General features: G+C 44.9%; 1 protein-coding gene across 3 annotated transcripts; it reads right to left on the reverse strand.

The window, feature by feature from the left end:
* Positions 1–8,199: 8,199 nt before the first annotated feature.
* On the reverse strand, positions 8,200–44,747 carry LOC138662197 (aquaporin-7-like). 3 transcript variants are annotated; one of them, XM_069747505.1, is made up of 7 exons: positions 44,502–44,747; positions 19,387–19,513; positions 18,046–18,183; positions 16,417–16,535; positions 15,447–15,664; positions 15,311–15,381; positions 10,072–10,243 (listed from the first exon to the last, which is right to left on the reverse strand). In XM_069747505.1, exons 1-7 carry the CDS (start codon positions 44,607–44,609, stop codon positions 10,209–10,211), a joined length of 816 nt encoding a protein of 271 aa, XP_069603606.1. In that variant the 5' UTR covers positions 44,610–44,747; the 3' UTR covers positions 10,072–10,208. The 3 variants fall into 3 exon arrangements, with proteins under 3 accessions (XP_069603596.1, XP_069603606.1, XP_069603617.1); XM_069747516.1 differs by having other exon boundaries at positions 10,119–10,243; positions 15,268–15,381; XM_069747495.1 differs by lacking the exon at positions 15,311–15,381 and having other exon boundaries at positions 8,200–10,243; positions 44,502–44,740.
* Between the last annotated feature and the right edge of the window lie 27,342 nt (positions 44,748–72,089).

Consider the following 72,089-nt stretch of genomic DNA (forward strand, 5'->3'; position numbering starts at 1 on the left):
TGGCTCTTTTAGTTTATAACGGCTGGAGGGGGTGACAGTGTCCCTTTAAATTAATGTAGCTGAACAGCATCTTATAATTGGGGACATGGCTGTGCTCAGAATTAGTCAATCAAATTTAAACTCGCGTTAAATTATTATTTCATTGTTGAAAGTTTTCAGTTAGGAGAAGGGACTCAAAAAATTTCAAGGCATTAGCTATACCACAAATCACTGTGAAGACCTCATCAAGAAGTGGCTTAAATTTGGCACAATAGTGGTTTTACCTTGAACTTGATGTCCCTGAAAAAATTGATGAAAATACAAGAAGAAAATTGGTCTAGGTGGCTGCCAAGAGGCCTACAGCAACATTAAAGGAGCTGCAGAATTTTTTGGCAAGTAATGATTGTGTACAGCAGGTGACAATTATCTCCTGTATTCTTCATATGTGTGACCTGTTGAGTAGAATGACAACACATCTCTTTCTTACAAAGAAAAACATCCAAGCCCGGCTACGTTTTTCCGAAACCTACATCAAGACTGCCAAAGGCATGTGGGAAAATTTGTTACAGTCCGGTGGGAGGAGAAAGGTGGAACTTTTTGGATATAATTCCAAAAAGTATGTTTAGCCAAAAGCCAACAGTGCCCATCATCAAAGAACACCATACCCTCAATGAAGCATGATGGAGACTTCATTATGCTTTAGGGCTGTTTTTCAACAAATGGAACCAAGGCTTTGGTCAAGGTGGGGGGAATTTTTAAACTGTTCAAAATATTAGTCAATTTTGCAACAAAACCTTCAGGCCTCTTCTAAAAAGCTGAAAGTGAGTAATTTCACTTTTCAAACCACCTCCAAATCGACAAAACAATAGCTTCACCAAAAGAAGATCAAAGTTTTGGAACCGCCCAGCCAGAGTCCAGGCCTGAATCCAAATGAAAATCTGTGGGTGACCTGAAGAGGGCGCTACACAGGAGATGCCCTCGCAATCTGCCAGATGTGGAGCTACTGCAAGGATGAGCGGGGAAAAATTGCCAATTCTAGATGCCATGCTGATAGGCTCCTACCCAAAAAGACTGTCGTATATTCAAAGGGTTCTTCAGCCAAGTATTAGTTTCATGGTGTGCATATTTATGAAACTACATTATTCTAGCTCTTTATGTTTGTGCTTGAAAATATTTCAGTTTATTACACAATTAAATTGTACAGATTATTGGTGGCAATAAAGGTGAAAAAAGTTCTGAAATGATTCTTATTAATAGGATTTTTTTTTTCATTTAAACCCTCACAAAAGCCTTGCTTTTTCACACTTTTGCACAATACACTGCAGTACCATTAGTACTGTCTGCAAAAAAACAAGCCCTAATACAACTTTCTTCTTCGTCTCATTGGGGGACACAGAACTGTGGGTGTATGCTACTGCCGCCAGGAGGCTGACACTAAGTAAACATAAAAAAAGTTAGCTCCCCCTCCGCCGTATACAGCCTGACTCTGGCCGCAGGCTAATCCAGTTCATGCTTAGTGTCTTTAGGAGGCACATGTCTGGTTTTCTCAGACCTCTTTTCTCTTTTTTACCATGAAGATGAGACAGGGGCGACGGACCCTTTTGAAGGGGTCCGATCTCCCCAAACCAACAACGGGCGAGCATGTGGAGTGTCGCCTCCACATATCCTCTCCCGCATCGTGGGACAAGATGCCAGACTCAGCCCTGACCACTCTAAGGTATTGAAACCCTAGGCTGACCAGGTGCATATGTGCCGTCCGTGTGGCCTCCACTGCATCACCAATGCTAAGACTGCGGTGATGGAAAGAGGCGGACGGTCCCTCTCCTCATCCCCTGAAGGGAAGATGGGGCTAGGGTGCCTGCACCATCCTTTATGCAGCCCCCTCTGTAACTTGAAGCTGGAATCCTTTGCCGGAGTAGAGGGCTGGGAGGGCTCCTGCTACAGCGCTCTTCCTGACGCTTCCATGTGCACATCTCTCCCCCTGTATCGTCCAGGTCGACGGGCGGAAATTTGGCTTTCGGTGGGTCTTCCGGCGGTCGGCTCTGCCCCCATATTCTCGGGCAGGCGCTGGAAATTTAGTCCCCGGCTTTTGCTGGTACTAGGCCACGGGTGAAAGTCCCACCTCTGGAGCGCGTCTGCTTCCGGTTCCGCACCTACTAGCAGAGCGCGCTTTTTTGAAGATAGGGAGTGCCTGCATCTCAGAGGATCTGTTTCTTTTATTTTGTTCCGCAGGATCCAGGGACACAGAACCGGGGTATTTTACCCCCCCAGTCTGGAAGCTCCTCTCTCACTTTCTCTCTCCCTGCTGTATCTATTCTAGATTGGGGATTCTTTCGGCAGCAGGCCCACCATGTCTAGCAGGACCAATACCCATGTTTTACCTGTCGGTCTGCTTTTCCGCATGCCCAGAGCAATCGGTCCTGTGAGGCCTGCGATTCTGAGCGCACACAGGAGCCCTCCCCTGTGACTGAGCGCAGTGTGTCTAGTCCCCCGGAATGGGCCCTGTCTCTGTCGCAATCTATGGTGTCGCTAACTAGAGCAATCGAGCCCCTTCAGGCCCCAGATAGGGGCAGGGACAGTGGTTTTCCTTGTCTTGGAGGAATCCTCCATCTCACAGGAATCTCTGGCCTGCAGGGGCCGCTCTCTCTAAGCAAACGCTGGGGAAACGAACCTACACAGCGTCCTCTGGTCCGTCTGGTGCCTCGGCATTCTTGAGTTCCGTCTCTCGCTCTCCTTCTCCAGGAGAGGTTAGTGAACAAAACTCTGATTACGATTACGAATGGTCCCTCAATTTGGAGGCACCTAATTACCAGGAGACAATTGACAGCCTCATTGAGTCTGTCAACCAAATCCTGAGTATAAACGATGAATCTACCTTGACCTCGGGTTATAAAGTGTAATTTAAATGGACAAAACATTCTGAGTATTTTGCACTCACCCAGAGTTTGAGAATATAGTGCAACGTCACAGGGAGCGACCAGACAAGCAGTTCTATGGTCAGAGGGCCCTGAACACAAGATATCCTTTCACTCCTGAACTCTGTAAGAAGTGGGCGGAATAACCTTCAGTGGATCCTCCTGTGTCACGATTGGCTTGTAAAACTTTGTTATCCCACCCTAATGGTTCTTCTATTAAGGATCCAACTGATCGGCTCATTGAGAGCCTGGCTCGCTCAGTTTTTGAATCTTCAGGTTCAGCCCTTTCGCCCTCTTTTGTGGGAATTGGGCAGCTAAGCTCATGATATCCTGGTCAGAGTAACTGAATAGAGCCCTGCAGGATAAGGACCTGCCATCCAAGGTGGCCGAAATCTCAAATCAGATCGCTCTAGCGGGAGACTATTTGAGTAATGCATCTTTGAATGCGGCAAACTGCGCAGCACTGGCTGCCACAAACGCAATTTCCATTAGGAGGGCTCTAGAGTTGAGGACATGGCGGGCAGATTCAACCTCACAAAAAGTCCCTTACTTCTTTGCCCTATCAGAGTGGCCATTTATTCGGCGAAAAATTAGATCAACTAATTTCTGACGCCACGGGGGGGAGAGCAACTTCCTCCCACAGCAAAGGATTCAGCAGCCATTTCGTCACCGGTTTCAGGCACGGTTTAAGTCCTTTTGAAACCTGGGGTGGACCGCGGAGGCCGATCCCATCAGTTCAGGTCGGCCTAATCAGAACAGGAATCGCCAGATCTCATACAGAACCAACCCTTTGGGCAGGATGCGGTCCCACCAGCCAAGATCTAGAGGATCTAGGCCTTCCAGATTCTCATCCAAATGACTGGAGGCAGTCTCCGGTTGTCACCAGCAAAGTGGGCGGCCGCCTACTCTGGTTTTGTCAAGTCTGGCTCGCCTTCATACACGACAGATGGGTAAGAGAGCTGGTTTCCTCAGGGCACAAGATAGAATTTATCAGCTGCCCCCGAGTCGATTTTTTTTTTTTTTGTCTCGTCTTCCCAGTTCAGAATTCTAGGCACGGGCCTTATTCAAGGCTGTCGAGTCTCTTCGGCTCAGCGGAGTTATCGTCCTTGTACCGGAGGACGAGAAGTTTCAAGGTTTCTATTCCAACCTATTCATAGTCCCCAAAAAGGACTGAGCATAAGGCCCATTCTAGACCTGAAGCTTCTGAACAGGTTTGTCAGCATTCGTCATTTCCGAATGGAATATCTCCTCTCGGTCATTGCTGCCATGGAAAAGGGAGAATATTTGGCATCTATAGATATCGAAGACGCCTATCTTCATATCCCCATATCCCCCCGCATCAGAGGTTTCTTTGTTTTGCCATCAGCATTCTGCATTTCCAGTTCACAGCCTTGCCTTTCGGGCTGGCCTCTGCCCCCAGGGTGTTCACAAAGGTCATGGCGGCCATGGTGTCCATCCTGCATTCCCGGGGTATAGTTATCTTGCCATATTTAGACGACCTCCCGGTCAAGGGTCCATCTTTCGAGCCTGCGAGGAAAGTGTTAGCATCACGCTAGATACTCTTGCTTGCCTGGGATGGCTGGTGAATTTAAAAAAAGTCGTCTCCTGTGCCATCTCAGAGTATCACCTTTCTGGACATGATCTTTGACACCTCCCGAGGGCTGACAATACTTCACCGGGACAAGGTCCTGGCTCTTCGGCAGGAAGTGCAGGTCCTTCGCCAGCCAGTCCCTCATACCATCCGGTTTTGCATGAGAGTCTTAGGAAGGATGGTGGCAGCGATAGGCAGTTCCATTTGCGCAACTCCATCTTCGTCCCCTACAGCATGCCCTCTTGGCAGCTTGGGACAGGAACCCATTCTCTCTCAATCTCCGGTGCCATCTGTCCACTCAGGTCAGACAGGCGCTTACATGGTGGACAATGAGTTCCTCCCTTCAACAGGGGAAACTTTTTCCCCCAGTCCAATGGCTGGTGCTCACGACCGATGCCAGTCTCCTCAGATGGGGAGCAGTGTTTTGCCAATATACAGCCCAGGGACGCTGGTCTTCACGGTAGTCAGCCCTTCCGATCAACCTTCTGGAGATTCGGGCTATTCGGATGGCTCTACAGCACTTTCTCTATCTCTTGGCATGATGCACCGTCAGTATCCAATCAGACAATGCCACGGCCCTGGCGTACATAAATCATCAAGGGCGTACCCGCAGCAAGGCGGCCATGCACGAGGTAAAACAGATCCTCTGCTGGGCCGAGAAGTACCACTCTTTGATCTCAGCAGTCCACATTCTGGGCGAGGAGAACTGGACGGCGGATTTCCTCAGCCGACACGGTCGGGCGTCTGGGGAGTGGTCGCTTCACCCCGATGTTTTTCAACAGATTTGCAAATGCCTGGGGACCCCGACATGGACCTGATGGCCTCCAGGGTAAACACCCCAAAGTGCCCAGGTTTGTCTCCTGATACTGGGATCCACAGGCAATCACCGTAGATGCGTTAGTCCTACCTTGGAACCAGTTTCATCTCCCATACCTGTTTCCTCTGCTACCACTGCTCCCAAGGGTCATCAAAAAGATCAAGATAGAGCGGGTCCCAGCAATTCTGGTCGCTCCAGATTGGCCTTGGCGGTCTTGGTACGCAGACCTAATACAGCTGCTCACCGAGACTCTCTGGCGGCTGCCAGAGTGTGTGGACCTTGTCTGCCAGGGCCCGATCTTCCTCCAGAGCTCAGGGGCCCTGTGATTATGAGCCTGGGGTTTTCCCAGAAGGTGGCCGCTACTATGATTAGTGTCCGGAAGCCCGCCTCAGCACGTATCTACCATCAAACCTGGAAGGTCTTCTTCGCATGGTGCAGAGAGTGCGGTTATTCCCCACTACTTTTCTCTATCCCCAACATTTTAGCGTGACTCCAAACCGGCCTGGATTCAGGTCTAGCACCAAGTACTCTCAAGAGACAGATATCAGCCTTGTCTGTCCTTTTTCAGCGCAGGATCGCTACAAATTTACAGGTGAAGACCTTCATATAACCCCAAAAAAGATAAATGTCCCAGAGGACAGTGAAACTACTCTGACTGATAAACTAATGCTGCCAGACTCATAGAACTAAACTGCAGCCGTCCCCCGCACAGAGATATATATATATGCACCTGGCAAATGCCCAATAAATGCCGGCTTACCTAGTGCGATGTGCTGCTGGGTCCTGGTGGAACAAATGATGGTGCCAGCTGCAGATAGAGGGGGTAGCACTGTCCGTGCCTGATGGCGAGGTGCAGAGCGGTGACCAGGGGCGCTCCGGCAGGTAGCGCGTCCCGGGAACCGCGAAGAATCAAAAAGAAAAATGGCCGACTGGCTCCTCCTACTAGTGACGTCACTCAGTATGGAGCGCTGAGGCGCTCAAAAAAAACCAGGGGGAAAGAAGCAGAGATTTAAACCAACGCGTTTCAAAGCGACTGCGCGCTTCTTCGTCAGGGTTCCCAGGCACGGACAGTGCTACCCCCTCTATCTGCAGCTGGCACCATCATTTGTTCCACCAGGACCCAGCAGCACATCGCACTAGGCAAGCCGGCATTTATTGGGCATTTGCCAGGTGCTACATGTATATATCTCTGTGCGGGGGACGGCTGCAGTTTAGTTCTATGAGTCTGGCAGCATTAGTTTCAGTCAGAGTAGTTTCACTGTCCTCTGGGACATTTATCTTTTTTGGGGGTATTGCGCTGCATTGTATTCCAGTGTATTTGCTCTGTACTATTTCTTTGCCTGTCCTTTAGCGCGGTTTCTATATATTTTTCTACATTTGGATTTTGTGTACATGGGTGGGCACTACCCTGTTTGATTCCAGCAGCTGAGGAGGTTGAACTTCAGGGTGAGCGCCAGTGTTACCAGAGTATTTTCTTCATATAACCCGTTGCTCACATGGTACCACATTACAAGGCACCCCTGGACGCTTGGGACCTTAACCTGGTCCTAGGGGTCCTGCAGGAATCTCCATTCGAGCCTCTTCAGGACATTTCCTTGACATATCTTTCCTGGAAGTGGCCATAACATCCATCAGGCGGGTCTCAGAGCTGGCGGCTCTATCCTGCTGAGCTCCGTTTTTGCTTTTTCATCAGGATAAGGTGGTGCTTAGGCCAACACCTCCTTTTTTTGCTAAAGGTTGTTTCCTCGTTCCACATGAACAAGGACATTGTCTTGCCTTCGTTTTGCCCGGCACCAACGCACCACGTGGAAAGGGCTCTCCATATGCTAGATCTAGTGAGAGTTCTCAGGAGATATGTGTCTCGGACGGCATCCTTTCGGCAGACAGACACACTGTTCGTCCTCCTCGAGGGTCGCAGGAAGGGACTCGCGGTCTCAAAATTGACTATAGCCAGGTGGATATGGTTGACCAACCAGGACTCCTACTGCATCAGAGGCACAGTCGTTCCGGCTGGGATCAGGGCATATTCCGCTCGGGCAGTGGGCGCTTCCTGGGCTCTTCGGCATCAGGCATCAGCGGAACAGGTTTGCAAGGCGGCGACCTGGTCCAGTCTACACACTTTCTCTAAACACTATAAAATCCATACTCAGGCTTCAGCGGATGCAAGTCTGGGTAGGAGGATTCTCCAGGCAGCGATAGCACATCTATATGCAATAGGTGCTCAGGGATTATACCATGGAGTCGGTTTCCCACCCAGGGACTGCTTTAGAACGTCCTACAGTCCTGTGTCCCCGAATGAGATGAAAGAGAAATATGGATTTTTGTGTTACTCACCGTAAAATCCTTTTCTCCGAGAAGCTCATTGGGGGACACAGCACCCACCCTATTTGCGGGATGGCTTCTTCTTTATTATTTGGTGTTTTTGTTTCTAGACATGTTGCACCTGTGTTTAAGCTGATTTATTTTTTTGTTCTTCTCCTACTGCTTTTCTGCACCAAACTGGATTAGCCTGCGGCCAGTGTCAAGGTGTATACGGTGGAGGAGCTAACTTTTTTTATGTTTACTTAGGGTCATCCTCTTGGCGGCAGTAGCATACACCCACAGTCCTGTGTCCCCCAATGAGTGGTTTGGAGAAAAGGATTTTACGGTGAGTAACACAAAAATCCATATATCAACCATAAAATAAAAAGCTATGGTTCTAATAATATGGAGAGTGAAGGCTTGGTTTTTTTTGTTTTCTTTTAGGTATTAAAGCAAAAAAAATAATAATAATCGTACTAACTGGTAGAATAAAGTTCCAAGTTCATTTTAGCCTCTAAGTGAACATCAAAAAATAAAAATCCAAAAAATGACAGTGGAATTGTGTTTTTGTTTGTTTTTTATCAGTTCCACCCCACTTTAATAGAAAACAGCCAATAAAGACAGTTTTATTATAGCGCTTATCTGTACAAAATAAGGACAAAACATCTTGTCATTTCTATATTCTATACACGCACATGACGTTACATCTTACAATATACAATTATTTACATGTCTTCCATTGCATTTCAAACTAGAAATATATTCACTGTGATCTTGTTCCTCGTTTGATAATGTGTTCTGATATGTAATTCTGTAATATTCCCTGAGTTACCGGTGTCTGCATACAGCTCAGTCAGGGGATTTGCAGTTTGTACTCTACTGAAAGTTACAAAAAAACATAAAAAAAACTGTAAGTTACAGTAAGTAATTGATGGGTGATAGTAACAGTCTTGCTGACTTTTTCCAAATAGCCATCAGAATTGTGAATGGAGCTCTGGGGTAAAGTACAAGATGTCACTCAGAAGTAGTACTTAATAAGTAATGTATGTGCTCCACAAGCAGAATAGTGAGTGCAGCTCTGGAGTATAATACAGGATGTAACTCAGGATCAGTAATGTACTGTATGTACACAGTGACTGCACCAGCAGAATAGTGAGTGCAGCTCTGGGGTATAATACAGGATGTAACTCAGGATCAGTACAGGATCAGTAATGTAATGTATGTACACAGCGACTGCACCAGCAGAATAGTAAGTGCAGCTCTGGGGTATAATACAGGATGTAACTCCAGATTAGACAAGTAATGTATGTATACAGTGACTGCACCAGCAGAATAGTGAGTGCAGCTCTGGAGTATAATACAGGATATAACTCAGGATCAGTAATATAATGTATGTATACAGTGACTGCACCAGCAGAATAGTGAGTACAGCTCTGGGGTATAATACAGGATGTAACTCAGGATCAGTAATGTAATGTATGTACACAGTGACTGCACCAGCAGAATAGTGAGTGCAGCTCTGGAGTATAATACAGGATATAACTCAGGATCAGTAATATAATGTATGTATACAGTGACTGCACCAGCAGAATAGTGAGTGCAGCTCTGGGGTATAATACAGGATGTAACTCAGGATCAGTAATGTAATGTATGTATACAGTGACTGCACCAGCAGAATAGTGAGTGCAGCTCTGGAGTATAATACAGGATGTAACTCAGGATCAGTAATGTAATGTAGGTACACAGTGACTGCACCAGCAGAATAGTGAGTGCAGCTCTGGGGTATAATACAGGATGTAACTCCGGATTAGACAAGTAATGTCATGTATTTACCAAGTTCTGCTCTTTTTCTGTAGACTTATTCCATAGTTACACAGGAATACGCTGCTGAGAGGTGAGTGACCGTTATTTACACTGTTTCCAACATTGGTAGTTTTTACATATCGTGAAGGAAGCCTCCGCACATTGGATCTTACTGTGATGACATTGTATTTTACACCTTACAGGAGAGAATAGTTATATGCAGGTAATCATTATTCGTCTTCGGTATGGATTTCCCACCATTTGGCTCTCTCTATATCTTCAGTGAAGTTAAGAAAAAAAAAACCCCATAAAAACTGCAATAAGAATGCTGGAGTCCTCCCGTGGTGCCAGCAGGGTCCTTTGACTTGATTTTGTGTCCTTTTTTTATTGCCAGTGCTAGAAAGAGAGGAGCAGCAGTAAAAAGCATTTGCCAGAACATTACGCAGCCATATATTCTTTTTCTTTCATGGAAAGAGAATTAAGTAAAATACAGAATCTAGCGGTGAATGTTCTGGGTAAATGTAGTTATAATGGAGAATTATGTAAATGGATCATAAATAAGGGTGCGATCCGGCGGTGGTTATATACATGGTATGTACACGATGCCGTAGTCCTTTACGGTATGACATATAGGTGCAGTATTCATGTCCTGTAGTGGGGGGTCACATATATTCACAGGTCTCCATCTCTGAATTCCCCTTCTCCATCTCGCATAGCTTCTTCTCCTCCACTTTCGGCTGGTGATGGAGCCCCACTAGCAGCTTGTAGAGGAAGGCACCGGTCAGGCCGCCCACCATAGGGGCTACAATTGGCACCCAGCACCAGTAATTCCCAGCCCTGGAAGAATGGACAAGCATTATATTATTACAGTAATTAAACATTTCTTCTTGCTGTCAGTCAATGTGAAAATTCTTTTAAAGCATGTCTTGTGCGCCTGACACCGGGCTCCATGTAAGGCCGGTTTCACACGTCAGTGGCTTCGGTACGTGAGGTGACAGTTTCCTCAGGTACCGGAGACACTGACTCACGTAGACACATTGAAATCAATGTGTCTCTGCACATGTCAGCGTGTTTTCACGGACCGTGTGTCTGTGTCCAAAACACGGAGACATGTCAGTGTTCGTGGGAGCGCAGGGATTACACGAAACTATTAAAGTCAATGGGTCTGTGTAAAACACGTACCGCACACAGATGCTGTCCGTGTGCAGTCCGTGTGCCGTGCAGGAGACAGCGCTACAGTAAGTGCTGTCCCCCCCAGCGTGGTGCTGAAGCCGCCATTCATATCTCCTTTCCAGCAGCGTTTGCTGTAGAGAATATATGAAAAATCCTTTTTTTTTTATTTTTCGAGTTTAAAATAAAGATCCCTGTCCCCAACCCCCTGCCACCCCCTGTGCGCCCGCCCGCTGTTAATTAAATACTCACCCGGCTCCCTCGCAGCGTCTTCTCAGCGCCGCACCTTCTCCTGTATGAGCGGTCACGTGGTGCCGCCCATTACAGTCATGAATATGCAGCTCCACCTCCCATAGGGGTAAAGCCGCATATTCATGACTGTAATGGACGGCACCGCGTGACCGCTCATACAGGAGAAGGTGCGGCGCGGAGAGGACACTGCGAGGGAGCCGAGTGAGTATTTTAGTAACAGGGGTCGGGCGCACAGGGGCTGGGAGGGGGGTGGGGACAGGGATCTTTATTTTAAACACAAAAAAAAAAAAGGATTTTTCATATCTTCTCTCTAGCGAACGCTGCTGGAGAGAAGATATGAATGGCGGCTTCAGCACCAGATGCAGGGGACAGCGCTTACTTGTAGCGCTGTCTCCTGCACGGTCCGTGTGGTTCCCAGTTGGCACATGGGCGGCACACGGCTGCCGCACAATGCCACACTGATGTTCACGGTAAGCACACGGACACGGATAATTCCGGTACCGATTTTTCCGGTACTGGAATTATCTGGACGTGTGAGACTGGCCTAAATCAAATTGCTTCCACTTAGGGCGCAGTCTGAACGGGATCGCAGTGCGCAGACTGGCCGGCGGGTCTCCCCACCCGAACGTGACAGCCTCATATATTCTGTGCAGCCGTCATAGTCGGGTCAGAAGAGCCGCCGGCCAGTCCGAGTGTTGCGATCCGATATGAGAGTTACCCATTCAAGTGTACGGGAGCGCCAAAAAATGGGATCCTATAAGGGTCATCCAGATAGCACTGCAATTCTTACCTTGCTTTTGTAGATTTTATTAACCGCTGATGGATAAAAATGAATGTCTTATGGATGACCATAGTGATGGAAAATCATCCGTTTTATCTGGATGAAAATCAGTTGTTTTTTTTTATAAGGCCATGTGAACTTGGTCTGAGAATTCGAATTTGGGAGACACCCCTACAATGGTCGGGGTACAAGTGTGGCCCCCACCTGAAATCTCATTCACCTGTCAGTGATTTTTCTCAAACGGTCAGTGTCTTTTAGTGTCATCAGAATTTCTTTTTTTTATTATTTGTGATTTCAGCTAATTAAACAACTTGCACCACAGACCACATCAAAGCTGAATATTTATATGGTCAAATCAGCAGATTCTCAGTGAACTCATTCTGCAGACAGCAATGTGCAGGGAAACAAAGAGCCTGTAAAAGCCAAATGGTGCGCAAATTTTAAAGAAGCCCAATTACAAATATTATTTTTAGGTTAAGCTACATGCATATAACGAGGTTTTCCAGTGCTACAATATGGATAGCCTATCCCTAGAATGGGTTGTTAATACCAGATCGGAGGGAGTGTGATACCCAGCACCACCACCGATCAGTTGTTCCTGCATCTGGTTGCAGCTTCCAGATGTGATGACTTGCGGAGCTGCACAGCTCCATCAACTGCATATACACCCCTAGTCAGTGGAATAAGGGCGGAGATGCAGTACCCGGCCATGGCCTTTATACAGTAGACAGAACTGTGCAGCTCCGCAACTGAGCACCCCCAGCAGCATTGGGAACAGCATATAAGGGGTGCTGGGCACTGCACCTTCACTAATCCGGTATCAATTAACTTCCTTAGGATTGGCCATGAATATTAAAGTAACACACAACCCCTTTAAGTAAAAAAAAAAATGCCCTTGAAGGTACCTAAATTGTGCAAGAGCTGATTGACAGGGCCTTAAACCTATAAGAATAGGCGGCCATGCAACAACACCTTTAAAGGGTATTCTCGGAGACCTGTGGCCTATCCCCAGAATATGCATAAATGTCTGCTAGATGGTGGACAGGACGTCCCTGTTGTTGGCAGATATGCAACTGATACAGACTTGTGTGCAGGAGGAGTTTACACTTTTCTGACAGTAGATGGCGATGTTGTTACTGTTATATGCTTAGCTGAATGTCATGCATATACTTGTTGTACTTTGGTTTCACTTTCTCTCTTTTTCAGACTTCCTGTTATGCTGTATTAAGAAGCTAATGCATGTACCTCATGTTCTGTGTAGATAAAAGTAGAATTACCCCATATAATCTACTCTCACAATTTCTTCTGTGACTAACGTATGCAACACCTGTACCCCTCAATGGAGAGCTGCCCTTATATGTGTATCTGCCCCCATTAACTTCTATGAGAGATTTCGACAAACTTGCTCAGCTAATTTTGGAGCTACTCTAGAAATCAACATCAAGAGCTGCGGCCACCTCTCCACGACAGGGGTCAGGGAAACCCCATTCTCAAGGTAGCGAGGAGAACCTATGAAAATCCCCAAAAATAACTGCATTTTGGGTGCAGATACAATAGTGAATTGTTCTATGTGACCGACCTGGAGACATCACCTGGATATGAGAGGCCTGGCGGTGCCTTTCCATGAATTCTCCCTCCGGTGATATCTCTGTGCCTACGCCTCTCCTATCAGACCCTCCTTATCTCAGGCCGATATCATGGAGGATGGTATTAGATGTGATCACAGCACCTTAAAGTAAACCTTTGTCAGCCCTTCTCTAGTAAATGGAAACACAATCTTTTGCTGGCAGAGTTTAATCACACATGTGCGATAACACAGGCGTGACCACCAATCCATGGAGCAGGCATGGTGCAGGCACCGGGACTCCTTATCCTGCACGGTGTGTGTGCTGTGTAATAGCTGTCATGACGAAGACTCGGGTAATTGTTATTAACTGCCCATTAAATACAATGCAAAGTCATGATTTACTAAGTGCAAGTGTTATCGCCATGCCAGAGACTTCTATGTAACTGCAAACACAACTTTTAATGGGAGCCGTGGGATTCCTGGTCTCCCACTTGCCTTTTTCTAATGGAGGATGAACAGGGAATATGATAATAACATATATTTTGAGGGAAAACCACTTATACAATATTTGTTAATTGTTCCAGTCTATCAAGAATTGAACCTCATATTTTTAATGTGAAAATCTATTATGATGTTGGGAAAATACCACTGAAACAGATTCATTGTTACGCACCTGTCCCAGATTCCGGTTTTGTTCCCCTCACCCCAGTCAGCTGAACTGTCTTGTGCTCCATGTCCAGCTATGCAGTTGACTTGGCGTGATCCCATGTGATCATGTGCCTGGACCTATAAAAGGCCTACCAAGACAAACACCTGTGCCTTGGTATTCAGATTTTTAGGTGCTCCAGAGTTATAAATACCTGCAGCCTCACAGACCTCTGGTACCTGTTTCTGGTCTCCTGCCCACAGGCGGTCTCTCCTGCAGCCTGCCTCCAGGACCACTGCTACCTGTCTTCTGTCTGTCTGCGGTCTCCAGGATCTTTTCAACCTGTTCCCAGTCTCCCGTCCCGCATGTGGTCTCTCCTGTCCACCAGCAGACTCCAGGACCTCTGCTACCTGCTCCTTGTTTCTTGTCTGTCTGTGACCTCTAGGACCTCTGCCACCTATTCATGGTCTCCTGTCTCCCTGTAGCCTCCAGGACCTCTGCTCCTGTTCCATCTCCTTTGTCTACCTGCGGTCTCCAGGAACTCTGCTACCTACTCCCTTTCTCCTGTCTGCCTGCGGTCTCCAGGAACTCTGCAACCTACTCCCTGTCTCCTGACTGCCTGCGGTCTCCAGAACCTCTGCCACCTGTTCCTGGTCTCCTGTCTGCCTGCGGTCTCCAGGAACTCCGCTACCTACTCCCCGTCTCCTGTCTGCCTGCGGTTTCCAGGACCTCTGCTACATGTTCCCGCTCTCCTGTCTGCCTGCGACCTCCAGGAACTCTGCTACCTACTCCCTGTATCCTGTCTGCCTGTGGTTTTCAGGACCTCTGCTACATGTTTCCAGTCTCCTGTCTGCCTGCGGTCTCCAGGACATAACTACAAATTGGAGCTGTACAAAAAACAGTAAGAATTTATTGATTAAAGGGGTATTGCTGCCTCAGCCTTTAATATAACTCAGTGGGAGTTACAGAAAAAGTAAGTAATGTGGCTCCTATTGCTTACTGTCTCATCCATGAATGCTGAGATGAAATTACACCTTTCAAGTGGACCAGCCACCAGGTTAAGTCGCTAGTGTTTGCCCATATTTTTTCCTGCCACTCATCCCCTGAGTATGCTTTTTTTTCTTTTCCTTTTTTTAATTTATTTATTTTTTTAATTTCGCTATACGGTTTAAGTGATATGGGCCTATTCATTTAGTGTTAATTTTTATGATCTTTGCCAAGAGGGCATAGTTCACCGGATCCTCTTGGGCGTGTCTTTAGGCTGCTGCATTATTAATGCCTATAAGCAACACCCCTTGGTAAAGATGATAAAATTGAGCACAAAAAAGCCTAATACCTCTGGAACTGTATGTCAGATTTATAGAAGGAAAAAAAAAAGAAGAAGAAAAACCAGAATAATTAGAGGAGCGGGAATAAAATAAACCAAAAATCTGGTCCCTTCTGACCTGGTGACAGGTCCTCTTTAAGAGCATTTTCATAGTTTCTTACATGCACTGGAGCAGCAGATAAGTCTCCAGGATTCAGCTTCGGACAATATTATCCCTACTGCGTCTTTCACCCTGCATAAAATACACAGCTCAATGATAAATTCAGCTCTGCTACATTTATATGATCAGTCTTTTACCTGAAAACTTCCAGTCCCCATCCAGCAGCCGCAGTGAAGAGACGCGGCCCCAAATCCCTGGCAGGGTTGATGGCGTATCCTGAATTCATGCCCATAGACATCCCAATAACTGTAACCAGGAGGCCGACCACCACGGCTTGTGTCCCGTCCAGAGCACTATTGTTTTTCTTATCATTTATAGCCAAGATACATAGCAGCAAGGCTCCAGTGCCAATCACCTGCAATAATGCAAGATAAAGACTTGTAGGAACATGTCAGCCGCCCCATAAAAGTATAACTTTACCCATCATATAATAGACTTCAACCACATCCAGAGCCTCATTCATAATTCTGCGGTCACAAGCTGCACAATCTGACATCTGCCCCCTGCTGGATGTCTATACAGAGCATGCTTTTCCTCTACAGTAGGGAACTAAGGCTATGTTCACATGGTGCATTTTGCTGTTTTGTTTTTTTTTTGCTTGTTTTTTTTTGCCTTTTTTAATGGAAATTTAAAAGCTGCTTTTTACAGTACTAGGAAAAGTTATGAGGCTTCAGAATTGGATTGGAAAACTGCAGTTTTTTTTTTTTTTTTTTAATCTGTGACATGTCAATTCTTTCAGCGTTTTTTAAGCATTTTTTTCACCCATAGAAAGTAATAATATAGGGCAAAAACACAACTAAGCATTTTTTGGTGAATAAAACTAACTTTATTAACTGTAACAAGTAATCCACACCAGAAAATGCTGACAAATGGGCGTTTGAAGGCAGTGTTTTTACTGCCAAGAGAACAAATTGCTGCTGAAAAAAAAAAATCACTGAAATAATAAACGTGTGAACATCTTCCAGAAAGCAAAGGGACTGAAGAATTAGATATCTGCGCACACATACCAGTAGAGGCGTTTTTGGATCTTTCTGGTTCACATGAATGCATCAGAAATTGTCATCTGCAATGAAGTTAATCTAATTTCCTAATGGGTTATTCACTCACCTGATCCAAAAAGCCACCCCCTATGGTAAGGTACGGCTGTGGGTAGGTGGCAAATATACTGGCTGTTTCCAGAGGACCTGTCACAGTAAAGTTTCCTTTGCAATAGTTGTACAGAGCCTCTGTCAGAGAAGAGAATTATAGTCTGGTCAAATATTGATGTATGACCTAAACACTGTAATACTGCCACTATGTGCAAGAATATAACTACTATAATACTGCTCCTATGTACAAGAATATAACTACTATAATACTGCTCCTATGTACAAGAATATAACTACTATAATACTGCTCCTATGTACAAGAATATAACTACTATAATACTGCTCCCTATGTACAAGAATATAACTACCTATAAAATACTGCCTCTATATACAAGAATATAGCTACTATAATACTGCTCCTATGTACAAGAATATAACTACTATAATACTGCCCCTATGTACAAGAATATAACTACTATAATACTGCTCCTATGTATAAGAATATAACTACTATAATACTGCTCCTATGTACAAGAATATAACTACTATAATACTGCTCCTATATACAAGAATATAACTACTATAATACTGCTCCTATGTACAAGAATATTACTACTATAATACTGCTCCTATGTACAAGAATATAACTACCTATAAAATACTGCCTCTATGTACAAGAATATAGCTACTATAATACTGCTCCTATGTACAAGAATATAACTACTATAATACTGCCCCTATGTACAAGAATATAACTACTATAATACTGCTCCTATGTACAAGAATATTACTACTATAATACTGCTCCTATGTACAAGAATATAACTACTATAATACTGTGTCCTATGTACAAGAATATAACTACTATAATACTGCCCCCTATGTACAAGAATATAACTACTATAATACTGCTCCTATGTACAAGAATATAACTACTATAATACTGCTCCTATGTACAAGAATATAACTACTATAATACTGCCCCTATGTACAAGAATATAACTACTATAATACTGCCCCTATGTACAAGAATATAACTACTATAATACTGCTCCTATGTACAAGAATATAACTACTATAATACTGCCCCCTATGTACAAGAATATAACTACTATAATACAGCTCCTATGTACAAGAATATAACTACTATAATACGGACCTTGATGGACACTAAGGCTATGCGCACACGTTGTGGATTAAGCTTAGGAATTTCTGGTTCGTATTCTGCCTCTCCTGGCAGAAAACGCAGCTGCGGATTTGTTGCGTTTTTTGTGCGTTTTTGCTGCTTTTTTTTTGCAGATTTACTGCATTTTTTTACCCCTGCGGATTTCTATAATGGAATGGGCACAAAAACGCTGCACATCCGCAAAAAAGAAGTGACATGCTACTTCTTTTAACCCGCAGCGTTTCCGCATGGGATTTTCCGCAACGTGTGCACAGCTTTATTTTTTTTCTCATTGATTTACATTGTACTGTAAATCAATTGCGGATCTGCAGCGTTTCCGCCCGCAAAAAACAAGAATCCGCAACGTGTGCACATACCCAAAATCTTTTAATCCTTTTCATATGTGCATAGAGCATATTCGAAAAATAGCTGCCTCTGCCCTTTCTTTACATGTAACATTCATTACATAACACATCCTATTACCATAGTATAAGAAGTATACAATCACAGCAGCCAGGAATGCGCCAGCAATTTGAGAAATCATGTAAACTGGGAGTTTTCTCCAGGGAAGCTTTCCCAGGACGCAGTTAGTTAGTGAGACGGCGCAGTTCATATGGGCTCCTGAAACAGACAATATGCAGGAAATCATTGCGTGACTTCTTTCATCAGAAGATCTAACTCCAGGGCTCAGTGTGGTGCGATATGTGCATTGTTTATATAACTTATTAATGTGACAACCGCAGGAAGTTTCAAATTACGATTGATTGATGTTACATGACTGCTGGTAACTTTGAGATTTTTTACGTGAATCGACTCCAAAATCCACACGGAACGCACTTTAAATAGTCTTTGAATAAGCTTACTATTTTCTGAATGCAAATCTGTTTTTATTGCATTTTTTTTTTTTTTTTCAAATTCATTTTATGCAGGTCTTCTTGCTGCAGAAATGTAAACTCATTATAAGGAAAAAATGCATCATAAACAGCTGGATCCTACCAAAACGTGCTATAAATCATGTGCAATGTACCCGTCCTGCCAGATTATGGCTGATCACTGCGCAGATCGCATTTAAAGGGACTCTGTCACCTGAATTTGGAGGGAACAATCTTCAGCCACAGAGGCGGGGTTTTCGGGTGTTTGATTCACCCTTTCCTTACCCGCTGGCCGCATGCAATCTAGCCTTGTGCAGGCGTGTACTATGGAGGACAGAGAATGAACTTCAATCCAATATTGCAGCCAGCATGCAGCCAACGGGTAAGGAAAGGGTGAATCAAACACCCGAAAACCCCGCCCCTATGGCTGAAGATTGTTCCCTCCAAATTCAGGTGACAGAGTCCCTTTAGGCTATATTCACACTTTGCGGATTTTGCTGCGGATCTGCAGCGGATTTGACCGCTGCGGATCCGCAGCAGTTTCCCATGAGTTTACAGAACAATGTAAACCTATGGGAAATAAAAAACGCTGTGCACATGCTGCGGAAAAAACCACGCGGAAACACTGCGGATTACATTCCGCAGCATGTTACTTCTTTTCTGCGGATTTTCACCTGCTCCAATAGAAAACTGCAGATGAAAATCCGCAGAAGAAAACGCAGTAAAAACCGCGATAAATCCGCAGTAAAAACCTTTCACTGCGGATTTTGGAATTCTGCTGCGGAAAAATCCGCAGTGGAATCTGCAAAGTGTGAACATAGCCTTAATGTTCCTTATTGTACATGATAGTAAGAGTTAATCCTCTGCAGTAAAGGGGACAGGCGGAGCGATCGCCTCCAGTCATGTCGGTCACTGCCAAGTATTAGATCCCATTCGTAATGGTGGCACTTACCAGATACTCCCCCGGCCACGTGGATTCCCATTGTGACTCCAATTCCGAAAGATAAATTAATGCTCAGGTATTGTCCGAATGCGTTCTTCCCGAGAACCACCTGCGCCACCGCTCCCAAACCGAACGTCTGAGAAGATGGACAGAAGCGGTCATTAAATAATCCCAATCGCAAACAAAAGATCTCCAAATCTACTAAGAACGAATTAGTTTCCCTGTTTTCCATATTTGGCTCAGGGTCGTTATTAGATTAAGGGCTCGCTCACATTCGCATTTAACAAATAGCTCCGATGTTGCACCTGAAAAGTTGGACAAGTGGAATCCGTACGGTTCACTGTATGCCGAGTGTGCGTTTTTTATTCTCATCTAGCATCCATATGACATGCATACTCAATGCGTTATTCACATTTTCTTTTACATAAGTAATTCTCTTTGTAACCTAAAGCTAGTTTACAAATTAATAAAGCAATCTGATATATAGATCGATATTGGAATATACACAGTGATAGATAAATATGTAGATAGATGTCCTGTATAGATATGTAATGTCACAAGCCATCTGCATAAAATAACTTTAGTGTTTAGTCTGGTTTAACCAAATAAATAATAATAAAAAAAATGTTGCGGGTTCCCCTTATTTTTGATAACCAGTCAAGGTAAAGCAGACAGCTATGGTGTTATATTATCAGCTAGCCTCTAGCTCTGCCCTCTCCTAGTGTATCCTACCCTGTAGACTGTGAGCCCTCGCGGGCAGGGTCCTCTCTCCCTCTGTAGTTGTGTCTGCCTTGTTTTGCTCATGTTTATTGTACTTGTCTATTATTACCCCTTCTACGTGTAAAGCGCCATGGAATAAATGCTGCTATAAAAATGAATAATAATAATAATCAGGCTAGGAAGGTCCCTGGTTATTGGGCCCTTCCCAGCCTAAAAATACCAACCGACAACCAACCCCAGAATTGGCGCAACACATGAGACCTGGCAACGTTGAGCATTGTGATTACTATCCGGTTCCTGTGAGTAACAGTCACTCTATTGCTGTTAACACTCGCCAGAGCCAGATTCGAGGGACGTGGACTACGGCGGAGCATTTTGGGTAATAAATTGATGAACGTTGTAATTGTTTTTATTTCTGACTTTTTTTTTATGTTTTTTTTTTGTCAGGTATCCTTTTCTGAATGACTTTGGATTTGGTGGATTACTTCCGGCTTGCAGGGGATTTTGTTTTTAAATTGGTAAACGAGGGATAGTGCATGTTTTTTGTTTTTTTTGGATTACTGGGTTTGCTATAGAGGTGTCACATGTCCATTACTAACCCCAGAGATTGATGAGAGCTGTGATTTTTGATAAGTCACAGCTGTCATCAACCCAAACTACCATTACCCCAATTGCCACTGCTGCACCATGGCAGTGGAGAAGAGCCTGGCAAATCGTCAGATCTTATGTGATGCACCAATTCTGGGGGATGGTATTTTTAGGCTGGGAAGGGCCCGATAACCATGGACCTACCCAGCCTGATGATATAGGCCTGCAGCTGTCTGCTTTACTTTGGCTGGTTGTCAAAAAATAGTGGGGACCCCACGTCATTTATCAATTATCCAATAGGTAAAATAAAGCTAAGACACCCTTAAGTGCCACATGAAAGGCACTAAAGGGTGCAAGTTTATTATAAGTAGTGGGCTTGTGACTTTAAATGTCTACAGGACATCTATTATATCTTTTCTTATATTATCATATATCTCTCCATTCCTATGGTTCTTGCTGTGAATTTACTGTACTGGGCTGATGAAAGGTTTTCTTTGAGATGTGTGCATAAAAATCAGGCGGCGTACGCTTGGTCTTTGTGCTGTCTGATTTTTTTTTTTTGCACCCATAGACTTGCATTGGCGAGTCTCGTCCGATATACGCAGTCAATCCCAAGATGCTGCAATTTTTATTTTTTTTCCTCAGTCCAATTATAGCTGAGGAAAAACTCGCAGATGATCGCCGACTCATTTAATAACACAGGGTGCAATGCGATGTTTTCTCGCATTGCACTTCTCCGTATTATACGCCAGTGTAAGCGAGACCTAATTTGGAGAACATCCAATGTCCTAGCTTCATGTTTCTTCGTGAATAGATGAGAAGTAATTTATAGGGGCTTTCTCGTTCTTTCCCTGGTTAGCATCCCCCTCTATTTAGCAGAATGGCGCTGAGCGACCCAGATGTCCATGAATTACATTGATTGCCATTCATTCGTATGGTCATCGTGGAATGTTACATTTCACCTGTAGAGGCCGCTACATTTATGTCTTAATATGGTTGATTGCAGAGGGTTAAAGAAGCTTGACCAGCAAAGATCAGCTGATCACCAATCAAAATTTTGCCGGTCCTATAGTGCTGGTGTCCTGTTCATCATTCACTTGTATGGGAGTTAAAGGGACACTGTCACCTGAATTTGGAGGGAACAATCTTCAGCCATGGAGGCCTTGTGCAGGCATGTACTACGGAGGACAGAGAATGAACTTCAATCCAATATTGCAGCCAGCATGCAGCCAGCGGGTAAGGAAAGGGTGAATCAAACACCCAAAAACCCCGCCTCCATGGCTGAAGATTGTTCCCTCCAAATTCAGGTGACAGTGTCCCTTTAAACCACAGTACCCAATAGAAGCCAATAAACAAAGTACTGTTCTGCTCCATACATTGCTCATGTCCAGTCATCAGACCCCCACTGATCTTATTTTGATGACCTAGACAGCCCCTGGCCACTAGAGCAATCTGCATAGGCTTTCACTTCATGTTTTCTGCAGCTTACTTGCTAGCTTTGCTGTATAGACTGGGACAGTATGAGTGGAGTCATCACAAATCCTCATTAAATGTAGGAAAGTTAATGATGGCTATGTTGTACTGTTGGAAGGCAGATACAAATAAGATGTTACTGGTTTCTCGCTGGGACTGAAGAGGTAAATTACATTGTCAATTGCCTCCCACGTATTTCAGCTGCCGTAAAGCACTCGCACCATACTCCACTGCCAATATAGACAGTATGGGAAGGAGACGTGTACTCAGGCAGACAAACAGATACATGAATAAGGCTGCCCACCTACAAATTTAAAGGGTCATTCACATCTTCAGATATGGATATTTATTTATTTTACTCATTTATATAGCGCCATTAATTCCACAGCGCTTTACAGACGTTATCGGCACTGTCCCTATTGGGGCTCACAATCTAGATTCCCTATCAGTATGTCTTTGGAATGTGGGAGGAAACCGGAGAACCCAGAGGAAACCCACACAAACACGGGGAGAACATACAAACTCCTTGCAGATGTTGTCCTTGGTCGGATTTGCGCTCAGGATCCCAGCACTACAAGGCTACTGCGCTAACCACTGTGCTGACATTGTTGGATAGTGCTTGTAAAAACAAAAACAGCTGCGTATTTTAATAAGCAGTAAATTGCAAATGTTCTTGAGTTACTAACACTTTTTTCTTTTGTTTACAGTTTGTTTCTTTGGATTCTGGCCACCACTGATGTCTAGCTTGTAAGCACTTCGCTGAAGGTGGATGTGATTGGAAGGTAATCGTGCACTCCTGCGATCTTGGACAGTGCTTATAAGCTCAATAGAAAACAGCTGGTAAGCACTGTGCATGTTCTGATGTTTAGCAGCGGTGGTCAGTCTACAAGGTAACGAGTTTTAAACAAGATAAAATTGTTAATATCTTGAACGGCTGAAGATTTTAATAAACACTAAATTGCAAAATTGCTTGTACTGACAATACCTATTTATGAAGTTGGCAATAACCCTTTAAAAGGCTCTTCCCATGTGGATCATTGATAGCATATTGATAGGAATAATATAATAATAGTAATCCGTATTTTTATAGCGCCAACTTAGTCTGCAACACTTCACAATTTTAGAGGGGATTTGTACAGACAATAAAGGCATTACAGAATAAACATAACTCAGATATCAAAAAGAGTGAGGGCCCTGCTCACAAGCTTACAATCGATGAGGAAATATGGGAGACATAAAAGGTAAATGGTAAAATGTGCTTATATTCTACAATACCGCCATAATATACTAAATAGGGTAATCATATAACCCTGCATGAACCGGTCACAGAGGGCATGGGGGGGCGAACAGATGCTATGAGGGTCCTGATTTTGGAGAAACTTTGTATGGGCCAAAAGGGGATAGTTAGATAAGTGAGGTGGGGCAATAGGCCAATCTAAAGAAATGCGTTTTTAGGCCACGCTTGAAACTGTGGGTATTGGGAATTAATCGAATTGTCCTTGGCACAATATTCAAGAAGTCTTGGAGACAGGAGTGGGAGGTTGCGATTATTAAGGATTTTAGTTTTAAGTCATTAGCAGAATGAAGGTCAGAGTAGGGTGGTATACTGAGACGAGGGAGGAGATATAGATTGGTTCTGACCCCCAAAGGGCTTTGTGGGTGACAGTGATAAGTTTATATTGAACTTTGTATTGGATGGGTAACCAGTGCAATGACTGGCATAGGTAAGAGGCATCGGTGTAGCGGTTGACGAGGAATTTGATCCTGGCAGCAGCATTCAGGACAGATTGAAGAGGGAGAGATTAGTAAGGACACCAATTAGTAGAGAGTTACAATAGTGCAGACGAGAATGAATGAGAGCAGTAAGGGTTTTTGCTGAGTCAAAGGTAAGAAAAGGTCTAATTCTAGAGATATTTTGGAGGTATAGGGAATATGAGCGAGTAATCGGATGTCACCAAGACAGCGGCCATGTTGCTGGAGAGTAACTGTTATGAACTGGTGATTTAGAACCACAATGGACCTGGTGGTTAAGAGAACTGAAAATGACCTGATAGTTACTAATAACATAGGACGAGCTCTGAGACGTGGGAACTCTGCTGACCGCAATCCCTAATCCTATCACACCACACTAGAGGTAGCCGTGGAGCGCTCCTGACCAGACCTAGGCGCCTCGGGCACAGCCTGAGAAACTAGCTAGCCCTGAAGATAGAAAAATAAGCCTACCTTGCCTCAGAGAAATTCCCCAAAGGAAAAGGCAGCCCCCCACATATAATGACTGTGAGTAAAGATGAAAATACAAACACAGAGATGAAATAGATTTTAGCAAAGTGAGGCCCGACTTACTGAATAGACCGAGGATAGGAAAGATAGCTTTGCGGTCAGCACAAAAACCTACAAACAACCACGCAGAGGGCGCAAAAAGACCCTCCGCACCGACTAACGGTACGGAGGTGCTCCCTCTGCGTCCCAGAGCTTCCAGCAAGCAAAACAAACCAATATAGCAAGCTGGACAGAAAAAATAGCAAACAAAAGTAACACAAGCAGAACTTAGCTTATGCAGGGCAGACAGGCCACAAGAACGATCCAGGAGAGAGCAAGACCAATACTGGAACATTGACTGGAGGCCAGGAACAAAGAACTAGGTGGAGTTAAATAGAGCAGCACCTAACGACTTAACCTCTTCACCTGAGGAAGGAAACTCAGAAGCCGCAGCCCCACTCACATCCACCAAAGGAAGCTCATGGACAGAACCAGCCGAAGTACCACTCATGACCACAGGAGGGAGCCTGACCACAGAATTCACAACAAGTAACACATGAAAGTGTCAATATCGGGCATAGGTAGGTTAGCGGAGGGCACAAACACAAGCAATTCCGTTTTTGACAGATTCAGTTTTAGATAGAGGGAGGACATAATGTTAGAGACAACGGAAATACAGTCACTGGTATTTTGTAGTAAGGCAGGGGGTGATGTCAGGAGACGATGTGTATAATTGGGAGTCATCAGCATAGAGCTAGTACTGAAAACTGAATCTACTGGTGGTTTGTCCAATAGAGGTGATATATAAGGAGAAGAGGAGGGGGCCTAGGACTGATCCTTGAGGAACCCCGACAGTAAGGGGAAAAGGAGAGGAGGAGGATCCAGCAAAAGATACGTTGAAGAAGAGATCAGAGAGGTAAGAGGAGAACAATGTGCTTGAGACTGATAGAGGGGATCATAGTGAGGAGGAGCTGGTCAGTGACAGTGTTGAATTCTACAGAGAGACCCAGGAGAATCAGCAGGGAGTAGTGACCATTGGATTTAGCTGTTAGTAGATCATTAGAGACTTTAGTGAGGGCAGTTTCAGTAGAATGAAACAAGTGGAAAGCTGATTGTAAAGAATCAAAAAGAGCGTTATCTGAGATGGCAGATTAGACGGGAGTGAACCAAGCATTCCAGGAGTTTAGAGATGAAGGGAAAATTGGAGACAGGTCTGTAGTTAGCAGAACAGTTCTGGTCAAGGGATGTTTTTTACGTAATGGATATATGCTGGCGTGTTTATATGAGGAGGGGAAAAATGCCAGATGAGAGGGAGAGAAAGAATATTTTAGCTAAGTGACAGGTGACAGCATGGAAAGGACTGGAGGAGATGTGAGGGAATAGGGTCACTGGTGCAGGTAGTAGGGTGAGAAGATTTAAGGACCCTGGTCACTTCTTCTTGCATAACTGGTTCAAAGACAGAAAGTGAGCAAAATGCTGTGCAGGAGGCAGTTGAATGCATAACATTAGGGGATTGGGAGAATATTTCCTGTCGGATATGGTCAATTTTTTCTTTGAAATAGTTGGTCAGATCATCAGCGCTGAGGTCGGTGGTTGGGGCCTGTACTGTTTGAGGAGAGCGTGAAAAGTGTCAGTCGTTTAGGATTATTGGATAGTGAGGTGATGAGGGTGTTGAAGTAGGTTTGTTTGGAGAGGTATAGGGCAGAGTTGTATGCTTTAAGCATAAACTTATAATAGATGAAATCTTCAGTCAGATTGGATTGCATTTGGAGTACCGCTGTAGATAATGCGCTTACAGCGTGTTCCAAGGTTGATTCCTTCTATGCCGAGTTCTGCTAAATGTAGGAGGTGCAGTTTCATCCAGGGCAATGTCTCCTTATAATGTTTTAGTGCAGAGTCAGGACATGAGAGGGAGGAGATTGGGGCCAATGATGACTGCTACTTCATAAATTTCTGGGTGTTCATGGCACATATATTTCTATGTGTGGAAAGTGGGGGTGTCCTGAGCGATGTGACACTTCTGGACAGAGAATGAAATAAGGTTGTGGTCAGAGAACAGAAGATGGGAGTCAGTGAAGTCATACACTGAACACAGTCGGGAGAAGACCAGGTCCAGGGTATGCCCGTCTTCATGTGTATGAGAGTTAGTAACCTGTGAAAGGCTGAAGGAGGTAGTTGGCAATAAAAGATGAGCGGCAGATGGGGAGAGGGGGTCGCCAATGGGGATGTTAGTCCCCTATGATGAGAGTGGGGATGTCACAGGATAGAAAGTGTGGAAGCAAGGAAGCAAAGTGATCCAGGAACTGATGGGAGGAACACAGCGGGCGATACATAACCGCAACTCGCAAGAAGAAAAGAGGGTAGAGTCTGACAGTGTGGACCTCAAAAGAAGGAAATATAAGGAAGGGTACTGGGGGCATGACCTGAAAAATACATTTTGTTTAAATAAGCAGGCAAACACCTCCACCTGATCTACTGTCAGGTCTCAGGGTATGAGAAAAGTGTAGGTCACCATATGAGAAAGCAGCAGTGTCAGACTGCTGGATCCAAGTTTGTGAGAGCCAGAAGGTTAAGGAAATCTGAAAGCAAAAAGTCATGGATGTAGGAGAATTTGTTACACGCTGACCATGTGTTCCAAAGGGCATAACTAAAAGAGACAAAAGGCATGCAAGGAATATTAATGAGATTAGCAGGGTTTCTGAGTGTAGCAGGAATGAGTTAGTCTATTAACAGAAGGGCCGGGATTAGGAGCGATGTCTTCTGCGACTAAGAGAAGGAAACTATAGAGCATGAGCAGATGGTTGAGTGATTTATGAGAGCATTTCTTGCGTTGTATGGTATCATCTCTTGTGTTGTATGGTGGGAATGAATGGATCTGTGCAGTTTAACATTGTGATGAGTGCTGTACATAGGAGAAGAGCGGAGAGGGGCTGATATGGATGGAGTGTGCAGAGTTTGCAGCAGCCCAAACATAAATAGCACAAATATATATGGTGAGTGTTCTTTGCAAATGAGAAGACCTGGAAGCACGTTTATTTCTGTGTCTTGCATGTATTACCTGTCTCCTGCCCTGTCCAGCTGCCATGACTAACTTTCCTAGCATTTAGAAAAATATGGCACTTGGATAAAATCTGCATAAATGCCATAAATATGCTATAGATATGCCATAAATGTTACAGATTGGAGTAGCCCTTGAAATACACATCAAATGAATCAAACTAAAAGACGTTCCCTTTAAAGGGTTGTATTCCTAAAACAGCAATTATCTCATCCATATTCATAAGATAGGAGATAACTTGTCGAGCTTTGTTTTTGGCTATATCCAGCAGTTCTATAGAGAATGAATGAAGCGGAGGTTAAGCATGTAAACATCCGCCCCTTTCAGGACTTTCTATTTTGGGATTAACACTTTAAGTACGTCCAAGTCCTTTTTCCTGCTCTGAGTGGAAATCTTGAGTACCTTGAGACTGACAACTAGACTGTCAGACAGGACTGAATATTTGCACAGTTCAAACTTGATTTTTGGGACAAATTGCACCTTTGTGTCAAATTGAAATATCTGACACGAGACAGTGTAACCACCCCCATACGATCTTCCAACATACATTTCTGATGTTTTTTATCACGATGCAAAAGTGACAAGCAGAGTTCTTCGCTCGTACAGAATATATTCTGCCGGCCGTCGCTGATACTTTTTTTCTGCAAACATTTTATTTGCTTGTTCACCTGATGGAGCAGACAACACCACTCCGAAACCTAGAGAAGAGCTAATGAGCGCTATGTAAAATATAGGTAAATACAAATCATGTCCCAGCAGGGAAAGCAGGTCATAACAAGGGTAAAATATTAACATTTAATGAAGAAAAATGCCAGGAAATTACACATCTTGGGGAAAGGTTAATGGACTTAATCACAGGAGATAAAGCAAAACTCCAAATACATTGTGACATTTGCTCTTCAGTTGTACAAACCTCAAGTGCGCTAATACTATAGGTGTAAAGTGATCAAATTGGAGCAGCAAATTAGGTTGTTTTTTCCCTCTCTCTTCTTTTTTTACTGTACTTTTGTGAATGTGTCTTAAAGGGAACCTGTCAGTACATCTTTATGGAGTGCCCGCTAGGGCAGTGGGGTACTCGGGCCAGGTCCGGCGGTACTTAAAGGGGTGGTCACAATGGCAATGACCCTGTCCGTGCATGAGTGGAAGTGGAGAATAAAGTCTATAAAGGATAATTTGATACCACCTGTGGTATTCGGCCAGGGATGTCCAACGCTGCTTGAAGGTGTCCACTGGGCAGATGGAGTTGCAGCAGAGTTGGTATAGCTCCCCACAGGTAGAGCTTAGCCCCCAGCGCTACCGGTACAGTTAGTGAGAGGGATGATTGACGATGGGGTGCAGGACTGAGGGCGCTGAAAATAATTGAAGGACACAGGGATAGCAGTTTCCTTTACATTTTACTGATGAAAATGCAGGTACAGTCCAGGGTACAGGTAGCAGGTGGTGATGTGGTCCAGGCAGCCTGGAAACAACTTGGGATCCACTAACCAGGTGGGTTCGGAGGCCTTTCTTCTGCACTTTGTACTCTGACCCTTGCTGCCTGAAGCTCTGCACAAGTCCTCTCAGTGTCTGTACTTCCAACCCGTATGGCTGACAGCCTGAGCCTGTCTTGGGTACTGCCTTATCACTGGCAGCCCCAGGCTCCTGACTTGCTGTGCTGCCTTTGGATGTCAGTTGGAGCCAGGAGGCTTGGAATCTCCTGCCCTCCGGGTTCGGTGGCTGAGTATGCAATCCTCTTACCACCATGAACTCCGGTGTCCGGTCTCTTTGCGCTTTATCTTGTGGTGAGCCCAATCGCAGCTCCAGACCCCAGATTCCTCTCTCTTGCTTCATTTCCCTTCAGTGTCTCACACTAAACTCACCAACCCCTCCTCCAGACCAGAACTTATAGGGAAGCAACCCTGAAACCGGGTTCAGAGCTGCTCCCCCTTCTTGTCTGAAGTTAGGAAGGTGTTGTATGTCTGTATTACCTGATTAGGGAATCCCTCCTTGTGTCCAGGCATGACGCCTCCCGTGAGGAGGGCAATGCCATTGTGGCAACTGGATGCCTGGGGTGCCACATTTACATATGCAATTAGTGGTTTGGCTGTGTAGCAGGGGCGTAACAACTGTGGTCGCAGGGGTCGCAGCTGCGACTGGGCCCGAGTGTTTAAGGGCCCGCCCAGTCCAGCAAACAAGCAGACAAGTCACTGCACCCTGCTGGCCATGCCCACAGCTTCCCCAGACTTCCAGCAGTGTGCGGGACATGTGACATAGCAGAAGGGCTGGGCGTGACTGTCACTGAAGCTTGACAGAGTTGGAAGTTAGCAGCTGGTGAGTGAAGCGGCTGTAAAGTGCTGATGTGCTGCTTACACACACATACACACAAACACACATTCTGTGCGCACAGGACCTGTGATGAGGTCACAGGAGGGGAGGAGTCAGGGGTCACATGATCAATGGCCTCAGTGTATGCAGGACTCTTCTGTGCTTGATTGTCATGGTGCTGAATGAGGGGAAGTTTATGTGTGAGGTCCGGAGGGGTTTACAGTGTGGATGTAACAGAGCCGTGTGTGTACAAGGTGTACAGAGCGGAGCCGTGTATGTGTGTAGTGGAGCCGTGTGTGTACGAGGTGTACGGAGCGGAGTCAGGTGTGTACGAGGTGTACAAAGCTGAGCCAAGGGTGAAAGAGGTGAGCGGAGTCGTATGTATGGGGTGTATGGAGTGGTGCTGCGTGTTTATGAGGTGTATGGAGCGGAGCCGCGTGTGTACGGGGTGGACGGAGCGGAGAAGCGTGTGTATGGAGTGTACAAAGCGGAGCTGTGTGTGAGGTGTGCGGAGATAATCCGCGGGTGTAAGGAGCGGAGCCGCGTGTGTACAAGGTGTAAGGGGCGGAGCCGCGTGTGTACAAGGTGTACGGAGCAGAGCCGCGTGTGTACAAGGTGTACGGAGCAGAGCCGTGTGTGTACGGGGTTCTCGGAGCGAAGCCGTGTGTGCAAGGTGTACGGAGCAGAGCCGTGTGTGTATGGGGTTCTCGGAGCGAAGCCGTGTGTGTACGGGCTGTAAATTTCCGAGTCGGAAAGAATGGTACACGGCTCTGGGCAGAGCCCAGCATGTGCACTGTGGAGGAGTATTGCGTGTACTCGCCAGCATCAGAATGTGCAGTGCGCATGCTCCAGAGCCAACCAGTACACCCAATACACCCCCACACTGCACAGGTCCAGAAATGACACACTGCAGCGTCATACCAGGAAGAAACAGCACACAGATTTCAAACGCCGGGAGTGCGCTTGGAATTAGAGCAAGGGAGGACATGAACGCCCAGAGTCTGCACTTCCGAAGACATCGCCCTAATTAGTACAGGGACATGTTAGTTATAAAATCATTTTTCTCAGCGATTACAGGGCAGTATTAGGTCAGACTATACAACATTGCAACAAAACTATAGTGTGCGAAATGAATAGGGAAAATGTGAATTTCGGTGGGAAATATTTTGGCGCGGGGGGGCCCATTTGATAGTTCGCATCGGGGCCCCTCACTTTGTAGTTACGCCACTGCTGTGTAGGCTCTTCTCCCCCTATAAAATTGATGCCTCTTTTGTAGAGATCCGATGTACCAGTTATGAGAAATCTAGTGTAGAAGTTGCATGCAAATCGGGCATGTCGCTGGAGGCCTGTCACTGACCTTGGTAGAAGCAGTCTACATTCTGTATAAGTCTTTTTTCTGTGTGAGGCTTCTTTCACACTAGCGTCGGGCTCGGCTCGTCGCAGTGCGTCGGGCCGAGGTTACCGACGCTAGCGTTGTAAGCGCCGCACAACGGGTGCAGCGGATGCAGATTTTCATCGCATCCGCTGCCCCATTGTGAGGTGCGGGGAGGTGGGGGAGGAGTTCCGGCCGCGCATGCGCGGTCGGAAAAAGCGGTCCGTCGGCAGCAAAAAACGTTACATGTAGCGTTTTTTGCTCCCGACGGTCCGCCAAAGCACGACGCATCCGTCGCACGACGGATGCGACGTGTGGCAATTCGTCGCAATGCGTTGTCAATACAAGTCTATGGGGAAAAAATGCATCCTGCAAGCACTTTTGCAGGATGTGTTTTTTCTGCAAAACGACGCAGTGTGACGGATTGCAGTTAACGCTAGTGTGAAAGTAGCCTAAGGAATTTATTTTCTATATTTTATAGTTAAATGATTCTTGTACTTTCAGACAGCTTGATATCATTTAATGTGATAGACAATCAACAAATTATTTTAGTTAAAGGGCTTGTCCAAGAATTTAACATCCTTAGGATAGGTCAGTAATGTCTGATCGGTGGGGGTACGACACCTGGCACCCCCCACCAACCAGTTCCTATTGGAACTGCTCAGATGTGGAGCTTCACCGCTCCGTAGACTGAATAGAGGTCACGGTTGGGTACTGCACGTCCACGCCCTATTGGTTTGAATAGGGGAAAATGTGCAGTACCTGGCCATGTCCACTATACAGCTGATGGAGCTGTGCTCTGCAGCTCCACAACCGAGCAGTTCCAATGGGAACGGCTGATCGGCAGGTGTGCCGGTTATCACACTCTTACTGCACAGACAGTGATGACTTATCCTAAGGATAGGCCATCAGTGTTAAAGTTTTGGACAACCCTTTTAATAAGTATGTTGTCTTTCCCCCCAAAAAAATTCCCTCCAAAGTGCTGCCCACTAGATATTTTCCTTCTATGTAACTTGCTGCCCACTGCCTGTTGTCAGGTATAATCCATCTCCAGCAGCAAAGACATGTAGATAGATTATAGAATGTGGAGGCGGAGCTTCGCTCTGCTCCTGCTTTCCTATTTGTCAAACTGCATACAGGTGTAACAGAGAGAGGCGGGATTACAGTTCAGAGCAGGCTAGCCATTGGAGAATGCAGGCATTCTGCATGTGCATCCGGTTTACGGACCCTTGGAGGGGGGGATTGATGGCTGGTTGTTACCATTTGGGGAGATGTTTCTGCATATGCTGATCAGACCTACCGATACTAGACAGTGCAGGGACACACCCCTTTGACAGTGTGAATGGTAACACCCATTATTTATAATTCTAGGAGTGATATAAGAGGGGCTGCACAATGTGGAATGATGGGATCAGTGTTTCGGAATGGTTTCATGCAGCATACAAATATTTACTAAACGAGATCTGTCAGGAGAGGGTCCGCTCCGCTGTAATAATCAGCGCTCTGGCTTATTTTGTAAAAGAAACTTGACACTGTCTCTTCTTCCAAAGGAATGCATCGCCCACTGTCTCCTTAACGTTAGTTGTTTTTTTTCTAAGAAAGGTCAATGTTCCGATGAAGTACGCAGCATTTCAAAGTCTATCTGGAGTTACTCTGCGGAAACCATCACACATTACATCCACGTGTTCTATATAAATAATCATGAATGGATGTCCAATATTCCACTTATGTCACTCCGGGAACAGTATGTGACAGGTGGTCGGTTACCATCACGCTTTTTCAGCTGCCAGACTTTTACCCACAGCACATGATCCTAGAAATACATGATAAGCCGCGATGCATGCCAAATGTGAGTACAGATATGTTCCATGACAACCACCATATCTAATGTCATCATGACCTGTAAGACTTTATAATAATGGGAAATATTTTTTAATAAGCCTAATTACTAACATCATCGCGAGGGCAGGAACTGACAGTCTGAACTGAAACCTACAAACTTTATGTCACATAGTTTGTGGGCAGAGAAATACATATACATACACAGACGTACAGTCTGTGGCTCACTGTCAGGGCACAGTCAGACGGCCATGTAAATCGGACCACAGTGCTCAAACTGGCCACAGCTCTCCAGACTCAACGTTACCGCTGCATTGAATTATAAACAGTGGCATGTAAAAGTTTGGGCACCCCTGGTCAAAATGACTGGTATTGTGAACAGATGAGCAAGTTGAAGATGAAATCATCTCTAGAAGACCTAAAGTTATTAAAGAGGTCACATTTCCTTCGCATTTAGGCATAAAAAAGTCATTTTTTAAATTTGATTAAAAATTACAAAAAGGAAAATGGGCCAGTGTAAAAGTTTGGGTACCCTTGGAGATTTGTGTGCTCAGATAAATTTGACCAAGGATTCAGACATTAATTAGCCTGTTACATTTATGGCTTGTTCATTATCATTGTTAGGAAAGGCCAGGTGATGGAAATTTCCCTAGTATATAAAAACCCATCCTCCTCTAACCTTGTGCCAAAAACCAGCAGCCATGAGTTCTTCTAAGCAGGTGTTTAGCACTCTGAAAATGAACATTGTGGAGGTCCACAAAGCAGGAAAAGGCTACAATAGATAGCAAAGCGTTTTCAAGTTGCCCTTTCCCCAGTTCAGTATGTAATTAAGAAATGTAAGTTAACAGGAACAACGGAGGTCAAGAATATGTCTGGAAGACCAAACAAAATTTCAGCGAGAGCTGCACGTAGGTTTGCTAGAGAGGCAAATCAGAAACCCCACTTGACTTGACTGCAAAAGACCTTTAGAAAGGTTTAGCAGACTGGAGTTGTGGTACCCTCAAGGGTCATCGTGTCCAACACCCTGCTCAAAGCAGGATTCATTAAACCATCTCAGACAGAAGGTGAAAAGAGGATGGCTTCTACAAATGGATAATGATCCTAAACACACATCAAAATCCACAATAGACGATCTCAAAAGGCGCAAGCTGAAGGTTTTACAATGGCCCTCACAGTCCCCTGATCTGAACATCAATGAAAATCTATGGTTAGACCTCAAAATAGCAGAGCATGCGAGACAACCCAGGAATCTCATAGAACTGGAAGAATTTTCTAGGAGGAATGGATGAAACTCCCTCAAACAAGAATTGAAAAACTCTTAGCTGGCTACAAAAAGCGTTTACAAGCTGTGATACTTGCAAAAGGGAGTGCTACTAAGCACTAGCTATGCAGGGTGCCCAAACTTTAGCATCTGACGATTTTCCTTTTTGTGATTTTTAAAATGCAAAAGAGGAAAGGAAAAAAATGTGTATATATATATTGGTTTTTTTTTGCCTAAAATATAAAGGAAATGCATCTTTAACTTCAGGCCTTTTAGAGCTACAGTGCCTTGCGAAAGTATTCGGCCTCCTGGAACTTTTCAACCTTTTCTCACATATCATGCTTCAAACATAAAGATACCAAATGTAAATTTTTGGTAAAGAATCAACAACAAGTGTAACACAATTGTGAACTTGAACAAAATTTATTGGTTATTTTACATTTTTGTGGAAATTCAAAAACTGAAAAGTGGGGCGTGCAATATCATTAGGCCCTTTACTTTCAGTGCAGCAAACTCACTCCAGAAGTTCATTGTGGATCTCGGAATGATCCAATGTTGTCCTAAATGCCTAATGATGATAAATATAATCTACCTGTGTGTAATCAAGTCTCCGTATAAATGCACCTGTTCTATGATAGTCTCAGAGTTCTGTCTGAAGCACAGAGACCATCATGAAGACCAAGGAACACAATAGGCAGGTCCGTGATACTGTAGTGGAGATGTTTAAATCCGGATTTGGATACAAAATGATTTCCAAAACTATAAACATCCCAAGGAGCACTGTGCAAGCGATCATATTGAAATGGAAGGAGTATCATACCACTGCAAATCTACTAAGTCCCGGCGGTCCCTCTAAACTTTCATCTCAAACAAGGAGAAGACTGATCAGAGATGCAGCCAAGAGGCCCATGATCACTCTGGATGAACTGCAGAGATCTACAGCTGAGGTGGGACAGTCTGTCCATAGGACAACAATCAGTCGTACACTGCACAAATCTGGCCTTTATGGAAGAGTGGCAAGAAGAAAGCCATTTCTCAAAGATATCCATAAAAAGTGTCGTTTAAAGTTTGCAACAAGCCACCTGGGAGACACACCAAACATGTGGAAGAAGGTGCTCTGGTCAGATGAAACCAAAATCAAACTTTTTGGCAACAATGCCAAATGATATGTTTGGCGTAAAGGCAACACAGCTCATCGCCCTGAACACACCATCCCCACTGTCAAACATGGTGGTGGCAGCATCATGGTTTGGGCCTGCTTTTCTTCAGCAGGGACAGGGAAGATGGCTAAAATTGAGGGGAGGATGGATGGAGCCAAATACAGGACCATTCTTGAAGAAAACCTGTTGGAGTCTGCAAAGACCTGAGACTGGGACGGAGATTTGTCTTCCAACAAGACAATGATCCCAAACATAATGCAAAATCTACAATGGAATGGTTCACAAATAAACGTATCCAGGTGTTAAAATGGCCAAGTCAAAGTCCAGACCTCAATCCAATCGAGAATCTGTGGAAAGAGCTGAAAACTGCTGTTCACAAATGATCTTCATCAAACCTCACTGAGCTCAAGCTGTTTGCCAAGGAAGAATGGGCAAGAATTTCAGTCTCTCGATGTACAAAACTGATAGAAACATACCTCAAGCGACTTGCAGCTGTAATCGCAGGAAAAGGTGGTGCAACAAAGTATTAAGTTAAAGGGGCCGAATAATATTGCACACCCCACTTTTCAGTTTTTGAATTTCCACAAAAATGTAAAATAACCAATAAATTTCGTTCAACTTCACAATTGTGTTCCACTTGTTGTTGATTCTTTGCCAAAAATTTACATTTGGCATCTTTATGTTTGAAGCATGATATGTGGGAAAAGGTTGAAAAGGGGGCCGAATACTTTCGCAAGACACTGTAATTTCATCATCAACTTGCTTAACTGTTCACAGTAACAGTAATTTTGACTGTTTACATGTCTGTAACGGTTGACACTACCCAGGAACAGTCCATGAGTCAGTGAAGTCAGACGTTACAGGGTCAATACCAAAGGGGTGAAAATTCTGAGTAGTAGGTAAGGTTACATGCCAGGGTCAGAATACCAGAGAAATAGCGGATAAGTAAAGGGGCAATAACAAACGGGTAGTCAGAACATGGTCCAAAAGGTCAGCAGCAGAAGATTCGAACTTACAGCACAGAGATCAGGCGAAGACAGACCAGCACAAGCTTTTGCTGGCAGTGATCTGTGCCAGACAGCTCACCTAAATAGCAGAGCAATTACCAAGAACAGGGAGCACCTGTGGAAATCTCTGCACCTTCCAGTCAGTTAGGTCATACAAGCTGTCAATCAAAGGACTGGCAGCTCAGCACAGGTTAGGATGACAGAGCTGTCCATCACTGAATCCCAGACACTCTAAGAAGAGGAATCGTGACAATGTCCCTGTAAATCTGTCACGTTCAGGTCGGGAAGTCACAAGTCAGTCCGTGCATTGCAGTTGGATTTCGGTCTGATTTATACACCCATCTGACTGGGCCCTTAGTCTTTCTTTCTTCCACCCAAGAGGTCCTGAGTTTTTTTGAGCCTTTATGGAGACTACGGAGACTTCATAAGATGAAGCAGATAATTAAAGGGCATTTGCCAGTAGAAATAATCCTCCTCCGCCATCTATATGGGTGCGCAGGTCACAGAATGTTGATTAAAATTGTACCTTGATATTTACAATCCAATTAACGGTTCCTGAGAAATCCATGTGTTTCTGATATGCAAATGAGCTGAAAAGATCTCCAGAGGCAAATTTATCTGGCACAGAGATCTTTTCAGCTCATTTTCGGATCAGAAAAATCATGGAATTCTCAGGAACCATTAATCGGATTGCAAATATCAAGGTATCGTTTGTTTCAACTTTCTGTGACCTTTATAACCTTATGAATGGATTAGGAGAGTTAATCCTACTGGCAAATTCCCTTTAAATATATAGAGACATGTGCTGATCAGACAGATGCACAGTTCGGCGCAGGAGGAGAAACCGCACGGGGAGGTGATGGAACACTGCAGACAATCTGCACCGGACATGTAGAAAGCAGCAGTGGTGCAAATAATGTCACTGATCAACTTCTAGGTCCCCGCACTGCTGTATAGGTAATTATATCGCCAATGTATCATTGAAAATCCACTGCCAGTGCCACCACTAATACTGCGACTCACAACAGCTCCTATTTTACAGGACTCTGCACCACAGTGGACCTCTTATATTTGCAGCTCAGTTACATTCTGCTTTTCGCTATACCCTTTAATGTGCCAGTTACAGTTCTGCCCATGCTTGGACTAGCCCATAGGAAAACAGGAGAATCATCCGCTGGGCCCCTTTGCAGGAGTGGTCCACCACCCTCTTATGTGAGCAGATCTTGGCACTATATACATGAATCACTATGTACAGACACAGGCGGCATCTTATTCATTTATCAATCTACCCAGTTCATTGTTCTATATATTTGTGATTGAGGATAATGTCACATTTGCATGTAGCTGAAAATTTTTGCCCCTGGAGTTGGTTACTGGTGGGCCCTTGTCACCCCAGTCCGACTCTGGTTCTGCCTTACACTACCTTTCTTATAGCACCGCACTATAGTCCCAATCACATATCCCCCCTTTACATGTCCCAAGCCGCCATACAGTTGGCCAAGTGACCACCGCTGTCCACAGGTCATGGGGTATTGCTTCTCAGTCCGTGTCACTTCAATGGGGCTAAGTTCCAATATGAATCAGGCCTGGCAATGTTTTTGGAGGAAAGCAGATCTTAAAAAGGAAACTTCACCTTTGTAGACACTTGGGAAAAAGAAAACATATTAGTGCATTGCATAAGTGGCCGCTCCCTAACATAACATTATCACACATGCTCACATTAGGCAAATGTCATCTCGTGCACTGAATCCATGATGACTGGCCGCTTTTTGTAACTACATCCCAAGATGCATCGGTTGCAATTTGTTTCTTTATTTTTAACTTTACTCTCCCCTAAGAGTCACTTTACAATAGTAAAATCCCTCTCCCATATTTCACTTTTTTTTGGTAGGGGAAAGGTAAGGACTAATTTTCTAGGTTAACCAAAACATGCTCAGGCCAAATTACAGACACTGTGTGGTCAGTGGAAGTTTCCCCCTAACACTTTTGAGGTTTGGATCATGGAAACTGTTCCCCCCATTTAATTGGTTATCATTTTTCATGTCCTAATCAAGCAGAGCTGCACGAAGGAAGGACAGAATCTAAATATAAACTTCTGATGAGAAAGAGAAAGTTTATTCTGATCATAGTTGTTTTGAGGAATGCTCCACTAGTAAACAGATAACAGTCAAAACTGAGGAAGTGCAATTTATAAGTGTTATCCAGCGATAGTGACTTTAATAAAATGTTGGAAAACTTATTTGTGCTGCTTCTTTAAAGGAACACGTCGGGGATATTTATTTTACTTAAATACATGCGTTTTGGCTAACAATATTTTTTTGCATTTGGTTTCAATAAAATTTGTCTTCTACAGCCTCTATGTATGACAATACACAGCACAGTGCACAATGAGTTATCAGTGAGCTCTCTCTTGTAAAGGGTCCATAACCCTTATCTTTCAACTGCTGAATTCCTCTGAGGTGACGTATAACCAGAGTTCAACTCCGCTCCGATGTGGTCATATATCACCTATGTAGAGTTCAGGAGGAGAAAGAGAAGCGTTACAAACTCTGCCACTTAAAGCAGCCACTGACAGATTCACAGGCAACCTATTCTGCAGCCTGCTATTTATAGTGATACATAGAGTAAAAAACAAATGGTCTAAAAATTTTTATAAAAATGTCATAGAATCATATAGAACAACTTCTATCTTCTGAACCCCCCAAACCCATCTCTGTGTCTAGATGTCACCTCCATAAGGAGACACTGACTTCCATGACGTATCCCTGACAGGTCGGCGGCACACGTGTCACAGCCCCTGTTTATACACACACACTCTGCAGGAAAAACATTTACCTCTGTGTAACAACTTAGGACGAGCAACAATATAAAGAATAAAAGCAAAGGTTAATAGATAACAGAGCAATGTAAGAAGATATAAGTGCAGACACGGCCCACCAACATGGAAAACACCAAGGAGAAGCTCACAGACGTGACGATGATCATAGTTTTATATATTTACAAAATGTACAGAGAATATCAGATGATACGGGGTAACAAATAATTCAACAGGAGGAGAGATGGCCCTGCTCCCGCAAGCTTACAATCTATAAGGAAATGGTAGGGGCACTGTAATGTAAACATAATGTTATAATAAATAGGGATATTCATGTAAAGCTCGAAGATCCAGTTACCAGCCTGTATCTGTATGTACTGTACATAGATCTTCCGTTCACCAGCCTGTATCTGTATGTACTGTATATAGATCACATGGTCACCAGCCTGTAACTATGTACTGTATATAGATCATATGGTCACCAGCCTGTAACTGTATGTACTGTATATAGATCACATGGTCACCTAACTGTATCTGTATGTACTGTACATAGATCATCCGGTCACCAGCCTGTATCTGTGTAGTACTGTACATAGATCATCCGGTCACCAGCCTGTATCTGTATGTACTGTACATAGATCATCCGGTCACCAGCCTGTATCTGTGTAGTACTGTACATAGATCATCCGGTCACCAGCCTGTATCTGTATGTACTGTACATAGATCATCCGGTCACCAGCCTGTATCTGTATGTACTGTATATAGATCACATGGTCACCAGCCTGTGTCTGTGTAGTACTGTACATAGATCATCCGGTCACCAGCCTGTATCTGTATGTACTGTATATAGATCACATGGTCACCAGCCTGTATCTGTAGTACTGTACATAGATCATCCGGTCACCAGCCTGTATCTGTATGTACTGTATATAGATCACATGGTCACCAGCCTGTATGTGTGTAGTACTGTATATAGATCATCCGGTCACCAGCCTGTATCTGTATGTACTATACATATGAGACAAATATCTGTTAATAGCCTGTATCTGCGTAAATACTGTACATCAGCCAGTCACCAGCCTGTATCTGTATGTACTGTACATAGATCTTCCGTTCACCAGCCTGTATCTGTGTAGTACTGTATATAGATCACATGGTCACCTAACTGTATCTGTATGTACTGTACATAGATCATCCGGTCACCAGCCTGTATCTGTGTAGTACTGTACATAGATCATCCGGTCACCAGCCTGTATCTGTATGTACTGTACATAGATCATCCGGTCACCAGCCTGTATCTGTGTAGTACTGTACATAGATCATCCGGTCACCAGCCTGTATCTGTATGTACTGTACATAGATCATCCGGTCACCAGCCTGTATCTGTATGTACTGTATATAGATCACATGGTCACCAGCCTGTGTCTGTGTAGTACTGTACATAGATCATCCGGTCACCAGCCTGTATCTGTATGTACTGTATATAGATCACATGGTCACCAGCCTGTATCTGTAGTACTGTACATAGATCATCCGGTCACCAGCCTGTATCTGTATGTACTGTATATAGATCACATGGTCACCAGCCTGTATGTGTGTAGTACTGTATATAGATCATCCGGTCACCAGCCTGTATCTGTATGTACTATACATATGAGACAAATATCTGTTAATAGCCTGTATCTGCGTAAATACTGTACATCAGCCAGTCACCAGCCTGTATCTGTATGTACTGTACATAGATCTTCCGTTCACCAGCCTGTATCTGTGTAGTACTGTATATAGATCACATGGTCACCTAACTGTATCTGTATGTACTGTACATAGATCATCCGGTCACCAGCCTGTATCTGTGTAGTACTGTACATAGATCATCCGGTCACCAGCCTGTATCTGTATGTACTGTACATAGATCATCCGGTCACCAGCCTGTATCTGTGTAGTACTGTACATAGATCATCCGGTCACCAGCCTGTATCTGTATGTACTGTATATAGATCACATGGTCACCAGCCTGTGTCTGTGTAGTACTGTACATAGATCATCCGGTCACCAGCCTGTATCTGTATGTACTGTACATAGATCATCCGGTCACCAGCCTGTATCTGTATGTACTGTATATAGATCACATGGTCACCAGCCTGTGTCTGTGTAGTACTGTACATAGATCATCCGGTCACCAGCCTGTATCTGTATGTACTGTATATAGATCACATGGTCACCAGCCTGTATGTGTGTAGTACTGTATATAGATCATCCGGTCACCAGCCTGTATCTGTATGTACTATACATATGAGACAAATATCTGTTAATAGCCTGTATCTGCGTAAATACTGTACATCAGCCAGTCACCAGCCTGTATCTATGTACTGTACATATGATCCGGTCACCAGCCTGTATCTGTGCATGTACTGTACATACATGAGCCACATACCAGCCAGCATCCAGATACAAAGCGTTACTGAGTGTCTCCCGAGTCTGGGAACAGATGATGGCAGTACCAGAATCTGAAGAAAGTTAGGAAGGGAGAATAGGAAATAGTTAGGTTAGTGAGGTGAGGTGACAGGTTATTCTAAAGAAACGTGTGTTTAGACCATTCTTAAAATTGTGAACACTGAGAAGTAATTGGACTGTCTGAGGTAAAGCATTCCACAAACCTTGTGCAGCACAAGAGAAGATGGAGACGTGACTGTGAGGTTTCGATGATGAAGTCACATGGTAGGTTTAGATCCAGCAGTTCAGCTGATAGTATAATGAATTAAATGACTAGATTCACACAAAAGAAGAGAATGTCCAGCTTCACCGAATCCGTAAAAAACAGTTTTCTTTATTCACAAACTTTAAGCATAGAGGATACGGACTTCAGCACAAACCATATGGGTAAGAATCTCAACGCGTTTCTGGAGACTAAGCTCCCTTAATCATGACATGATTTACGGATTCGGTGAAGCTGGACATTCTCTTCTTTTTTGGACTTTATACGCTTGGACACAGCGGGTCCGTGCTCCCGAAGATTGGTTTATGTATTACGGGTGAGCTGGTTTATACTCCTTCTTTCTTAGATTCACACACCCTCTCATCAAGCAGTACCTCCGATGATGGGATCAGAAGTATTAGGGCTCATACTCACTTGCGAGAAACTCGGATGAGTCTCTCACGTCAATACCCGGCGGCACTGCACCCGGCAATCAGGAGCGGAGCGTGTGGCTCCATGTATTGCCATGCGGCCGCACGCTCCGCTCCTGAGTGCAGTGCCGCATATTGAGTGAGTATGAGCCCTTAGACTGACTGGTAGTTTGGTATACAATCGCTCATCACACACACACGTGGTCACAATTGTTGGTACCCCTCGTTTAATGACAGAACAACCCACAATGGTCACAGAAGTAACTTGAATCTGACAAAAGTAATAATAAATAAAAAATCTCTGAAAATGAACAAATGAAAGTCAGACATTGCTTTTTAACCATGCTTCCACATTATTTAAAAAAAAAACTCATGAAATAGACCTGGACAGAATTGATGGTTCCCTTAACTTAATATTTTGTTGCACAACCTTTTGAGGCAATCGCTGCAATCTAACGATTCCTGTAACTGTCAATGAGGCTTCTGCACCTCTCGACAGGTATTTTGGCCCAGTCCTCAAGAGCAAATTGCTCCAGTTGTCTCATGTTTGAAGGTTGCCTGTTCCAGACGGAAACAGTAGGAGACCGTATCACACATGACATTCTTAGATACACCAGCTTAGGACACAATATCACGCATGATATTCTTAAATACACCGGCTTAGGAGACAGTATCACGCATGATATTCTTAAATACACCGGCTTAGGACACAATATCACGCATGATATTCTTAGATACACCGGCTTAGGAAACAGTATCACACATGATATTCTTAGATACACTGGCTTAGGACACAATATCACGCATGATATTCTTAGATACACCGGCTTAGGAGACAGTATCATGCGTCATATTCTTAGATACACCGGCCTAGGAGACAGTATCATGCGTCATATTCTTAGATACACCGGCCTAGGAGACAGTATCATGCGTGATATTCTTAGATACACCGGCTTAGGAGACAGTATCATGTGTGATATTCTTAGATGCACCAGCTTAGGAGACTGTATCACACTTGACATTCTTAGATGCATCGGCTTAGGAGACAGTATCACGTGTGATATTCTTAGATGCACCGGCTTAGGAGACAGTATCACGCGTGACATTCTTAGATGCACCGGCTTAGGAGACAGTATCACGCATGATATTCTTAGATGCACTGGCTTCGGCACAGTATCACGTGTGATATTCTTAGATGCATTGGCTTAGGAGACAGTATCACGCGTGATATTCTTAGATACGCTGGCTTAGGAGACAGTATCACGTATGATATTCTTAGATGCACCGACTTAGGAGACAGTATCACGCGTGATATTCTTAGATGCAGCGGCTTAGGAGACAGTATCATGCGTGATATTCTTAGATGCACCGGCTTAGGAGACAGTATCACGCGTGATATTCTTAGATGCACCGGCTTAGGAGACAGTATCACATGTGATATTCTTAGATGCACCGGCTTAGGAGACAGTATCACGCGTGATATTCTTAGATGCACCGGCTTAGGAGACAGTATCACGTGTGATATTCTTAGATACACCGGCTTAGGAGACAGTATCATGCGTGATAGTCTTAGATGCACCGGCTTAGGAGACAGTATCACGTGTGATATTCTTAGATACACTGGCTTAGGAGACAGTATCATGCGTGATAGTCTTAGATGCACCGGCTTAGGAGACAGTATCACACGTGATATTCTTAGATGCACCGGCTTAGGAGACAGTATCACGTGTGATATTCTTAGATGCACCGGCTTAGGAGACAGTATCACATGTGATATTCTTAGATGCACCGGCTTAGGAGACAGTATCACACGTGATATTCTTAGATGCACCGGCTTAGGAGACAGTATCACGCGTGATATTCTTAGATGCACCGGCTTAGGAGACAGTATCACGTGTGATATTCTTAGATACACCGGCTTAGGAGACAGTATCATGCGTGATAGTCTTAGATGCTCCGGCTTAGGAGACAGTATCACACGTGATATTCTTAGATGCACCGGCTTAGGAGACAGTATCACATAAAATTAGACTTTGCTACACTATCTCCTCACAGTATCAGACATGGCAGGCTTAGATACACCATCTAAGTACTATGTGGTTCCCTGAGATGATGATCTCGTTTTAGCCCCATGTTTCTTACCATCATGATGAATGTGGACAGCAGCTCTGCCATGGCCTCTCGTACCCAGTGGTTGCGGATAGATATAGCGGAGCGGATCTTGTTGGCTATGAAGCTCCCAGTCTTCATGGTGACAGCAGGCGCAGATGTTATACTTTGATACCTACTTGAAGCGTTGGTTAAACACTAAGACACGTGAGGCAGGGCAGACCCAGCGCTGCTTAAAAAGTTACTGGAGTAAAATGATTAGTGCAATCAATATGCTGATCAGGCTGTAACGCTCCACCCTCCGCTCCTGACAGCTCCAAGGTTCAACGCTCCTTCTATTCACAGAGACACAAGGCTTTCCACAGCTTGGAAACATTTCTAATGACATAACGTGGTGACAAAATCCGATCACTCCCTCCTGGTTCCAGCACAAGTATAAATATAGAGTAACTTCGTTATACCAAGAAACAGAAAGATGATCGGCACAGAGCTTCACTATAGCGCAATTGGAGATTCGCTTAAACGATCTGTTTCAGAAGGACAGATGAGGTCTCCCTTACTGTGAGCTGCGGGTGGTGCTATGCAGTCGTCAGAGTTTTGTACAAGACCATATAATGAGAAGAAAAATGATGCAGCACTCACCCTTGCGCTTCTTCCAAGTGTGCTCTTTATTCAGCAAAACATACTATACATAGTATGAACCGGCATACGCAGTGATCTGTGAGGGAGCGAGAGTGAGGAGAGACCGAACGACGGCCGTTTCGCGCTACGACGCTTCTACGGGTCTATGCTCATGGACCCGTAGAAGCGTCGTAGCGCGAAACGGCCGTCGTATGTATAGTATGTTTTGCTGAATAAAGAGCACACTTGGAAGAAGCGCAAGGGTGAGTGCTGCATCATTTTTCTTCTCATAAATATAGAGTTACTGGTCCTGACCGACCATGTGCTGTGTGATCAGTGCTATCAGGCGTCTTACAAAGCGGGCTTACTATATCAATCTACTTCTGTGGAGGATCCAGTCCCGAGATCATTCCTGGAGTCTAAAATCAACAGCACACTGACACTTGGGGTACAGGACAATGACAATGACACACGTCAGGATTTCTTGCAGAAATTTTCCTGACAAAAACCGGACATTTCTGCCAGAAATCCGCATGCGTTTTTTTCGCGTTTTTTGACGCGTTTGTGCGTTTTTTCTCAAATGCATAGAATTGCGTGAAAACGCAGAAAATCAGCAAAAATAATGAACATGCTCATTTTTTTTACCGCGATGCGTTTTTTTCTGCGAAAAAAACGCATCCATGTGCACAAAACATGCAGAATGCATTCTAAATGATAGAATGCATAATGTATGCGCTTTTAATGAGTTTTTATAGCGTTTTTAGCGCGAAAAAAACGTGAAAAAACCTGAACGTGTGCACATAGCCTAAGAGTACCAAAAATCTGGCCCTGTAACTGAGTATGAGAGGAAGCCAGTTTGTGTTGTTCCAAGGCTAAATCTTGGACTAACTGAGTCAGATTCGCCACCTGATAACTCAACGTATGTAACGGATCCATAGGTGGGAAACTGAAAAAATGTCAACGGTCAATCGTAATGTGACGCGAGTCACGGCAGTAAATATATATACTACTTACTGTAAGTAAAGGGAGGTCTAAAAATCCGAGGTCAGGTCCAGGAAATATTCGCAGTATGACAAAGGGAAGTCAGAAACAAAATTCAATACACGAGACCAGGTCAGGAAAGCCAGAGAGACTAAACAGATACAGGGAGCAGGTACAGGCAAAGTCAGGTCACAAGCAAAGGGTCAGAGTCCGGGAAGAGAATCTAGTCAAGCAGGGTCAGGCACAGAGCGCAGAGGGATTAATGTTCCACAGGCAACAGCAAGTGTATGATTGACACTGGGGGATGGACCCAGCATGTTTAAGTAAGAAGCCTGATTAAGGAAAATGAACACAGGTGATTTCAGCCCAGACCCAGCACAGACTGACAGCCCTGACACAAAGTAACAGAAAGACAGAAACAGAGTAGAAATCGTGATACTGAGTAGGTGGATGTCACATGGGCTGAGGAGAGTGGCGGCACTATTGCTGAGGAGATGGTGTGCGTGCCCACAGGTATAATTATGATATATGAATAGACCAGATCAGCGTTGGAACGGGCAAAGGTGAGTAGTAATTTTTTTATGAGGGGCCATTAGATTGCCCCCACGTAAGGGCAATGGGGTACTTGGTACCGGGTCCTTCAGTTCCCTCAGCTGGGATGTCACGGTGGCCCGACCCGGACCGTGGCCCTAGGAGGGGCGCCCAATAAAAGGGGGTAGAGTTTGTAGATAATGGTAGTGTTCGTGACGCCACCTGTGGTATTCGGTCAGGGTGACCGACGCTGCTTAGGGGTCTGCTGGGGTGATGGAATGGCAGCTAGATGGTATACCTTCCCACAGTTGAAGTATATCCCCAGGGCTTCCCAGAAGTGTAGATGGTGATGGTGGGTGGTGCAAGGAGCGGTGAATAACGAGGACACAATGGGTGCAGTCTCTTCACCTTTACTGAACGCTTCAGCTTCCACAGTCCAGGGTGCCAGATGACAGGTCAGGCAGAGTCCGGCCGATCTGATGGCAATTCCAGAGTCCAGGTGGAAATCAGTAGCCTTCCCCTTGCGCAAAGTAACGTAGTAGGTCCCTACGTGCATTAGCTACCATAGGGTCCTCACTCTTGTTACTCTTCTCTCTGTCCCCCAGATGGATAGGACAAACCCGTATGACAGTGGTGGCCTGAGGATATTTTATAGGGACCCTAGTGTCGCCCCTCCTCCGCGTTGCCACCTTGTCTGCTTAGGTTCTTAGGTCGGGCAGCCAACTTGGAATTGACTGTCCTGCCGGTCTCTGAAGTAAAGCGTAGAGTCTATTACTCCCTCGGTGTTCCGGCTACCGGATCTGCGCTCAGTGGGAGGCAGCCTGCTTCTAGCTGGTCTCCCACTGGTGTTTTACTCCTGTTGCTACGACTTCGGTGCTCACTTACTACGGCACACTTCCTTTCTTGTCCTTTCTTAGGAGGCTGCCGCATGGGTTGCAGGCGCAGCTCCGTGTCCTTCTTTTCCTCCCTGGGCCGAGCCCAGTCTGCTCCTCTCCTCTCCTTCTGACTATCTCCTTCTCCCTCCAGTCAGAACTGCCTAACTTCCTGACCACACTTGGGTAAAACTGGGGGTTTGAAGTGTGTGTGTGTGTGTGGCTGTGATACCTGGCAGAGTGAACTCCTTTGGTGCCATCAGACGTAACATCGCTCCCCCAGGTGGAAGAACGACATCATTGCAACGACCAGGACTCTGGGGCGCTGCACCATTATACAGTATGAGGCATCATATGTGGCCATTATACAATATTGACCATTATGTGGGGCCATTACACAGTATGGAGCACTATATGGGGCCATTATACAGTATGGAGCTCTATGTTGTGCCATTATACAATATGGAGCACTAAGTGGGGCCATTATACAGTGTGGAGCATCATGTTGGTCCACTATACAGTATGGAGCACTATGTGGGCACATTATACTGTATGGAACACTGTGTGGGGCCATTATTCAGTATGGAGCACTATGTGGGGCCATTATACAGTATGGAGCACTATGTGGGGCCATTATACAGTATGGGCATCATATGGGGCCACTGTACAGTTTGGAGCATCATGTGGGCCATTATACTTTATGGAGCAATATGTGGGGCCATTAAACGAGTATGGAGCACCATGTGGGTCTTTATATGGTATGGAGCACTATGTGGGTACATTATAAATTTTGGAGCACTATGTGGGGCCATTATACTGTATCCTTTATATATTTAAATTATGCCATTGGGCTATATGCTTTTTACTGCTCTTACATAACATATTATACTGTATTATTCCACTATCATTTCAAAAGTTAATAGTTTTTTTTATAAGGAAAAAATTCCTCAATTGTAGACATTTTTTTTAACAAATATTAAGGTTGGCCAGTGACTTTGTGCAAGCTTTTAACTTTGTCTATTTGAGTTTGACATCCCATGCTTAAAGGATTATTTCCATTATGATAAAGGGATACAATTGCAAAGAGGCTGTAAAAACAAATAACTTTGCAATTTTACTTTTGATTCAAAATCCTCTCCATTCCCAAGAACAGACCTCCACTGCAATCGGTGGCTAGTATCTTAGGCTTGGAGTGCAGTGCTTACAAGCTCTTGCTATAGACTGTATAGCGCGCTAATGTACAAGTTGTTTTACTAATCTAAAACCACAGTATTCAGATTAAATTGCCGTGTTGGCACGTTGCGATAAATAAGTGGGTTTTGGATTGCAGTTTGGGCACTCTGTCTCTAAAAGGTTCACCATTCTGTGTATACTGTAACTGTTGGTAATAACAATGTTGTTAGTATTGTGGTTTTTATTAATGAACAATATTGCAATATTTGGTCACTATGTTGTAATACGTGGTCCTGCCATGGTATAGGGGTATTTCTGATGGTATATCAGAAGAAAAAATATGGCACTCACCCCTAGAAATGCTGTGATGAAGTCCTTTATTTGCTACAAACAGCAATCAGGTACACATGGAGAGGCGGCAGGACGTAAACAGGAGAGGGTGCGGGGAACCGGTAAGGACTACGGCCGTTTCGCGCAAAGCGCTTCAACGGGTCCAGGACATATTTCCGCAATAAAGATCTATGGAAGACATTATGGATAGCAAAAGAGGCCGGAAGCGCCAATCGAAAAGACACCGGATTAATAATCCCAGAAATCCTATAAGGACCAATAAACCGAGGCTTAAACTTAGGGGAAGAAACCTTCATAGGAACATGACGGGAAGACAACCAGACCAGATCCCCAACCCGAAGCCGGGAACCAACACACTGATGACGGTTAGCAAAACGTTGAGCCTCCTCCTGAGACAACATCAAATTGTCCACCACATGAGCCCAAATCTGCTGCAACCTGTCAACCACAGAATCCACACCAGGACAGTCAGAAGGCTCAACCTGCCCAGAAGAAAAACGAGGATGAAAACCAAAATTACAAAAGAAAGGCGAAACCAAAGTAGCCGAACTAGCCCGATTATTAAGGGCAAACTCGGCCAATAGCAAGAAGGCCACCCAATTATCCTGACCAGCAGACACAAAGCATCTCAAATAAGTCTCCAAAGTCTGATTAGTTCGCTCGGTCTGGCCATTTGTCTGAGGATGAAATGCAGAAGAAAAAGACAAATCAATGCCCAGCCTAGCACAAAAGGTCCGCCAAAACCAAGAAACAAACTGGGAACCTCTGTCGGACACAATATTCTCCGGAATACCATGCAAACGAACCACATGCTAAAACAACAACGGAACCAAATCTGAAGAGGAAGGCAATTTAGGCAAAGGCACCAAATGAACCATCTTAGAGAACCGGTCACAAACAACCCAGATAACTGACATCCTCTGGGAAACCAGGGACCGGCAATGGCAAAAGCAACCCACTAGCACGGGAACAGCAAGGCTTGGCCCGCGCACAAGTCCCACAGGACTGCACAAAAGAACGCACATCACGTGACAAAGAAGGCCAGCAAAAGGACCTACCAACCAAGTCTCTGGTACCAAAAATACCAGGATGACCAGCAAACACAGAACAGTGAACCTCAGAAATCACTCTACTAGTCCATGTGTCAGGAACAAACAGTTTCCCCACTGGACAGCGGTCAGGTCTGTCAGCCTGAAATTCCTGAAGAACCCGTCGTAAATCAGGGGAAATAGCAGAAAGGACCAACCGGTTCAAGGACCTCAGGAGAATCAGGCAAAAAACTCCTAGAGAGGGCATCAGCCTTAATATTCTTAGAACCCGGAAGATACGAGGCCACGAAATCAAAACGGGAAAAAAACAAGGACCATCGAGCCTGTCTAGGATTCAGCCATTTGACAGACTCGAGGTAAATCAGATTCTTATGATCGGTCAAGACCACAATACGGTGCTTAGCTCCCTCAAGCCAATGTCGCCACTCCTCAAACGCCCACTTCATAGCCAACAACTCCCGATTGCCGACATCATAATTGCGTTCAGCAGGCGAAAACTTACGGGAAAAGAAGGCACACGATTTCATCAAGGAACCAACAGGATCCCTCTGAGACAAAACGGCCCTTGCCCCAATCTCAGAAGCGTCAATCTCAACCAATCTCAACCTGAAACGGAAGAGAAACATCCGGTTGGCGCAACACCGGAGCAGAAGTAAATCTGTTGTGAATTCTGTGGCTGAGTTCACTTCTGTGGTCACAAGTGGTATTGCAGTCTCTGGGCTTCCTCCCTCAGTTGTTTTGGTGAGCTCGTTGGCTGCCTTGCTATTTAGCTCCACCTGAGTCTGTCTTCCTTGCTCCTTGTCAATGTTCCAGTGTTGGATCTGAGCTACTGCATCTTTCCTTGGGCCTGCTGCTCTGCTAGATAAGTGCTTCTAGTTGTTTTTTGTTTTTTCTGTCCAGCTTGCTATTAACTTTTGCTGGAAGCTCTGAGAAGCAAAGGGGTGCACCGCCGTGCTGTTAGTTCGGCACGGTGGGTCTTTTTGCCCCTTTGCGTGGTTTTCGTTTTAGGGTTTTTTGTAGACTGCATAGTTCTCTTTGCTATCCTCGCTCTGTCTAGAATATCGGGCCTCACTTTGCTGAATCTATTTCATTCCTACGTTTGTCTTTTCATCTTGCTAACAGTCATTATATGTGGGGGGCTGCCTATTCCTTTGGGGTATTTCTCTGAGGTAAGTCAGGCTTGTATTTCTATCTTCAGGCTAGTCAGCTCCTCAGGCAGTGCCGAGTTGCATAGGTAGTTGATAGGCGCAATCCACTGCTGCTTATAGTTGTGTGAGGATAGATCAGGTACTGCAGTCTACAGAGATTCCACGTCTCAGAGCTCGTCCTATTGTTTTTGGTTATTGCCAGATCTCTGTATGTGCGCTGATTACTGCACGCTGTGTTGCCTGATTGCCTGCCATAACAGTACAAGGAGCCCTCCAATGATTTCCAATAGAGGGAAAAAAGAAATCCTGACATCATTTTTTTTTCTTAGCTCTGTCTTCAGTCTTTTTTTTCCCCTAGACATTAGAGTGCTTCAGGACACAGCTGTGGACATGGATATTCAGGCTCTGTGCTCCTCAATGGATAATCTCGTTGTAAATGTACAAAAGATTCAAGATACTATTGATCAGAAATCGATGCTAGAACCAAGAATTCCGATTCCTGATTTGTTTTTTGGTGACAGAACTAAGTTCCTGAGCTTCAGAAATAATTGTAAGCTATTTTTGGCCTTGAAACCTCATTCTTCTGGTAATCCTATTCAACAGGTTTTGATTATTATTTCTTTTTTGCGCGGCGACCCACAGGACTGGGCGTTTTCTCTTGCACCAGGAGATTCTGCATTGAGTAATGTTGATGCATTTTTCCAGGCGCTGGGATTGCTTTACGATGAGCCTAATTCAGTGGATCAAGCTGAGAAAAATCTGCTGGCTTTATGCCAGGGTCAGGATGATGTAGAAGTATATTGTCAGAAATTTAGGAAATGGTCAGTACTCACTCTGTGGAATGAATCTGCACTAGCGGCTTTGTTCAGAAAGGGTCTCTCTGAAGCTCTTAAGGATGTAATGGTGGGATTTCCTATGCCTGCTGGTTTGAATGAGTCTATGTCCTTGGCCATTCAGATCGGTCGTCGCTTGCGCGAGCGTAAATCTGTGCACCATCTGGCGGTATTGTCTGAGAGTAAGCCTGAGCCTATGCAGTGCGACAGGACTATGACTAAAGTAGAACGGCACGAACACAGACGTCTGAACAGACTGTGTTTCTATTGTGGTGATTCTACTCATGCTATTTCTAATTGTCCTAAACGCACTAGGCGGTTCGATAGCTCTGCCGTTATTGGTACTGTACAGTCCAAATTCCTTTTGTCCATTACCTTAATGTGCTCTTTGTCATCATATTCTGTCATGGCGTTTGTGGATTCAGGCGCTGCCCTGAATCTGATGGATTTGGATTATGCTAAACGTTGTGGATTTTTCTTGGAGCCTTTGCGGTGTCCTATTCCGTTGAGAGGAATTGATGCTACACCTTTGGCCAAGAATAAGCCTCAGTACTGGGCCCAGCTGACCATGTGCATGGCTCCTGCACATCAGGAAGTTATTCGCTTTCTGGTACTGCATAATTTGCATGATGTGGTCGTGTTGGGGTTGCCATGGCTACAAACCCATAATCCAGTATTAGATTGGAACTCTATGTCGGTAACCAGCTGGGGTTGTCAGGGAGTACATGGTGATGTTCCATTTTTGTCTATTTCGTCATCCATTCCTTCTGACATCCCAGAGTTCTTGTCGGACTTTCAGGATGTATTTGAAGAGTCCAAGTCTGATGCCCTACCTCCGCATAGGAATTGTGATTGTGCTATCGATTTGATTCCTGGTAGTAAATTCCCTAAGGGTCGTTTATTTAATTTGTCCGTACCTGAACACACCGCTATGCGCAGTTATGTGAAGGAGTCCCTGGAGAAGGGACATATTCGCCCATCGTCGTCACCATTGGGAGCAGGGTTCTTTTTTGTAGCCAAGAAGGATGGTTCGCTAAGACCGTGTATTGATTACCGCCTTCTTAATAAGATCACTGTTAAGTTTCAGTATCCCTTGCCATTGATTTCTGACTTGTTTGCTCGGATTAAGGGGGCTAGTTGGTTTACTAAGATTGATCTTCGTGGTGCGTATAATCTGGTGAGAATCAGGCAGGGAGATGAATGGAAAACGGCATTTAATACGCCCGAGGGTCATTTTGAGTATCTGGTGATGCCGTTCGGACTTGCCAATGCTCCATCTGTTTTTCAGTCTTTTATGCATGACATTTTCCGTGAGTATCTGGATAAATTCTTGATTGTTTACTTGGATGACATTTTGATCTTCTCAGATGATTGGGAGTCTCATGTGAAGCAAGTCAGAATGGTTTTCCAGGTACTGCGTGCTAATTCCTTGTTCGTGAAGGGATCAAAGTGTCTCTTCGGTGTGCAGAAAGTTTCATTTTTGGGGTTCATCTTTTCCCCTTCTACTATCGAGATGGATCCGGTTAAGGTTCAGGCCATCCAGGATTGGACTCAGCCGACATCTCTAAAAAGTCTGCAGAAATTCCTGGGCTTTGCTAATTTTTATCGTCGCTTCATCTGTAATTTTTCTAGCATTGCCAGACCATTGACCGATTTGACCAAGAAGGGTGCTGATTTGGTTAATTGGTCTTCTGCTGCCGTGGAAGCTTTTCAGGAGTTGAAGCGTCGTTTTTGCTGTGCCCCTGTGTTGTGTCAACCTGATGTTTCTCTTCCGTTCCAGGTCGAGGTTGATGCTTCTGAGATTGGTGCAGGGGCGGTTTTGTCACAGAGAGGTTCTGGTTGCTCAGTGTTCAAACCATGTGCTTTCTTTTCCAGGAAATTTTCTGCTGCTGAGCGTAATTATGATGTGGGCAACCGAGAGTTGCTGGCCATGAAGTGGGCATTCGAGGAGTGGCGTCATTGGCTTGAGGGTGCTAAGCATCGCGTGGTGGTTTTGACTGATCATAAGAACCTTACTTATCTTGAGTCTGCCAAGCGCTTGAATCCTAGACAGGCCCGTTGGTCGTTATTTTTTGCTCGTTTTGATTTTGTGATTTCATACCTTCCGGGCTCTAAAAATGTGAAGGCGGATGCTCTGTCTAGGAGTTTTGTGCCCGACTCTCCGGGGTTATCTGAGCCGGCGAGTATCCTCAAGGAAGGAGTCATTGTGTCTGCCATCTCCCCTGATTTGCGGAGAGTGTTGCAGAAATTTCAGGCTAATAAACCTGATCGTTGTCCGGCCGAGAAACTGTTCGTCCCTGATAGGTGGACTAGTAAAGTTATCTCTGAACTTCATTGTTCGGTGCTGGCCGGTCATCCAGGAATCTTTGGTACCAGGGAGTTGGTTGCTAGATCCTTCTGGTGGCCATCTCTGTCACGGGATGTGCGTGCTTTTGTGCAGTCCTGTGGAATTTGTGCTAGGGCTAAGCCCTGCTGTTCACGTGCCAGTGGGTTGCTTTTGCCCTTGCCGGTCCCGAAGAGGCCTTGGACACATATTTCGATGGATTTCATTTCTGACCTTCCCGTTTCTCAAAAAATGTCGGTCATTTGGGTGGTCTGTGATCGCTTTTCTAAAATGGTCCATCTGGTGCCCTTGGTTAAATTGCCTTCCTCCTCTGATTTGGTGCCTTTGTTCTTCCAGCATGTGGTTCGTTTACATGGCATTCCTGAGAATATTGTTTCTGACAGAGGTTCCCAGTTTGTCTCGAGGTTCTGGCGAGCCTTTTGTGGTAGGATGGGCATTGACCTATCTTTTTCCTCGGCCTTCCATCCTCAGACTAATGGCCAGACCGAACGAACCAATCAGACCTTGGAAACATATCTGAGATGTTTTGTTTCTGCAGACCAGGATGATTGGGTGTCCTTTTTGCCGTTGGCTGAGTTTGCCCTTAATAATCGGGCCAGCTCGGCTACCTTGGTCTCTCCATTTTTCTGCAATTCTGGGTTCCATCCTCGTTTCTCTTCAGGACAGGTTGAGTCTTCGGACTGTCCTGGTGTGGATTATGTGGTGGACAGGTTGCAGCAGATCTGGACTCAGGTAGTGGACAATTTGACCTTGTCCCAGGAGAAGGCTCAGCTTTTCGCTAATCGCAGACGCCGTGTGGGACCCCGACTTCGTGTTGGGGATCTGGTTTGGTTATCTTCTCGTCATATTCCTATGAAGGTTTCCTCTCCTAAATTTAAACCTCGTTTTATTGGTCCGTATAGGATTTCTGAGATTCTCAATCCGGTGTCTTTTCGTCTGACCCTCCCAGACTCCTTTTCCATACATAATGTATTCCATAGGTCGTTGTTGAGGAGATACGTGGCACCTATGGTTCCATCTGTGGAGCCTCCTGCCCCTGTTTTGGTGGAGGGGGAATTGGAGTATATTGTGGAGAAGATTTTGGATTCTCGTGTCTCTAGACGGAAACTCCAGTATCTGGTCAAATGGAAGGGTTATGCTCAGGAAGATAATTCCTGGGTTTTTGCCTCTGATGTCCATGCCCCAGATCTTGTTCGTGCCTTTCATGTGGCTCATCCTGGTCGGCCTGGGGGTTCTGGTGAGGGTTCGGTGACCCCTCCTCAAGGGGGGGTACTGTTGTGAATTCTGTGGCTGAGTTCACTTCTGTGGTCACAAGTGGTATTGCAGTCTCTGGGCTTCCTCCCTCAGGTGTTTTGGTGAGCTCGTTGGCTGCCTTGCTATTTAGCTCCACCTGAGTCTGTCTTCCTTGCTCCTTGTCAATGTTCCAGTGTTGGATCTGAGCTACTGCATCTTTCCTTGGGCCTGCTGCTCTGCTAGATAAGTGCTTCTAGTTGTTTTTTGTTTTTTCTGTCCAGCTTGCTATTAACTTTTGCTGGAAGCTCTGAGAAGCAAAGGGGTGCACCGCCGTGCTGTTAGTTCGGCACGGTGGGTCTTTTTGCCCCTTTGCGTGGTTTTCGTTTTAGGGTTTTTTGTAGACTGCATAGTTCTCTTTGCTATCCTCGCTCTGTCTAGAATATCGGGCCTCACTTTGCTGAATCTATTTCATTCCTACGTTTGTCTTTTCATCTTGCTAACAGTCATTATATGTGGGGGGCTGCCTATTCCTTTGGGGTATTTCTCTGAGGTAAGTCAGGCTTGTATTTCTATCTTCAGGCTAGTCAGCTCCTCAGGCAGTGCCGAGTTGCATAGGTAGTTGATAGGCGCAATCCACTGCTGCTTATAGTTGTGTGAGGATAGATCAGGTACTGCAGTCTACAGAGATTCCACGTCTCAGAGCTCGTCCTATTGTTTTTGGTTATTGCCAGATCTCTGTATGTGCGCTGATTACTGCACGCTGTGTTGCCTGATTGCCTGCCATAACATAAATCGGCGTTTAAGCTCCTGAAAGGCAGAGACAGCCGCAGAGGACCAATTCGCCACATCAGCGCCTTTCTTCGTCAAATCGGTCAAGGGTTTAACCACGCTGGAGAAGTTAGCAATGAAACGGCGATAAAAATTTGCAAAACCCCAAAATTTCTGAAGGCTCTTCACGGATGTGGGTTGAATCCAATCATGAATGGCCTGAACCTTAACCGGATCCATCTCCATAGATGAGGGAGAAAAAATGAAGCCCAAAAAAGAAACCTTCTGCACCCCAAAGAGACACTTAGACCCCTTCACAAACAAAGCATTGTCACGAAGGATCTGAAATACCATCCTGACCTGTTCCACATGAGGCTCCCAATCATCGGAAAAAATCAAAATATCGTCCAGATATACAATCATGAATTTATCAATATAAGTCCGGAAGATATCATGCATGAAGGACTGAAAAACAGATGGAGCATTAGTGAGCCTGAATGGCATCACAAGGTATTTAAAATGGCCTTCGGGCATATTAAACGCAGTTTTCCATTCATCACCCTGCTTAATACGAACAAGATTATATGCCCCCCGAAGGTCAATCTTCGTAAACCAACCAGCCCCCTTAATCCTAGCAAACAAATCGGAAAGCAAAGGTAAAGGGTATTGAAACTTGACCGTGATCTTATTCAAGAGGCGATAATCAATACAGGGTCTCAATGAGCCATCCTTCTTAGCAACAAAAAAAAATCCCGCTCCCAACGGTGAAGAAGATGGCCGAATATGCCCTTTCTCCAAAGACTCCTTAACAAAGCTCCGCATGGCGGTATATTCAGGCACAGACAGGTTGAAAAGTCGCCCCTTAGGAAACTTACAGCCTGGAATCAAGTCAATCGCACAATCACAGTCCCTGTGCGGTGGAAGGGAACTGTGTTATGACCTGGTGGTCAGGACAACAATGGACCTGGTGGTTAAGAGCACATGGAATGACCTGATAGTTACTGATAATATAGGACGAGCTCTGGGACGTGGGAACTCTGCTGACCGCAATCCCTAATCCTATCAACCACACTAGAAATAGCTGTGGATTGCTCCTAACGCTCCCTATGCAACTCGGCACAGCCTAAGGAACTAGCTAGCCCTAAAGATAGAAAAATAAAGCCTACCTTGCCTCAGAGAAATTCCCCAAAGGAAAAGGCAGCCCCCCACATATAATGACTGTGAGTAAAGATGAAAATACAAACACAGAGATGAAATAGATTAAGCAAAGTAAGGCCCGACTTACTGAACAGACTGAGGATAGGAAAGGTAGCTTTGCGGTCAGCACAAAAATCTACAAAAAGACCATGCAGAGGTCGCAAAAAGACCCTCCGCACCGACTCACGGTGCGGAGGCGCTCCCTCTGCGTCCCAGAGCTTCCAGCAAGCAAGACAACAATCAAAATAGCAAGCTGGACAGAAAAATAGCAAACCAGAGAAAAACAAGCAGTCACTTAGCTTCTGCTGGGAAGACAGGTCACAAGAACGATCCAGGAGTGAACTAGACCAATACTGGAACATTGACAGGTGGCATGGAGCAAAGATCTAAGTGGAGTTAAATAGAGCAGCCAGCTAACGAATTAACCTCGTCACCTGTGGAAGGAAACTCAGAAACACCCACAGCCACCAGAGAAAGTCCATGGACAGAACCAGCCGAAGTACCATTCATGACCACAGGAGGGAGCCCAACTACAGAATTCACAACAGTACCCCCCCTTGAGGAGGGGTCACCGAACCCTCACCAGAGCCCCCAGGCCGACCAGGACGAGCCAAATGAAAGGCACGAACCAGATCGGCAGCATGAACATCAGAGGCAAAAACACAGGAATTATCTTCCTGACCATAACCCTTCCACTTGACCAGGTACTGGAGTTTCCGTCTTGAAATACGAGAATCCAAAATCTTCTCCACCACATACTCCAACTCCCCCTCAACCAACTCCGGGGCAGGAGGATCAACGGATGGAACCACAGGCGCCACGTATCTCCGCAACAACGACCTATGGAACACATTATGGATGGCAAAAGAAGCAGGAAGGGCCAAACGAAATGACACAGGATTGATAACCTCAGAAATCTTATACGGACCAATGAAACGAGGCTTAAACTTAGGAGAGGAAACCTTCATAGGAACATAACGAGACGACAACCAGACCAAATCCCCAACACGAAGTCGGGAACCCACACAACGCCGGCGGTTAGCGAAACGTTGAGCCTTCTCCTGGGACAATGTCAAATTGTCCACCACATGAGTCCAAATCTGCTGCAACCTATCCACCACAGTATCTACAACAGGACAGTCCGAAGACTCAACCTGCCCTGAAGAGAACCGCGGATGAAAACCAGAATTGCAGAAAAACGACGAAACCAAAGTAGCCGAGCTGGCCCGATTATTAAGGGCGAACTCAGCCAATGGCAAAAAGAACACCCAATCATCCTGATCAGCAGAAACAAAGCATCTCAGATATGTTTCCAAAGTCTGATTAGTTTGTTCGGTTTGGCCATTTGTCTGAGGATGGAAAGCCGAGGAAAAAGACAAATCAATGCCCATCCTAGCACAAAAAGATCGCCAAAACCTCGAAACAAACTGGGAACCTCTGTCAGAAACGATGTTCTCCGGGATACTATGTAAACGAACCACATGCTGGAAAAATAATGGCACCAAATCAGAGGAGGAAGGCAATTTAGACAAAGGTACCAAATGGACCATCTTAGAAAAGCGATCACAAACCACCCAAATTACCGACATCTTTTGAGAGACGGGGAGATCCGAAATAAAATCCATGGAAATATGCGTCCAGGGCCTCTTCTGGACCGGCAAGGGCAAAAGCAACCCACTGGCACGAGAACAGCAGGGCTTAGCCCGAGCACAAGTCCCACAGGACTGCACAAAAGAACGCACATCCCGTGACAAAGACGGCCACCAAAAGGATCTAGCCACCAAATCTCTGGTAGCAAAGATTCCAGGATGCCCAGCCAACACTGAACAATGAATCTCAGAGATAACTCTACTAGTCCATCTATCAGGGACAAACAGTTTCTCTGCTGGGCAACGGTCAGGTCTATCAGCCTGAAATTTTTGCAGCACCCGCCGCAAATCAGGGGAGATGGCAGACAAAATTACCCCCTCTTTGAGAATACCCGCCGGCTCAGGAACACCCGGAGAGTCAGGCACAAAACTCCTTGACAGGGCATCAGCCTTCACATTCTTAGAGCCCGGGAGGTACGAAACCACAAAATCAAAACGGGAGAAAAATAACAACCATCGAGCCTGTCTCGGATTCAACCGTTTGGCAGACTGAAGATAAGTCAAATTCTTGTGATCTGTCAAGACCACCACGCGATGCTTGGCTCCTTCAAGCCAATGACGCCACTCCTCGAATGCCCACTTCATGGCCAACAACTCTCGATTACCAACATCATAATTGCGCTCAGCAGGCGAAAACTTTCTAGAAAAGAAAGCACATGGCTTCATCACCGAGCCATCAGATCTTCTTTGCGACAAAACAGCCCCAGCTCCAATCTCAGAAGCATCAACCTCAACCTGAAACGGGAGCGAAACATCTGGCTGGCACAACACAGGGGCAGAAGAAAAACGACGCTTCAACTCCTGAAAAGCCTCTTCAGCTGCAGAAGACCAATTGACCACATCAGCACCCTTCTTGGTCAAATCAGTCAACGGTTTACCAACACTAGAAAAATTAGCGATGAAGCGCCGATAAAAATTAGCAAAGCCCAGGAACATTTGCAGGCTCTTCACAGATGTCGGCTGAGTCCAATCGTAAATGGCTTGGACTTTAACAGGGTCCATCTCGATAGTAGAAGGGGAAAAAATGAACCCCAAAAATGAAACCTTCTGAACTCCAAAGAGACACTTTGACCCCTTCACAAACAAGGAATTCGCATGAAGGACCTGGAACACCATTCTGACCTGCTTCACATGAGACTCCCAATCATCCGAAAAGACCAAAATATCATCCAAATACACAATCAGGAATTTATCCAGGTACTCTCGGAAGATGTCATGCATAAAGGACTGAAATACTGATGGAGCATTGGAAAGCCCGAATGGCATAACCAGGTACTCAAAATGGCCCTCGGGCGTATTAAATGCTGTTTTCCATTCATCGCCTTGATTAAGACGCACAAGATTATACGCCCCTCGAAGATCTATCTTGGTGAACCAACTAGCCCCTTTAATACGAGCAAACAAATCAGACAGCAACGGCAAAGGATACTGAAATTTGACTGTAATTTTATTGAGAAGGCGGTAATCAATACAAGGTCTCAAAGAACCATCCTTCTTGGCCACAAAAAAGAACCCTGCTTCTAACGGTGATGACGACGGGCGAATATGGCCTTTCTCCAAGGATTCCTTTATATAACTCCGCATAGCGGCGTGTTCTGGCACAGATAAATTGAACAATCGGCCCTTAGGAAACTTACTACCAGGAATCAAATTAATTGCACAATCGCAATCCCTATGAGGAGGTAGGGCACTGGCTTTGGGCTCATCAAATACATCCCGATAATCCGACAAAAACTCTGGAACTTCAGAAGGAGTGAAAGACGAAATAGACAAAAATGGAACATCACCATGTACCCCCTGGCAACCCCAGCTGGACACAGACTTAGATTTCCAGTCCAATACTGGATTATGAACCTGTAGCCATGGCAACCCCAAAACGACCACATCATGCAGATTATGCAACACCAGAAAGCGGATATCCTCCTGATGTGCAGGAGCCATGCACATGGTCAATTGGGTCCAGTGCTGAGGCTTATTCTTGGCCAAAGGCGTAGCATCAATTCCTCTCAATGGAATAGGATACTGCAAGGGCTCCAAGAAAAAACCACAGCGCCTAGCATACTCCAAGTCCATCAAATTCAGGGCAGCGCCTGAATCCACAAATGCCATAACAGAATAGGATGACAAAGAACAAATCAGAATAACGGACAATAGAAATTTAGACTGTACCGTACCAATGGTGGCAGACCTAGCGAACTGCTTAGTGCGCTTAGGACAATCGGAGATAGCATGAGTGGAATCACCACAGTAAAAACATAGCCCATTCCGACGTCTGTGTTCTTGCCGTTCAGCTCTGGTCAAAGTCCTATCACATTGCATAGGCTCAGGCCCATGCTCAGATAGTACCGCCAAATGGTGCACAGCTTTACGCTCACGCAAGCGTCGATCGATCTGAATGGCCAAAGACATAGACTCATTCAGACCAGCAGGCATGGGAAATCCCACCATGACATCCTTAAGGGCTTCAGAGAGACCCTCTCTGAAGATTGCTGCCAGGGCACATTCATTCCACTGAGTGAGCACAGACCACTTTCTAAACTTCTGACAATATATCTCCGCTTCATCCTGACCCTGACACAGAGCCAGCAAGATTTTCTCTGCCTGATCCACTGAATTAGGTTCGTCATAAAGCAATCCAAGCGCCAGGAAAAACGCATCAACATCACGCAATGCCGGATCTCCTGGCGCAAGGGAAAATGCCCAGTCTTGAGGGTCACCACGTAACAAAGAAATAATGATCTTTACTTGTTGAACAGGGTCACCTGAGGAGCGAGGTTTCAAGGCAAGAGACAATTTACAATTATTTTTGAAATTCAAGAACTTAGATCTATCACCAAAAAACAAATCAGGAATTGGAATCCTAGGCTCTGACATCGGATTCTGAACCACAAAATCTTGAATGTTTTGTACACTTATAGTGAGATTATCCATCAAAGAGGACAGACCTTGAATGTCCATGTCTACACCTGTGTTCGGAACCACCCAGATGTAAAGGGGAAAAGAGAGACAAAACACACTGCAAAGAAAAAAAAATGGTCTCAGAACTTCTCTTATCCCTCTATTGAGATGCATTAGTACTTTGGGCCACCTGTACTGTTATGACCTGGTGGTCAGGACAATAATGGACCTGGTGGTTAAGAGCACACGGAATGACCTGATAGTTACTGATAATATAGGACGAGCTCTGGGACGTGGGAACTCTGCTGACCGCAATCCCTAATCCTATCAACCACACTAGAAATAGCCGTGGATTGCTCCTAACGCTCCCTATGCAACTCGGCACAGCCTAAGAAACTAGCTAGCCCTAAAGATAGAAAAATAAAGCCTACCTTGCCTCAGAGAAATTCCCCAAAGGAAAAGGCAGCCCCCCACATATAATGACTGTGAGTAAAGATGAAAATACAAACACAGAGATGAAATAGATTAAGCAAAGTGAGGCCCGACTTACTGAACAGACTGAGGATAGGAAAGGTAGCTTTGCGGTCAGCACAAAAACCTACAAAAAGACCATGCAGAGGTCGCAAAAAGACCCTCCGCACCGACTCACGGTGCGGAGGCGCTCCCTCTGCGTCCCAGAGCTTCCAGCAAGCAAGACAACAATCAAAATAGCAAGCTGGACAGAAAAATAGCAAACCAGAGAAAAACAAGCAGTCACTTAGCTTCTGCTGGGAAGACAGGTCACAAGAACGATCCAGGAGTGAACTAGACCAATACTGGAACATTGACAGGTGGCATGGAGCAAAGATCTAAGTGGAGTTAAATAGAGCAGCCAACTAACGAATTAACCTCGTCACCTGTGGAAGGAAACTCAGAAACACCCACAGCCACCAGAGAAAGTCCATGGACAGAACCAGCCGAAGTACCATTCATGACCACAGGAGGGAGCCCGACAACAGAATTCACAACAGAACTGGACTTGGGCTCATCGAATACATCATGAAAATCAGACAAAAACTCTGGAATTTCAGAAGAGGAAGAAGAGGAGATTGACATCAAAGGAACATCATTATGAACCCCCTGACAACCCCAACTAGTCACAGACATAGACTTCCAATCCAACACAGGATTTTGTAGCTGCAACCATGGAAAACCCAGCACGATAGCATCATGCAAATTATGCAACACCAGAAATCGACAATCTTCCTGATGGGCTGGCACCATGCGCATGGTCACCTGTGTCCAAAACTGGGGCTTATTTTTAGCCAAAGGTGTAGCATCGATGCCCCTTAAAGGAATAGGGTTCTGCAAAGGCTGCAAGGGAAAACCACAATGCTTGGCAAACTCAAAGTCCATTAAGTTCAAGGTGGCGCCTGAATCCACAAACGCCATGACAGAAAATGATGACAATGAGCAGATCAAGGACACAGATAACAGAAATTTAGGTTGTACAGTACTGATGGTAAATGAACTAGCGATCCTCTTTGTCCGCTTAGGGCAGACTGAAATGACATGAGAAGCGTCGCCACAATAATAACACAACCTATTCTGACGTCTGAATCCTTGTCGTTCCATTCTAGACAGAATCCTATCACACTGCATTGGCTCAGGAATCTGCTCTGAGGACAAGGCCACAGCGCGCACAGTTCTGCGCTCCCGCAAGCGCCGGTCAATCTGAATGACCAGAGACATAGAATCACTCAGACCGAAAGGCGTGGAAAACCCCACCATAACATCTTTAACGGATTCAGAAAGACCCTTTCTGAAAATTGCCGCCAAAGCATCATCATTCCATTTAGTCAACACAGACCATTTTCTAATTTCTGACAATACAATTCTGCCGCCTCTTGACCCTGAGACAGGGCCAACAAAGTCTTCTCCGCTTGATCCACAGAATTCGGTTCATCATATAATAATCCTAAAGCCTGAAAAAAGGAGTCTACATTAAGCAAAGCCGGATTCCCAGATTCCAGGGAAAATGCCCAATCCTGTGGATCGCCACGCAGCAGGGAGATGACGATTTTAACCTGCTGAATGGAATCACCGGAGGATCGAGGTCTCAGAGCAAAAAACAGTTTACAGTTGTTTTTAAAACTCAAAAATTTGGACCTGTCACCAAAAAACAAATCAGGAGTAGGAATCTTAGGCTCTAAAACAGGAGTCTGAACAATATAATCAGAAATGCCCTGTACCCTAGCAGCAAGCTGGTCTACACGAGAAGCTAATTCCTGAACATCCATGCTAGCACAAGACTCCTCAGCCACCCAGAGAAAAAGAGGGAAGAGAAGACAAAGCAGACTGCAGAAAAAAAATGGCTCAACACCCTTCTTCCCTTCTTCTGAGATGCATTTAACTCATTATTGGCCAGTTGTACTGTTATGATCCGGTGACCTTGGAGCCGCATGAAACTTTCTCTGGAGTAGGTTGAAACTTTACTGACTGCAAATCCTGAACTAACACCGCAACTAGAAGTAGCCGTGGGGTGTGCCTAACAAACCCTAGACACCTCGACACAGCCGGAGGACAAAATACCCCTATAGATGGAAATAGGAATTCTACCTTGCCTCAGAGCAGAACCCCAAAGGATAGGCAGCCCCCCACAAATATTGACTGTGAGTTGGAGAGGAGAGACACACGCAGGCAGAAAACAGGATTTAGCAAAAGAGGCCACTCTAGCTAAATAGAAAAGGATAGGACAGAATACTAAGCGGTCAGTATTAAAACCCTTCCAAAAATATCCACAGCAGATACTACAAAAAAATTCCACCATCTAACTAAAGACGTGGAACGTATATCTGCCAACTCCTGAGAATCCAACAAGACTGAGAAAATACTGACACAATCTAAGCTGGACAAGAAAAAATAAATGAATAGTACTGAATTATCAAGCACACAGCATGTGTGCCACAGAAAAAAAAACCAGACACTTATCTTTGCTGATTTGGCAGCAAGGCAGGAGGAACCAGACAAAGGTCCAACACCTCCAGACAACCATGGACAACTGGCAAGGACTAATGAATCCTGCACACCTAAATACCCCAGTCAGAACTGCAATCAGCAGATACACCTGACCAGGACTGCAATCCAGGGACAACTGCATTACCACCTACAACCACCGGAGGGAGCCCAAAAGCAGAATTCACAACAATTCAGTCACTGTGTGGTCTGGTCACACTGTGGGGTTACGTCTCCCTTGAACAGTATTTGGTATTATTCTGTCACTATGTGTTGGTAATATTTAGTCCAGCCATGGTGTGTCGGTATTTCTCCCTTGTGTGTGGAATTTTTTGGCTGCTTTATGCTGGTAATATGTGGTCTGGTCACGTTTTGGCCGTGTTTCTCCCTTTTACAGTAAGTGGTTTTATTCTGTCTCTATGTGGTGGTAATATGTAGTCCAGTCATGGTGTGACAGTATTTGTTTCTTGTATGTGGCGTTATTTGGTCACTACGTGGTAGTAATATTTTGTCTGGTCATGGTGTGGAGGGAATTCTTACTTGTATGTTGTATTATTGGTCTTGCAATAGTGGAATGTGTTGTGTATGGAGGTCAATTGTTTTCTCTGATATTAATTAGAAGAAGATTTTTTATTTCAATTAGTGATTAAATACTTGAAACACAATGGCAGAGATGCACTTACAGGAGTTCTTCCGTGAACACAAGTAAGCACCTCTCCAAAGGATAAGTCTTGGTTTTTTTCCTGGAATCCCCAAAGAAAATGATTAGAGCAGCGGTCAGACATCCCATCTGCCTATCCATTTTAAAATGGGGATAAAAATGTCCAGTCAGGCATAAAAGTTTCCAATGGTCAGACCCAAAATGATCAATAAGTTATCACCTATCCTGTGGAGCCCATTGATTGGTGTCTTTTAAACAAATAATTTCTTTAATGCAAACTACTGTAATTGTACGAGGGGCATTCATTAAAAATTTCCCCTGCCCCATTTCTATTTATCACAGATCACTGAAACTGCACATGTGTAATTATATAAGTCTCTATAGGATATGCGCCAATTTGATAATAGACCCAGTGGAATACAGAGCAGTCATCAAGTTCCTTTACTTGAAAGGCCGCACACTAAAGGAGACGTTCGATGAGATAAAAGAGGTTTATGGTGATGATTACCCATCATATAATGTAGTCAAGAACTGGCTTTGTCAATTCAAATGTGGTCGGACTTCGGGGCAAACAGCTCCAATTTCAGGGCCACCCCACTCTGCTATTGATGAACACGCCATTCAGCAAGTGGAGTTCACCATTTAGGAAAATCACCACATAACCATTCGCCACCAAGCCCAAAATGTCAAGATTAGTGTGGAGTCCCTGTAAAAAATCATCCAAGTCCATGTTCATATGCATAAGGTATCCGCTCGCTGGGTTCTCCGGCTGCTCGCACCTTTCCAGAAGCAGGAACGAGTCGAATGTTCTCAGGCTCTATTGACGATGTGCCATGAAAACCAGGAGGATTTTTTCAACAGACTGATCACACAGGATGAAAACTGGGTCCATCACTATGATCCTGAGACTAAAGTCCAGTCGATGCAATGGAAGCATCATGACTCACCGCCTCCAAAGAAGGCACGTGCCCAACCTTCGGCAGGCAAAGTCATGCTCACAGTATTTTGGGACCATCATAGAGTAGTATTGATGCATTTCCTAGCAAAGGGTACCATGATCACTGGGGCATACTATGCTTCACTGCAGCGGAAATAGCGGGAGGCCATCAAAACCAAGAGACGTGGAATGCTCATCAAAGGTGTCCACCTTCTGCAAGACAATGCACGAGTTCACAACTCACATGTTGCCCAAATGGAAGCATGCTCCTGTGACTTTGAAATTCTACCGCATCCCTCCACCTCTTTCCAACAATGAAGTTATTTTTGAAGGTCAAGCATTTTCCAGATGATGAGACTGATTTCCGAAGTCACAACGTGGCTTTTGGAGCAACCTGTCGACTTCTACAAGCGAGGTGTTTACAGTTGCTTAAAGAGATGGGAGCAGTGTGTGTCCTTAGGTGGCACTTATGTAGACAAGGACTAATAACTGTGCCAAGTTTCATTGCTCTCAGTCCACAGGAAATGGGTCAGGGGAAATCCTTAATGAACGCCCCACGTAAATCGTAGTTATTGTGGCGCACAGTACAGGAGCCGCATGTGTTTTACAGTTGATGCTCCGCTATAATGAGAATGACGGCAAACAGATATTTGCATATAGCTGTAGGGTGGGCCCCTACGGTCAGTTACTCCTGTGGGCCCTAGACACCCCAGTCCGACGCTGTATATAATATCTATGTGTTGTTGGGTACCAGAAGCGAAACTTCCACAGGTCCGCCCATCCCTAACCACTGCTGCTACAGGCAGATGTTGGCTATGTATCTATGCATCTGTTCCTCATCCCGCTCAAACAAGCACATCACTATGGTGACATAGTTCTTAAGGTGAGAAAAGGGATTCATTTCACTTGTCTGTTCCTAAACTTGAAAAAACAAGTGAAATTCCCTAACACAGATACACAGACATACATGCATACATCACCTGAACCATCATCAGTACATGTACATTGTAAGTCAGGTCAGTCCCATTTACATTTGTATCGCATAAACCTACAATTCCCAGTATGTCCTTTAAAAATGGTAAGGATGTCCTGGGAGTTGTTAGTTACCAGTCGTCATCATCAGACTGCGGACCATACAAGAAATACATCACTGATGAGATGCAGGCAGTATCACAACTAAACATTTATATCCAGGTACCTTATAGATGTCACCTTTTCTGATTGGAGTAGTTTTCTATCTATTCATCTCTATTTTGTCCAAATGCCATTATGAATTTTCACAGCTCCTGTAAGATCTCAACTTTTAAAGGGGTTTTCCAATTTTGGAAGACTCCTCTCCCTCATGTCCTGCGCCGAGTCTCCGCCACTGCAACTTGTATGTGTTATTGTCTGCACATCTGACGTCCCATCGACAGTGCTACAGCGAATCAGTGAGCTCGGTGGCCCTATCCGAGTTGATGGCATGAGCAGCTCAGAACCACCGAGCTCAGTGATTGGCTGCAGCGCTGTCAATGTGACAGCAGTGCTGCAGAATATAACAAACACCTAGAGCAGCAATGCAGACTGGGAATATCTATCACCTGGCATCTGTCCTCTGTGGAGCGGCCTTCTGCTTCTGACACCGCTGAAAAGTGCCTGGCATGCCCTATGCCATGATAGTGTGTCATGGAACCTGAAGGGGTTAATTGCATACTATATGGATGTATTATGTGTGTGGTATCTGGCAGTATTGTTCTGATGGCATGAAGGTAATATACGGTAAGCCTAAATATAAGTAAACCACAAGGACTACTACTGTGAGGACCCCCAGTTATCAGTTGTAATGTGTGGGAATAAGGGTGTAACTAAATAGGTGCAGGGGTTGAAATTGAATCTGGGCCCTGGAGCCTATGAGGCCAAAAAGGTCGCTTTGGCCCATATGTAAAGACCATTACTATAACAGATTTGCAATAATTGAGGACCCCGTTGGAGCTTTTGCATTGGGGCCCACAAGCTTCCAGCTACGCTACTGTGCAGCAACTAGTCAATTATTTAATGCCCATTGGGAAATTAAGCACTTTTGTGACACACGTCTGTATAAATATATAAAGATCTTATAAAATGCAAGCAATTGAAACACAAAGTATATTAGCAAGTTTTCGAACTTTTTATATAATTTTCTTTCTGTACACCTTTATCTGGCATTACCTCTAAATGAACACTAGGTGGCAACAGATGCTGTGGAATTTATTAGAGTTGTGGGGAACCCAAAAAATACAAATAATAAAAAAAAAAGTAAACTTCGGCTAAAGTTCTCAAATCATGAGAAAATGTTTAGCAATGCTGATCGGAGGAGAACTGGTGTGGGTCTTGGCTTATAAAAGATTAAAAGATTGGATGTGGCTAAAACATTGTCATCCGAATATATATCTAATACAATAGAATTTGATTGGAACCTCCAGTACCTTGGATCTCTTCTATTTGGGTCTCCTGCAGATGCGTTAGATCCATGCTACACTGTAAAGTGGTTCATGTCATCTGTGCAGCAAAAAGGTATTTACACTACCAATAAACTGACGAATGGTGTGTAACCATACAGTACCCACACAATCATTTATAAACTAATGGGTGTCAGTGGGGCAGACGGGTTGGTTTTTACATGTCCAAGTGTAAAACAACGCAATGCTTTCTTTTGTTTCAGTTAAAGGGACCGTCCACTACTGGAAACCCCCTTTTTAATGGGCCGAGGGAGGCAGACAAAAATTGACTTACCTCCTAGACCAGCGACACTCCTCAATAGTCAGCAGCGCTGCATCCACTGACTGCTAGGATCAACATCCATTCACAAATGTAGGGCCCCAACAGGAACAAAAAAGAGGTCCAGCCTGGGCAATGGTGATGGGAGATTTGTCGTGGGTGGAGGAAACCTGCCCACCTGTGCTGGACAAAGCCAATAGAAGAGTGACAATTGCATGGACGCTTATTGTTTGTTTTTTTTAATTTTTTTTGCTTTATAGAGTTTTTTGTGCATCAAAGGGGGCAAGAAGATGGCTAAAATAGAGGGCTGTGGAAAATGGTGCATTGGTGTGAAGAGGAGTGCCATGCCAGAGATAGCAGGGGACTGATGCCAGAGTGTGAAGAGTAACGGAAGAATAGACTGCAAGTGGAAAATGCCAGTGTGAGACGAGCTCCTATCCTGGGATAGAGAGAAGGAGGAGCTGCTGAGGGGATTGCCAGCAGAATGTTGCTCCTTAGGGAACTGCCTGCAACCTGTTGTAAGTGACAGCAAATTTACCTTTTTGCAGCCTTAACCCATAGTTCCATACAAGACTGCATCAGAAACTGCCTCCTTTTGAGTAAACTTCTTCAGTGGATGACATATCGTTCTACAGACATTTGAGGAAGACGACACTTTATGGGGGGTGGAGGGATCTGTAGATGACACAATGTCAGGTGAAATCATAGAATTACAGAATGTTGGAGATAGGAGGGAATCCTACTCAATGCAGGAGTCAGTAAACCATCTCAGACAGACGTCTGTGCATCCTGTGTTTGAAGACTTCCCTTGAAGGAGAACTCACCACCTCTCATGGCAGCCTGTTCTACTCATTGATCACACTCACGGTCAAAAAGTTTTTTCTAATATCTAATCCGTATCTTCTCCCTTTCAGTTTCATTCCATTGCTTCTTGTGTTTACATGTGCAAATGAGAATAATGATGATTCCTCTACACTGTGACAGCCCTTCAGATATTTGTAGACAGCTATTAAGTCTCATCTTGGTCTTCTTTTGTGCAAGCTAAACATTACCAGATCCTTTTATCATTCCTCGCAGGGCATACTTTGGAAGTCCGCTCACTCTCCTGGTAGCTCTTCTCTGAACTTGCTCCAGTTTTTCAATGTCTTTTTTTAAATGTGGTGCCCAGAACTGGACACAGTATTCCAGATGAGGCCTGGCCAAGTAGGAGTAGAGGGGGATAATTACTTCACATGATCTAGACTCTATGCTTCTCTTAATACATCCTAGAACTATGTTTGCCTTTTTTTCTTCTGCACCACACTGTTGACTCATGTGCAGTCTGTGATCTATTAGTATACCCAAGTAATTTTCACACGTGCTGGTGCTCAGTTCTATTCCTCCAGTTCTGTAGATGTAATCTTTGTTTTTCTTGCCCAGATATAGAATCTTGTATTAATCCATGTTAAATACCATTTTATTAGTTACTGACCATTGTTCAAGCTTATCTAGGTCCTTCTGAATTCTTTCTCTATGTTCTCTAGTGTTAGCTATGCCTCCTAACTTTGCATCGTCTGCAAATTTGATTACTTTATCTTCAGTTTCCTTATCTAGTTAATTTATAAAAATGTCGAACAACACTGGAGCCAAGACAGAGCCTCGTGGTCCCCCACTTGAAACAGTTCGAATTGGATGTGCAACCATTTATCACCGCTCTTTAAGTACGATCACTGATTTGTGATTAATACAATGTTATTGGGAGAGATGTGGATGTCACACTGTTATGGGGAGATGTGTAGATAACACACTGTTATGGGAGGATGTCACGCTCACGCCCTGACTGGTGGGCGTGAGCTCGGGGGTTTTGTGGCCCCACTGTGCCACAAACCAGACTACCCTGGAAGGGGCGTGACAATGACAGCTGCCTGGGTTTTCACTGGAGCCTCTGATGGTGAGGACAGGCTTGTGCAGCAGGCAGCTGCCAGGTGCTACTCCAGGGTGGTGTCTGGCTGTGGCTGCTGATCCCACTTGGGAGACAGGAACACCTGGATTGGTGCGGGCATTAGGCAGGACTGGCAGAAGAGCACGGCTGGAACACAGACGAGTAGGCTGGCACGGCTGAGACAGGGCTGGCAGAGACACGGCAGAGAACTCAGGGCTGGCAGAGACACGGCAGGAAACAGGACTGGCTAGAACAGCAGGAACACAGGACTGGAAGGCAGGGCAGGAACGGCAGGACTGGCAGGAACACAGGGTTGGGAGGCACTGCAGGGAGCACAGGACTGGAAGGCAGGGCAGGAACGGCAGGAACACAGGATACACAGGACGGGTTGATGTGGTGTATGAATCAGGCTGCACTCTGATGACACCCGAGTGCAGTCCTATTGTGAGTGTGATGAAGGAACAGGTAGGGACCTGTACACACAGAAGATGCAGGTACGGAAACAAGCCAGAAGGAAAGGAGAATGAAGGAACAGGTAGGGACCTGTACACACAGAAGATGCAGGTACGGAAACAAGCCAGAAGGAAAGGAGAATGAAGGAACAGGTAGGGACCTGTACACACAGAAGATGCAGGTAACAAGTAGAAGGTGGAACTAAGAGAAGGAGAAGGCAGAGCCAAGGACGGAGCTGCAAGAGGCGGAGCCAAGGGCGGAGACGCTGGAG

Source organism: Ranitomeya imitator, chromosome 1 (assembly GCF_032444005.1).
Source record: "Ranitomeya imitator isolate aRanImi1 chromosome 1, aRanImi1.pri, whole genome shotgun sequence".
In the NCBI taxonomy this organism is placed as follows: Eukaryota; Metazoa; Chordata; class Amphibia; order Anura; family Dendrobatidae; genus Ranitomeya; species Ranitomeya imitator.

Coding starts and splice junctions, on each gene's coding strand:
- LOC138662197 (XM_069747495.1), bottom strand. CDS start 44,609: ATGAAGACTGGGAGCTTCATAGCCAACAAGATCCGCTCCGCTATATCT. Junction 18,184..19,386: donor CGTGGCCGGGGGAGTATCTG/GTAAGTGCCACC, acceptor TGTCTGTTTCAG/GAGCCCATATGAACTGCGCC. Junction 16,536..18,045: donor TGTATACTTCTTATACTATG/GTAATAGGATGT, acceptor CTTCTCTGACAG/AGGCTCTGTACAACTATTGC.